Here is a 70,698-nt window from a genome sequence, read left to right as displayed (position 1 = left end):
TTAAAAACTAGGGAGATTTGTGTCTTCATAGACAGCATGCTGAAGTATCAGTGAGGGATAAAAGCCCATGTTGTAATAAGTCACAAACTAGGCAAGGACAGACTTAAGGCTGTGTGTACTGATTCTTCTTGACCTCTGGGTCTGGGCAAAGCTCCTCTGGAATGAGGATCTGCCTGGTGAGTTACGGGTTTCTTTTGCATTAGAGAAGAAGGCAGGAGAAAGGTCAGAGACTCATCTTCCGGTTACTGTGGTTTCCTCAGTTTCCTGAAACTGCCTCTCTCTCTCTCTCTCTCTCTCTCTCTCTCTCTCTCTCTCTCTCTCTCTCTCTGTGTGTGTGTGTGTGTGTGTGTGTGTGTGTGTGTGTGTGTGTGTGTGTGTGTGCTGAGGTGTCACATTTTTGGAATCTCATGTAGTTACAGTCAAAGTCATATTCTCTCTCTCTCCCTCTCTCTCTCTCTCTCCCCCCTTCTCACTCCCCCACCTCTCTTTCCTCTCCTTTTCTTTCTTTCAACCTCTCTCTCTCTCTCTCTCTTTCTCTCTCTCTCTCTCTCTCTCTCTCTCTCTCTCTCTCTCTCTCTCTCTCTCTCTCTCTCTCTCTGTGTGTGTGTGTGTGTGTGTGTGTGTACATTTCCAGAGAGCAATATGTATTCTGAATGCAGCAGCTCTGTCCCATGGGATGACCATTGGTCGAGGGAAGAAAGTGTCCCTGGTGCGTGGGCAACCCCTTTTTCTGTTCTCTGGTTGGCCATGAAGTGAACTGCTCTTCTCTGTCACATGTCCCTGCTGCCATGCTCTATGCTCTGCCCAGGTATATGGGGCCATGGGACCATGAACAGAAGCCTCTCAAACCATGAGACAGAAATAAAACTTTCCTGCCCTGAGTCATTTCCGTCACAGTGACAAGAAAGAGAATACAAGTGTCCCCAAGAATTTCTGGACAAACGATCCTTGACAGCAGGGAGACCAGAAAGTCAATGTCTGGGGCTCAGGATCCCAAAGGCCAGTGTCAGGAATGTCTTTGGGATGGAGATGGGACAGTGGCTAAAATCCACCGTCCTGAGGACCAGAGTCTGAATCTCAGCACCCATGTAACAAGCTGTATGTCCCACAAACACCTATGACCCAGCTCCAAGAGAGGCAGAGAGTGTGGGCGGGGCTCGCTGTTTGCAGGGCTTCCAGCCCCGCTGAGATACAAATCCTAGATTCAGAACTACTCTAGGGTCTTTCTGCTTCCCCCTTTCATCTCATGGATGGTTCTGCGGCATTTGGAGTGGGTCTTCCTCAGACAGCCCTGAAAATGCATACACACAGGAGTATGGCTCCTCCATCTCCAGGTGATTCCAAATTCAGTCTCATTGACAACTAGGTTAGTTGTCTAATTGTTAGCAAATTACCATTTGTCTGAACGATAGCTTGGCCTTGTCAGTCAATCCCAAGAGGTCACCCTCAAACCTGCCTCAAAAGTATAGGAGATGCTGGTGTGTGCTGGTGCACCCCCTTAACCTCAGCCCTTGGGAGGCAGAGACAGGAATGTTTCTGTGAGTTCAAGGCTAACCTGGTCTCCATAGCACATAGCTTCAGCCAGGACAGTGAATGATGACTAGAGAAACCCTTTCTCAAAACAAACAAAACAAAAACAAACAAAAGGTAGGAGGGCTGGGAGGAGAATGGTGCCAATGGACATTAAACACCCTTTCCTGGCCTCTGCTATGCGCGTGCACACACTCACTCACACGTGTAAATGTTTCTTGTAAGAGGGAGAAGACCAGAATCCCTGCCTGGGACGATGGTATATTCACCTGATAAACAGAGTACAGATGTGAAAGGAGAGAGTCAGACTTAGGACTCAGGGCAAGGGGGAATGCAGAGATGGCTCAGTGTTGAAGAGAAAATACTGCTTTTCCAGAGGATCCAAGTTCCGCTCCTAGCACCCCCCTCCATGGCTCTCAACCACCTATAACTCCTGGATGTACGTCTATGCGTGCCAAGTGCTGTGGAGGTGTCAGAAGAGGGTGAAAGATCCTCTGGGACTGGAGTGGGGCACTAGATCTTGGCACTACTTCTGAGATTTTCATGGAACTCCCTAGGAAGAAACAGCTGGCTGCATTTTAATTTATTATGAAAAGTTACTTGTGACAGACCCTGGTTCTAGCCTCATCTGGAGGTTGAGGAAGATGAAGAGGGAGCTCAGCCATCCCAGCTCTTAAGAAGAGGACCGTGTTTTTTGTTAAATAAACAGTAAATGGGAGAAAAGGATTCCTAAGGCATGTGCTGGGTGTGGGGAAGAAACAAAACTCCCCTGTGTGCGATGTGGGCAAGAAGTTACCAGCAAGGAAGACAGAAAGGGCCAACGACCAGACAGCAATACAGGAGGCTGAGCATTGGAAAGAAATTCCAAGTGATGACCACACCAGAAGAAAGACCGGGGATGCCCATCTGCTGCTTCATTCCGGTTAATGACGTCCTTCCTGACCATTCAGGGAAGTGAGATCTGGGCCTGTACATCGGCTGGGGAAGGCTGAGTTAGAATGAAAACCTTAACCTGAGCTCTTGTCCCTTTCACCAACCTTTGCACAAAGTAAGTCCATCTTTAGGGGGTAAAATTAGGCAGCATACAGAAAAAAAACCACCAATGAATAGAAGATTGTCAAAGATGTTCAGAGGGGGGAGATTAACACTAATGCTTTCTCCAGGAGACAAAAGTTATTCAATAAAAATCTTAGTGCTAGGAATGGGATCAGGGAGGTTCTGTGGACGGTTAAGACAACCCAGGAAATACTATTGGCTGTCCACTCTAACTATATGGCAAGACCTAGTGCCAAAAACACTATAAAGTTTGGTTGTGGTACATAGAGAAATCAATAAGGAGCTAGCCTGAAAACTTCCTCCCTGCTAGCATTCATAGAGTAAGGATGCAATGCATTTCTATCCGTTGCAGGAGAAAAGACCCCAACAGTCTTATCCAGCACTGGACACTGAATGCTACAACAGTGACCAGGCCAGGCAAGATGTGCCCAATGGTGCAATGGTGGCATGGCGTTAGAAGTGTAACCAACAGGTTTCTGGGTGGATCTGGGGCTTGCTCCACAGAGAAGAGGGTATGTATGCTTCATACTGTAAACCCTGTCAATCAAACTCCTATGGCAGGGTTGGAGAAATGAGTCAATGGTTAAAGACACTTGTTTTTGAAGAGGACCTAGCTTTGATTCCTAGCACCCACAAGACAACACACAACCATCCAATTCAGGGGTCTTTTATGACCTTTCTGACTTCCTTGGATAACCATACATGCTTGTGGTGCACAGACATACATGCAAGCAGAACACCGATACACATAACCAAATAAATCTAAATTTTTTTCTAAAGCCTATCACTAGGGAGATCACAGACTGTAGTAGGAACTCTGCTGCTTTGGTGAATGTTCACGTTGTCAAACTGCCTTCTACGTATTTATGTTTAGACCTATAGACTAGTACAAGTACCTTAGGGGTTTGTTGCTGTGAAGAGACACCAGGACCACAGCAACTCTAATAAAGGAAAATATTTAACTGAGGTTGGCTTACAGTTTAGAGGTTCAGTCCATTATCGTCACGTCGGAAAGCACAGCAGCACACAGACCAACATGGTGCCGGAGAGGTAGCTGAGAGTTCTACCTGTGGATAGCCAGGCAGCAAGAAGAGCAGGGCCTGGATTAGCATCTGAAACCTCAAAGCCGGCCACCAGTGACACACTCCAACAAGGCCACGCCTCCTGTATCACTCCCTATGCGCCTCTGTGGACCGTTTTCATTCAAACCACCACAACTGCTCTCAACCTTGGTCATAGAAGTTTTTCTTGCAGTGGACGAGAGTTAAAACAGAGACTCATAACTGGCCAGACAGCTGAGAATACATGGCTATGGAGTGCTCAGCCCTAAATGGAACATCTAGGTCAGTCCCTGGCAAGTCCCTCTGAGAGCCTCGTGGAAGAGGAAGGTGGAAGGAATGTAGGAACTGGAGGATGGGGAGGGCCATTGTGAAGTGCTGTCTTCTGTATATGACGCAGCTGCACTCATGAACTCATAGCGCAAGGCCAAGTAAAGATGGCGGTGTCTGTATGTCTTCCTCGAGGAATCTGGTCCTGCCCATTAGGAGGGAGCTGTGAAGGCACAGAGAGGCTGATGCACCAGCTCTGAGGGCTCTGTTAGGCTCCACTGCTCTGGAACACAGCATCTCTTCAGTGGTGAAGGTCTTAGGGGGCAGCGGGGCAGTGGGGTGCTCCCTGTCAGGGACTAGCTCAGGTTACCTAGCCCATATGCAGATAAACACAAGACACGGTGTTCGTGGGGATGACTGTGGGAAAGGGCTTACTAGAAAATAGACTCTTCCATCCACTTTATTCTCTGGTAGAAAATTATATTTCTCTATTTTATCTCTTCTGCTACTCAAGGACACTCTGGGTCCATGAGGCAGGCAGAAAGCAGAGCTGAGTCTTGCTATGTAGCCTGAAGGACTAGGCACCCTGTCGGGAAGGACCAAAAAAGATCAAAGACTTTTTCAGAATTATTAAAGAAAGCAGGTTCCCTTCAAACCCAGATGAGGTCCTGGTTTCAGCCAGGGGTACAGGTGCTGCATACAGATTCAAGCTGACAGGGAGGCCCAGATAGGAAGGGCTGCAGGGACCACCCAGACTGAGCCATGTCGTTTCTCAAGGGAAACCTCGGACTACCAAGAAGCCAGGAGACAGACCCACAACCTTGTTTACCAGGGGTAGAACGGTCCAACAAGAACCTGTGGACACAGACAGTCCTATGCGTCCCCATATACCGGGACACAGTGCAGAAAGGCCAATATAGGTGTCCCACCAGAGCCTCAAAATACCAGGGGAAATATACGCCCAATTAAGTTCCGGGAGTAAATGTTCATCTCCTGTCTGTGTAAGTGTGCACACTTAGATTCTTGCTGACTATGCACTTCTGGAGCCTTTGCGTTTTTCTTTCTTTTTTAAGATTTATTTCATGGGTATGAGTGTTTCACCTGCATGTGTGTCTGAGCACCATACGTGTGCCTGATGCTCATGGAGGTCAGAAGAAGACACTGAATCCCCTGGAGTTATGGATGACTGAGCCACCGTGTGGGTGCTGGAATCGAACTCAGTTCCTTTGCAAGACTAACAAGTGCTCTTAACTGCTGAGACAGCTCTTTAGCCCCAGCCCTAGTACTTCTTATAATGTGTATCATTTCCTTTGAATCTCTGAGATTGTGTGTGCTTTCTTGCCCAATTGTCGTTTGGTGCTGTCCTCATTGTTACCCTGGGACCATGGAGAGGCCCACGAGGACGGCAGATGCCAGCTGAGGTGTTTCCACCCTGGCTTCCCCCTGGCCTGCTGCTCTTCTTGCTGCTGCTGCTGCTGTGACAGGACTGACTGGATGCCCACCTGACTCTTCTTGTGTCTCACTGCTCTACAGTTCCTGTCAGCCTCAGCATCAGAGAAAGGGGGCTTTTCCCCTCCAGCCAGCCAGGTTCCAGGACCCAGCAGGTCTGGCTGAGTCTTGTCTCTGGATGACTTGTAATGACAGGAACATTCCTGTGACAATCCTTAGCCAAGTCTCTGTGCCCTCTTCCCCTCTTCTAGACTGTGGTTCTTCCTGCCACTTTCTGTCCCAAGCAGCCCTGTCCCTGCCCAGCTCTCAGTCAGGCAGTCGGGAAACAGAAACTAACACGGGGTTGCTGAGTCAGCAGCTGTGCCAAGCCCTGGTTGTCTCCCTAGTGACATGGGGAAGATAACACCACCGGTAGGTGATGACTGTGAGGACTGAAAGGGAAACGCTCATATGACGCCTTACCTGGTCCAGGGGAGAGTAGGTGAGGTCTGGGGTGAGGGGCTGAGTTGGGGAGGAGCCACTGAGTGCCACACCACCTTAGAGAGTCTCTGTTGAGAACAGTTGGGTTTCTTTTTGGGTCTGGGAGTGAAGTTCCATGGGAATTCTCCCTCTGACATTACGGATACTACAGAACACAAGTGCCTTTGTTTACTAAACACCTACTATGTGCCAGGCATCATATCAAACGACCATTTCTCTTCCCAGGCACCAAGGAAGAACCATTCCATTTTACGGATGAGGGACCGTCTAGCAAGAACTAGGCATTTTCTTGAGTTTTAGAGGCTTCAGAAGCAGAGGCCAGAATCAGAACCTAGGTTCATGCAACTCTGGGGACCCTCTCCCCTATGTAACACCCTCCTTCCCTGACTATTGCACTTTGATGGAAGGCACAGGCTAGGTTGTTATATTTTAAGCATGAATCTAAAAGCCCCCTTCTCTGATGCAGTAAAGGCTGAAGTGAGGGAGCTGGGGTAGGAAGGAGCCCTGCATAAGTCAGGCCACCTCAGAGAGCCTTTGCTGAGAGCAGCGGGTCACGCTGTTCAGAGGATTCAGTCAGCTCTGAGGCCTGAGTGAAGCTTTGTGTTGAAGCTCTTCCTTTAACCTCTTAAAACTGGCCAGACATTCAGGCACTCACATGGTATGAGGTTCTTTTGTTTGTTTGTTTAGGGAGCTTGAAGGGGACAAAGGGGGTGTTCTCTTTTTTTACTGCGGTTTTGGAGACAGATTTTTTTTCAGTGTGTGGTTCAACTCATGATCCTCCTATACAACCTGAGTGCTGGGTTTATAAGTTTGCACCAACAGTCTCAGATGATGTAAATTCTAAAGGTACAAAATGACATGTACAGGAAGGGCGTCTCCTACCTGTGGTCCATGAGCCCTCCTTTACTAGATTCTTAGTCGGCTGCAAACAGGAGTCCATGCATTTACAATAATAGGGTGACTTTCTTTCTTTCGCTCCCCGTCCCTCCCCGACTTCTCAGTTTGTATGTGGGGGTGGAGGTGGGGGACATGTGTGCTTAAACGTGTGTAGAGGCCAAAAGTCAACCTAGGTGTCTTTCCTTGGTTACTGTCCCCCTTGTTTTCTGAGGCAAGGTCTTTTCATCAGCCTGGAGCTTGCCGACCTGGCCAGGCTGAGTGGTCAGTGAGTCCAGGAATCCACCCATCTTTGCCTCCCCGGCACATGGACAAACACATGCCATCACACACAGCTCTGGGAACTGAGCTCCAGTCCTCAGATCTACATGGCAAGTGCTTTACCATTGAGCTACCTTCCCCTCTTGCTTCTTAAACTTACAGTAGCCTACAAACGGATGTATATGGGATCTGTCATACCACCACAGGTGAGTGGCCAGAACTATTTCATCAGTCCTTCACCGTAGACAATTAAACTCCCTCCACTCTTTCTTAACACAGACCATATTATCTTATAGAGTAGTTGTAGACGTGTGAACACAACTATGAGATAAATCCCCCACAAGCAGGGTTCCTAGCACTTAATACAACACGATCTTTCCAAATTTTTAGCAGATTGTACCAAATTCCACAGATGTAGCAATGTATAGCTCACCACCAATGAATACAGCCAAGGGAGTGATTTTTCCTATGGGAGGAAATGATGGTTAATTGGATGAGATTAGCTTTGTAGGGCCAGGGAGGCTTGCACTTTGCCCAGAAATCTATCCCTGATCCTGGATAGGTGAATAGGTGATTCTCTCTCTTTCCCTTTCTCTCCCTCCCTCCCTGACTTCTTACTTTGTGTGTGTGTGTGTGTGTGTGTGTGTGTGTGTGTGTGTGTGTGTGTGTGTGTGTGTGTGTGATGAACCAGAACCATCAGTAGGCTGTTCTCAATGATCTAGCCGCCCATTTCACAGATGAGAGAACTTGAGTTTGGAGAGGTGAGTTTACCTTACTCGAGGTCCTGGTCTAGAATCCTCCAAGTTCAAGGTTAATTCTATAGAATCTATGCTTCCCCTCCTGACCTCAGACAGTGCCTTCCATGCTGTCCTGACACAGACTGCTGTGGGGAGCTGCTCTAGCCTCAAAACGAGACTGCCTTTGCTGCAGAAGCTGTCTGTCTCAGAGCAAGATCACTGGTGTGTGAGCAGGTGTTATCTTGTCAGAAAGTTAACCATAACGAGCCCTAGCTGCAAAGCATGAATGTCATTTGGGATCAATGATGAAACTGAGTCATTTCAGACGTAGGACAAGGCTGTGGTTAACCATTAATTGTGATAGGCTCCAGCTACAATTATTCCAAGACACTGTAACACTGCATAAGTGCTCTTGTAGAACCACCCCCAAACCCCACCCCATCCCCACCATTATAAAAGCAGCTAGGCACAGAGGTGAATGTGAATGTCTTTAATCCCAACACTCAGGAGGCAGAGGCAGGTGGATCTCTGTGAGTTTGAGACTAGCCTGGTCTACAGAGCAAGTTCCAGGGCAGCCAGGACTACAATGTGAGACCGAATTTTTTAATTAAAATAAAAATAGTCCCTAAAAAAAGAATTCCTCTGTGCCAGTTGCTTCCCTCTTTTGCTTCGCCTGATGTGTTTGCACGGCATGTACAGTCTAACAAACTCTACTTTTGTCCCCTCCTGACTTGATGAATTGATTCACAGCTACTTCATCACGGGCTTGTCAATGTCAGCTCCTGTGTTGGCTTGGCTATGGCTTGAAGAACCCAGCCCCTCCCTAATATGAGTCAAAATAGTTGAAGACTCCCACAAGGTTCAGAGTTCAAACCACTGAGTCCGTTCTAATTCACAAGAAGCCAAACCCAGACCCACACCTACATCCTTACCCAGCTGCCATTCCCAGCCCACCCAAGGCCCCTGGAGCTTCATTCATCCACTTTTCTGAGGTGGGTACTGAACACTCTGTGCCACCTACCAAAGGATCTGAAATGCTTCACAAATCCTCTCCAGCGTCACTGGTGGGTGCTGGGCAGTGATCGTGTGGGGGAAGTCAGCAACACAGGCTGCTCAGGTAACTATGGTGACTCAAGTTCTCCTTTGGGCACTTGGAAAGTGACCACACATTAACCCATTTCACCTCCACACCAGTGCCATAAGGCAGACAAGGAAGAGATTCTGATGTTCTTTCTTCCCATTTTCCAGATGAGAAAGTAAGGTGCCCTTTGTCCACTGTATGACAAACCTTAGCTTCATTCTTCCCTGTGATAAGCAACCTCCCAGTGGCACGAAATGTTCACGCATCTCTTAGTGTCCCAGACCTAGAATGTAGTGCCCTTGTGTCTAGCAGCGTGAGTTTCAGACAGCCCCTCGAAGTGCACAGATACATGTGTACACATTCCTTTCCCCGAGTCCTCATGTTTTAGCTCTGTTGATGAATCCCTCATGAGGAGATCCTTAGATCTAGGGGTAGTGTTGCCCCTAGGCAAGTGGTCCTGAGTAGCCTAAGAAAAACAAATCAAATGAAACCTGAGGAGGCCATGAGGAGCATAGGCCAGTAAGTGGCATTTCTCCGTGGTCTTGGTTTTGGTTCCTGCCCTAAATTCCCTTCGTGATGGATCGTAAGATGTAAGATGAAATTAACCATCTCCTCCCCAACTCACTTCATTTGTGGTGTCTGTCACAGCAACAGAGAGCACTTCCTGCATCTCAGTGCTTGGCTGCAGAGCCTGACCGGGCACTCAGTAAACACACACTGTTTGCCAGAGGAAACAGATGAATAGACTGATGTAAGGGGATGGCCACAGGCGGCGAGTGGCTGTGGTGCTGGTTCGTTCATCTGTTTTGCTTTCCTATACAGCACACATGCTGTGGTCTCGGTGTCACCCTGACACCCTTTCCTAGAATCCTCCCTCCTCTCACAGTATTTGTTCTCAGTGGCCCTACAGACCAGATGCCTTCTCCCAGCAAGCAAATGACCCAACTAGTAGGCCATACGTCCTCTCCTAAACTTGGGAGCCCTTAGTGTTACAAGAACAGAGTGTATCCAGTTACACAGTGGCATTCTGACATGTGTCCTGTGCTAAGCCTATGTGCTTAGGTCTCCTATGTGCTGACCATCCTGTGAGCCACTGTACATCACTCCCGATCCATTAGATGCCAAGTCAACAAATGTACTTTATCTGTTTATGGACGATGCGTGTTAGGAGACAGGAGATGTGGAGGTGGGTAGCTGAAGTATGGATAGGCAGAGGCTGGGAAGAACCAAGTGACTGGGGAGAACAGTGGGTAAATGGAGGACCATGGAACTACCTAAGGAAGGAGCTTGTGATCCAAGTGATAGAGTGAGTCCTGGACCCCAAGAGATGAAGGGGGAGAAAGACTCCCCTTTCAGCCTTACCCACAGGGGAAGTGCTGTGAGCTGAGTTTAGGGGAAATGAGCTCCCAATTCCAAATCCCTTCGATGTACTAAAAATCACCTATTTTATCTTGTAAATGAGAAGGAAGGGGCCTCAAGGCAGTACTGTTATACCTCTACTTCCTTGAAGAAACCAAGATTCACAAGAGGTTTGCCAAAATCTCACAGCTTCTCACAGCTAGGTTTAACACCCACTGGACAAGAATCTATGCCTGCTACGTCCGGGTCCCTTGTTCTCTTCACATCCAAAAGTTGACTTTAAGAGGAATGACTAAAGTGCAGAATTTCCAAACGTCAACCTAACAAAATTCCCCAGGGGGACTTCCCTACCCACTCTGGCATCCCTAACACTCTAGACCTGGGAGGATCTGAGGGTAGAAGGCTCTGTGGGCTTCAGGGATAAGGGGTAGGCGGTAGGAGAGGTAGCATAGAAAACAAGGGATCGGAGACCTCCATCTCTGAGACTGGAAAGAAGTAGTAAGGAACCAAGGGATTTTCTGGGGCCAGATCAAAAGAGGGACAGAATCCAGAGACTTCTGTCACTTCCTTTATAAGCCTGTCTGTCAAACTGTCTAAAAGCGGTCTGTGCACTGGCCTGTGGAGGTGCCAGGAGGAAGAAGAGTAGAGGTTGGCAGAGACCTCAGGGCTAGTTTGAGTCAGACTGGTTTCTTCCTAGGTAGAATGATCTCTCAAGGGTCTAGCCTGACACTGGGGGCTGACGGGATATCACTGTCCACTTAGCCACTTCTCTGTGCCTCCAAAGGTCAGCTCTCCATTGGGAAAGAGAGAACAGTAAAGACAAATGCTGGAGCTTGGACATTTGGGGGCTGGTTCCTAAGAATCTACTTAAAGCCAGAAATAGGCCATTTTCTGATTGCCCCCATTTGGTCATTCTGGGAGTCCTAGAACTGGATGTTCTCAACCCAGTTACCATGAGAGAAACGGAGGAGTAGATTTAACAATCTGTCCAAAGGCACAAAGACAGCAAGTTTTCCTTGCTCCATCAGCAAGGACTCAGAACTGGGGGAGCCATGCTCTGGTAATAAGCTTTCCTACAGAATAAAGGATATGAAACAAAAACAACAAATGAACACACAAAACAAAATGAAATATATATAAAAAAAAAAGGAATCCTCAAACCAATGTGAAGAAGTAAAGAAAAATGCATTCCTCTCCTAGAAGAGAGGAGTCTAAAAATTATGTCAACAAACAATTAGAGATCACATGCTTCCCCTAGGCCTCCCACTCGGACCACCTTGTGGGGGCTCCCATGTGACCCAAGTACAGTTCCCATCACAAGCACACCACATGCGGTCTCCAGCTGCAGAAAGCAAGTGGGTGTGCCGAGCCACTGTCCCGTGTGGTGAAGGTGAGAAGAGCTGGAGGTCAGGCAGCAAGCCTCTGGTCTGAATGCAGTTGCAACTATTATGAGAGCAGGCATTAGAGACACGGGGGATGACAGTAGTGCTGTCATCACTGGGACGCCTTGTCCAACAGGGCCTCTGCAAGCACATGGTGTGAGCCAGCCACTTGCTGTCCCAGATGTAAGGATGGGGAAAGGGATCCAATCAAGAAACATATTCCAACTTGCATGTGGAGAAAGCTAGAGCCATGGAAGGAAATGACTTTACTTCTTTTCCTGGGAGCCCAGATGCCTAGAGACTGTGGATTTTCCCTGCTTCAGACACTGACAGGAGAGGCTAGAGAGAAAGCTGACCCACACAGTCATGGGGAAACCCCATGTCTGACTAAAACCCTGGAATCCATGTGAAATGGGGTTTCGGTTTCTTTGGCTGCAACCAGCTTCATAACGTCAGACTGACTGGGCTGAGAGCCAGCTCGGCTTTGGAAAAGAGTCAATGAGAGAAGGAAAAGAAAACAAAGGCTAAGCCAGGAGGGGACAGGGTAGCATGCGGCTGGAAGGACGTGGGTCTGCGCGAGAGGCTTATGTGAGCACGCAGCACAGGTGTCAGGGTTGACGAGAGCCGGTGAGGAGTCAGAAGCGCACCAAAGCCGCCATGTTTGTGAACTCCCTATACACAAAATGACAAGTGTGCTGTTCCGTTCTCTAAAAACCAGTCAGAAGATTCCACAGCCTCATCATCTCTTCAATGGCTAGATTAACCAACTCGGAGTCTGTGCAGTTTCTCAATCTACAGAGGAAGTGATTTAGGATCGAAGGAAATAAGCAAGTTGCCTGAAATCACTAATCAGCCACAGAAGCAGACTGGGAGACACGATGCTGCACGGCCTCGAGAACGCCTGCAGTCTTAAAAGAAGCAAGGGGATGATATGCCATTGTGAGGGGCAGGGAGGTGGGGGCATGGAGAGACGTTGGCCAAAGGGTACGCAAAGCTGCAGCAAGCCAGGATGAACAAACAAGTCTGCAGACCTAAAACAGCGTAGGGACAGCAGTTAGTCACAGCGTGCCTGGTACCGGAAGTTTACTGAGAGATTTCAGATGCTCATACCACATAAATACAAAGTGGGGGCTATGTGTGAAGACATTTGTGTTCATCTGGTTTGTTGTAACTATGTCAGAATTTCACCATATACCATAAATGTACACTGTTTTATTTTTTAAACAAATAGGATATGAATAATAGATCCAGCTTTTCAACTCCAGGGAGCCCAGGTCCCTAGTCAATATGTCACAAGGAATGATTAAGACTAACGCACCGTTGAGTTAGTCTCTATCCTATTCGAAACATTTGCTGAAAAGCAGAGAGGAATCCAAAGGACAAACAGAAGACACACAGGATAAGCGACCGAGAAACTGCAGATTCTGAGTTGGTTAATCTGGCCATTGAGGATATGATGAAAGCTGTGAGGGGTTGGTTTTTTTTTACTAGCTTTTAGAGAACTGAACAGGCATTCTTGTCATCTGTGCTCAGGGCTGGAGAGATGGCTCAGCGGCTGCTCTTACAGGGTACTCAGGTTCGAGTCCCAGCACCCACACTGGGCAGCTCACACTCCAGGAGCTCTAACTCCCTCTTCCAGCCTCCAAGAGCTGGAACACACATGGTATGCTTACTGACAAGCAGGTGCACGTGCATACACATAAAATAATTAAAATAAATAAATGAATTTGTAAAAGATAATGTGCTCACGGATTTAAAAGACAAGACCGTAATGACTGCACCACAGAAAATGAGGATGTAAGTTGAAGGCCAACCTGGGTTACAGAGTGAACCAGTCTCAACCGGAAAGAGAAGAGATAAGGCCAGTAAAAGGCAAAAGGCGGTTCCTTAAGGAGTATATATTTACTTGTGTGTTGTCTGTCTACCTTCTCCCACTTCGTCCCAGAGCCTTCAAAGAGTTGCTGGATTTCTCTAGAAATAATGAAGAGTGGTAAGTCAGTGAGGTCTACCATTCCAAGTCACAGCTATAAGTTACACACTTCACCTCTCCAAACTTGAACCAACCCCATCAAAGGCTCAAACTCAGATCCTCCTGCCCCAGCCTCCCAAGTGGATGTAGTAGATCTGTAGATGTACATGGTGGGTGTGGTAGAATACGTTTGTAAATCCCAGTATTCAGGGGCACAGGCAAGAGGAGTTCGGCGAGTTCAAACCCAGCATGGTCCATATAACAAGTTCAGTCCAGCCATGGTCACATACAAAGAACCCAGTGATTCCAACATGGGGTTACTTTCCGATGTTCAGTTCTGTCTTAAACTCTTATCTACAAACAAACAAATTTCAGTCCCTATCCCCTGGCTATGTTGTCACTGATTTTCAATTGAAGATGCATCCCAACCTTTGGAGTGGAGTGAGGCCCCCCACCCATCTCTCCTTTGGATCTCTGACCCTGTGGTTCAAGGAGTCCCTATTCTTTAATATCCAGTTATACTAAATAGACAGTGGACCAAAATGAGACACAGGGCAGCTGGCTTCTGTTCCCAATTCTTTCATTCATCTGCAATGTGCTCTCTTAGCAAGTTAATCCTCCCTGGACCCTAGCTTCTCCATCTGCAGCAGAGGGAAAACATTCCAATGTCATGCCTGGATAGGGAAAAAAAATAAGAAAAATCTCCCAATGTCCCTTACAGTTTCTGCCTTCCTTAGCCTTTGTGCACAAGACTGTAGAGATGAGTCGGTAGATGAACGGGGACATCATGGTCATGATGAAAACAGAAGCCTCCAGCATCCAGCTCAGATGCACTGTCCTAGTCATAGGGTGGGAAGTCCCACCCCTTCAGAACCTATATTTGTAAAGGATTCCCCCTCAATAAATCCTATTGTAAGTAACACTTGAGATCAGACTGTGCCCCATTCTAACTTGGTATTGTGTAAAACGATAGCTTTACAAGTTGTGCCTTTCCCTGACAGACTCCACTGTACAAGCAGATTTTGACTACATTCTGAATGCAAACAGAGATGGGATGATTGTACCTTGGTGGGCACCTCTGTCTGGCACCACCTATAGGCACAGATGATTAATAACTTATACCTAAGCGTATACAAGGATGATACCCCATAAATTTATCAAAAAAAAAAAAAAAAACCTTCGGACCATAGGAGCATGTAAGTATGTTAAAGTCATTTAAAAGCAAACATCTCGCCTGGACTCCGTAAAGAAAACAGCTAACTTCACATGGTATCAGCCTCCACCAGCCGTCGTCTGGCCACGTGGGGTGTGTGTCAAAGGACTGACAGCAGACAATTGCAGACTGTCCCAGGAGCTAGAGCTCAAATCCATTCTCACTGTGGCATGGCCTGCTGGAACTTCCATCCGCCTGGACCCGCCATCTGTTTGCTTTCCCATTGTCCATCTTGACCCAGCCCTCTCGTTCACCTCCACAGCATCCATGTCCTAACATTTTGCTCGTAGACTCTGAGGCTCAGCTCTGACCTGCAGCCCTGGAGCAGTAGGCACTCCTGTAAGAATAAGGTGAAGACTGATAGAACACTAGGCATCCTCCTGTGGCCTCCATTCACACACACACACACACACACACACACACACACACACACACACACACACACTTTTTTAATCTTTATTCCCACAAAGACTCATTGTAGCCCTATCAGCTCCCTCTGCTCCTAGACAGAAAGACAGACAGACAGACGATAAATAAATGAGATGGACATACAGGATAGAGTTCTTTTGTTCCTATCTTAATTACTAATGTTAACTCTCAGGTCACACATCACACATTAAGTGTGCCTATATCTACCAAGCTATCTGGAGGATCAGAATCACCTGGCAAATTGCTTTCAACAAGTCCCCTGTACCTTGCTAATGTACTGTTATCAATGACACAAGTGTGTTCTATGTTCCTGATATTGTGTGCTCATGACAAATACTCTTCCATGGGGAAAACAGGAAGACCAAAATCAAGTCTGGGCTAGAACTTGAGAAGTTGCCAAAGGAAGACCAATGGCTTGACCTTAACCTAACTGACCCCTACTTGCCTTAAGGCAACAGCTCCCTGCTACCTGGGGAGGGCCTGCTTGGGATAGCAGATCTGAGGATGAAGGGAAGGACAAGATTCTACCCCCCATTACTATGTTTGGCCAAAGAGGGAGTGGATAAGTCATCCTGGACTGGAGGGTAGTTAGAGGCAGAGTCATATTTCCAAAGTGATTTCAGTTTTCTTTTCCTTTTTTTTTTAATATGTGTGTGTGTGTGTGTGTGTGTGTGTGTGTGTGTTTTCATTTTCTGACAGCAGCCAGGGTTTGATCTCTTTTGTGGAAACTCCCCCAGTCCTAGGAAGGGGGGGCACTTCCTCTGCTGCCCTGGCTCCCTATAAAAGGTCTGCCTGAGCAGTCGAGCACCCCTGCAGATGATTCTGAGACAACGCATGCATCTTCCACAGTCTCTGCTTCAGGTACCATGAAGATCTCCACAGCTGCATCCCTCACCGTCATCCTCGTTGCAGCCGCCCTCTGCACCCCCGCACCTGCCTCCCCATGTAAGTCCAGGGTTCTGACCCCACAGCCCCCACTCTGCCTCGGTGCCACCCCATCCTGCCACCCCAGACTGTCCTTTCTTTCCAATGCTACTGTGTCTGCTGCCTGTAGATCCTGATGTATCATTGACACATCCTGCCAGCACTGCTAGATGCCTTCTGTCTGTATGATGGCAGGACCCTCAGGAACTCTTCTGTCTTCAGACTGTACTACGACCTCTGCAGGCACTCTTTGGTGTAAGCCGCTGCCGGGCAAATCGGAGGGCTGACCTTGGAAACTGACTTACTTGTATCTGTCACCAGCATGGTTTCTAAGAAATGTGTGATACTGTTTTAGGTGGGAAAGTCTCTCATTTCATAGTGAGAAAAGAAACAGGGCTTGCAAAAAAATTAATAATAATTAAAAGTGAACTAAGTGCCTACTGTGGGCCAGGCACTGTGCAGATTACTTTAATGTACCATCTTGTTTAATACAACTAAGTCTTGCGGTGGTTGCTTTTGTGTTGCAGTTGGGAAACAGAGGCCCAAGGACACTGAGATTCTTGTCCAAGGGTGCACACTGCTAGAGTGTGTGGGAATTGGTATTCCAGAAGCCCCCTCTGACTGGGAAGATGAGCGCCACAGCTCTGCTGTGGGATGTCAACTGAGCAGCTCAGTGGCATCTTGAATTAACTGACCACCGAGAGCTTCTCTGTTCGGAGCCCTTCACTACAGGCCAGCCAGGGCTCAGGACGCTGTGTGCACTTCCAGGCCCCATTAGGATGGTGACTAAGTTAAGGAGCCTCAGCTTGGATATTTCCTGTAACTCATCCTATCCCTCAAAGACAGCAAGCTTTGAATCTACTAGGGGAGCTCTGAAAGCAGCCCAGAGGAGAGGTATTTCAGCAGGGGGTTATGGTACAGGGGACCAAGCTTGGCTCACAGACCAGACACAGTTTGGCAGAACCTTTCAGGCTTCTGTTGAACTCTCACCATGGCAACTGTGTCCTCTGAGCCATTTCTGCCGAGGTAGACAACAGCAGACACTGCTTTCAAGATAAATCATGTGAAGAGCCCAGCATAGCTGGCGATGAGTTAAAGGGTTTCCTTTCTTTCATCTCCCAGATGGCTCGGACACCACTCCCTGCTGCTTTGCCTACCTCTCCCTCGCACTGCCCCGTGCCCACGTGAAGGAGTATTTTTACACCAGCAGCAAGTGCTCCAACCTTGCAGTCGTGTGAGTCTCGGACCCATGGGTTCCTTTTTGGGATATAGAAGCTATCCCACACCCCAGCCATGATCCTTCTTGGGGGGATGCTCCCTCTCACTCCCACTCACCCTCTAGGCTCCTCTAATAGCTATGGCCCCTCATCTCCAGCTCAGAGTCTCCAACTGCAACATTAAAGGACTAGAATGGCAGCCTTCAAGCAGTGGTTCCCAGCCTGTGGGTCGGGACCCCTTTGGCAACTCTCTAGCTCCAAAAATATTTACAACATAATGCATAGCCGTAAGGACACTACAATATGAAGTAGTAACAAAATAATTTTATGGCTGGAGGTCAGCACGACATAAGACATTGTATCAAAGGGTCACAGCATGAGCAAGGTTGAGAACCATGGCCTTAGGGGATCCTGCCCATAGTGACAGACACAGTTCCTAGGACAACCACCTTTGCTGATGCAGCTTTTATTGGAGCACAGGCTGAACATCTGATCCATTACTCCTCTCCAATTAGGAGTCCAACACTTTCACTCCTTACACCCAATGCAGCTCAGCGGATCCTCTGAGGAACTAAGAAGGATGGGTCAAGGTCAGCGCCCACGTAAACGAAATCTAAAAACCTATCCATTTAAGAAGTTATAATGAGGCTCCGCTTTAAATATGCAAATGGATAGATTTGGGGAAATATAATAATCCCTACCACACAGAGAGTCTTACTGGCATGTTGTGTCTCTATGTGCTGTCTCTAAGTTGTACATAGCCCTGGCCGGTATGCACAAGGCTATCCACATAATGAAACAGCTTCAGAGGCATTTGCTGCCTTACTCAAAGTTGCACTGTAAGTGAGGGACGCCGTCTGTCTCCGGGGCTCCTTCTTCCTGTTATAAAACAAAGTCACTGGTGACAATAAGCTTAAGAAGTATAAGATGATAATGATTTGCAGAATGAAAATGGATTGTTGGAGAAATGGCTCAGTGGTTAAGAGTATTTATTGCTCTTGAAACGGATCTAAGTTCAATTCCCAGCATCCACATTTATCGGTACCTCCAGTTCCAGGGGGATCCAATAGACCCTTCTGACCTCCTCGGGCACATGTGTGGTGCACAAATACATGCAGATGAATGTTCATCCACATAAATGTGAAAGAAGAAATCACAAAGTTTCCAGCAAAAGGTTAAAGAGTTTTAATCCAAAGACTTTTTGTAACCCTGGCAAAGATGAACTTCAGTCCTGGTGAATCACTGAAAATATATTACTATTTAGTATTACTAAATTAGCACCTTTTATGAGCCGGCCGAGATGAATAAAACTCTCATCCTAGGCTATGGAGATTTCATCTAGTAAGAGTGATAAGTTGGACATAGAATGACTAACTACAGCACCCTATAAAACTTTACTAAAGGAGAGAAGAGGGTGTGTCTAGCTTCAGGGGTGAGGTAGTTGATTCAGAGGTGATAATTGTAAAAAGACGGTGTTTGTGGAGAGATTAGGCGTAGAGACCTGTGTGTGATGTGAGGTGTATTGAGAACACACTCATGGTGTTTGGTTTGTAGGGATATGTGTAGGAAAGCCTTGAGTGTCAGGAAACTAAAGCAGACTATAGAGCTGGCAAGAGCAAAATGACCAGGTACAGGCAGAGCCATGGAAGAAGGGGTCTGGAGAAGAGGCTGTTGAAGTCACCCATGTGTGTAGTATTATCCTGTTATAAAACAAAGTCAGTAGTATTGTCAGTACCTGGAGGCAAGAAGAAACAAGAGGATGAATCAGTCAGAGTAAGGGACATGTGGTCAGGAGCAAGGAGAGAAGAGATACAGACGATGCTGAGGTTTCCATTCAGGAAACCTCAGAGGAGAGGTGCACAGGTGTGCAGGGCAAACTATGGAAAGAGGAAGGAACCAAGCAAGTTCCAGCAAGACAATCCATGGAGATGCCAGATGGAGTGCAAGCAGAGGCTCAGGACAGAGTCCAGGAACCATCAATAAAAAGGAGCTGGGCCATGTTGTCTTGGCCATTCTAACTGGTCTGCCGAGTTAGAATCCAGGTTATGTCATTTGGTAAACTGGGGCCCCTCAGCCCCTCTGAGGTAGTTCCAAAAGAGGATAATTAAGGTGCTTCTTTCACGAGGTCACAGGGAAAAAAAATACTTAGACCATCCCCTGGGTATAAAGAAGTCATTATCTAAGAGAGAGAGAGAGAGCACATGAGTGGCATATGATAGGAATGGATGAGATTCATTCACTCATTCATTGCATCAACTCTCTGCAGGCCCGGGACCAGAGACTGGAAAAATCAGAAGGTGAAGGAGGCAGTGTCTTTGAGGAGACAGGTGAAGGGGAAGTCAGATGGACAGAGGGCCCCACAAATGCAGGAAGGAAGGGAAGACTTAGCAAAGGAGATATGCCCTTTGGTATCACATACTATGTCAAGGAGGAGGAAATGGAGCCTGGGTGAGCTTGAGAGCTGGGGTTGGTATCCTAGACTTTTGACTCCCTGGCTACATGCTCAGAGTGCCAAGAGTAGAGACTAGGCAGTCTTAGAGTTCCCTCTTAATTTCCTTAACTCAACTGATTTAAGTAAATCAATACTCGACTTCTTTAAATTCATCACTTAGCATAAGGCCTGGAGCAAAGAAAAGGGGGCCAAGAAAAGGCCAGTGCTTGGCTCACTCAATGCTGGGTTCCAAACCTGTGTATACTTGTAGGGAATTAACATAAATAGAGCTCTGCATGTAGCTCGGTGCCTTTAGTTCCAAAGAAGAATTATCCTCTAAAAGGAAGAAGGCAGCAAGGAGCTACAAAAATGCCCTACCCAGCTCCCATAACCTTTATGCTTTTCCATCCCCGTACACCAAAGGCTGCCCGGTTTTAACCTTTCTCTCTCCTGCAGCTTTGTCACTCGAAGGAACCGCCAAGTGTGTGCCAACCCAGAGAAGAAGTGGGTTCAAGAATACATCAACTATTTGGAGATGAGCTAGAATAGAGGGTCTCTCCATTCTGATCCTGTATAGCTTTCCTGTCATTGCTTGCTCTAGTCCTAACCAGCTGGGGATGCCACTGAGCAACCCCCTACTCCCACTCATTCCTGGGAGGGCATAGATGCTATCATACCATAGAGATTATAACTGTGTCCTCTCCTATGGCCTGGGAGGTGTGCTCTTCACAGGCTCTGTACAGCAAATGTAAGAAATCAGCATTTCATTAAAATGTCTGATGCAAAGACAAAGCTGGCTCCTAGTTTGACTTCTTCCTAAGAAACCCTCTTCCCCACAAGTATTAAGCGTGCAGATATCCAGGCACATATCTGGAATCAACACCATATTTAGAAGATCTGGCCTGTGTAGTTAGCATAGACAGGCAACACTGGTAAGTAACCAGGGGTTTACCCGCTAGGGTTGAAGTCTAAGCACCATGATGTAAGTCTACCTGTAAGTCTCCAAGGGTTTATCTGGATCCCTGCCACAACACCTCCTTGCTTTCTCGGGCTTTAACTGACCCTTCTACCTTAGCCTGTCCTATACCTTATCTCCAGTGGGTTCCTTTAACACTATTATTGCTCTTAGAACAGGACTTAAGGACAACTTCAGAAGCTGTCTTACTGTTTTACTGCTGTGAACGGACACCACGACCAAGGCAAGTCTTATAAGGACAACATTTAATTGGGGCTGGATTACAGGTTCAGAGGTTCAGTCCATTATCATCAAGGCAGGAAGCATGGCAGCATCCAGGCTGGTATGGTGCAGGCAGAGCCGAGAGTTCAACATCTTCATCTGATGACTTGCAGGCTGCTAGGGTGAGGGTCTTAAGCTCTTGCCCACAGTGACACACCTACTCCAACAAGGCCACACCTCCTAATAGTGCCCCTGCCTAGGTCAAGCATATACAAACCATCACAGAGGCCTATAACTGTATCAACTGCACCAGCACCTTTGAAGAGGGGGTGATCCACCTTTCTGCCACCTATGTGTGCCTTCAGATGAACATTATAAAGACCAGTCATAGCTGTAGGTAATAATAGTTGAATGAAATGTGCTAAGCACTGACTCAGTCCCTCACATTCAAAACCTTCTTTCATCTTCTAACCTTGGGATGGGTACTAATATTAGCTCTACTTTTTTTTTTTTAATTTTTTTTTCAGAGCTGGGGACCGAACCCAGGGCCTTGCGCTTGCTAGGCAAGTGCTCTACCACTGAGCTAAATCCCCAACCCCAGCTCTACTTACAGTCTGAAATGCTTTCCTTTTTAAATTCTGTGTGTAAGAGAGAGACAAACAAGACACACACACACAACACACACACACACACACACACACACATACACACACATACACACACACACACACTCATGAAGACATTCAGACATATTGTCATGGCACAAATGTGGAGGTTGGAGGAGAGTGTTCCCTCTTCTCCTTCTTTCTCATGGGGATCGAGCTCAGGTAAGGAGGCTTGCACAGAAAACCTTTACTCACTGAGCCATCTCACCAGCCCAAAGGTCAGGAAAACTCAAGGTAAGTTGGAATTTATTCATCCAAAGCCCCACAGCAAAAGTAAAACAAGTTTAAAGTTAAGTTTTAAAACCCGCTAAATCTAATACAAAGCTTGTGTTTTGCCATCTTCAATCTGCAGATTTTTAAACATAAAATTTTTCAAACCAATTTTTAAAACCCTCCCCTTTCCTCTGGTATATATATATATTTTTTTTTCTGAGCCATTTGAAACTGCGTGTACAATACCACTACACCCCTAAGAGTTTTAGTATTGCCTACTAGTGACAAGGACATTCTACACAACCACAAAGTGAGAAACAGGAAACAGGGACATTATAACAATTGTCAAATATACAGTCACATCCCCACTGGCCCAATAATGCCCTCTATGAATGTTTTTTTATTAAGAATCTGATTCAATAGACACACTGAATTAAGTGGAATGTCTTTTGGTGTTATTAAAAAACAAAACAAAAGGGCTGGAGAGATGGCTCAGTGGTTAAGAGCACTGATTGTTCTTCCAGAGGACCTGAGTTCAAATCCCAGCAACCACATGGTGGCTCACAACCATCTGTAATGGGATCTGATGCCCTCTTCTGGTGTGTCTGAAGAGAGGGATAGTGTACTCATAAAATAAATAAATCTTTAAAAACAAAACAAAACAAAACAAAAAGCAAGCAAACAGTATCTCTTTGTGTAGTCGGGCTGTCCCAGAACTGGCTATGTAGCCGAGGGTGGCCTGGAACTCTAAGGAATCTGAGTGCTGGGATTAAAGGCGTGCACTACCACACCTGGCCTTTAGTGTTAGCACACTTTTTGGCTTTTGTTCTCTCTCTCTCTCTCTCTCTCTCTCTCTCTCTCTCTCTCTCTCTCTCTCTGTGTGTGTGTGTGTGTGTGTGTGTGTGTGTGTGTGTGTGTGTGTGTGTGTGTGTGGTGGTGGTGGGGGCTTCCTATGTAGCCCTAAGTTGCCTAACTCCCTATGTAGACTAGGGTCTCCTGGACCCTAACCCCTCCATCTTCAGTGCTGAGCCTACACGGCTGACCCACCATGCCCAGCCATTTGTTTTGTTTATTGAAGCAGGATCTCAGGACACAGCCCAGGCTGGCCTTGAGCTTTCAGGATGAGATTACAAGTGTTTGCCACATCGCCTGGCTTAACAACGTCATCTTTTTTCATCCTTAAGGGCATCGAAATTGTTTAATTATATTCTGTAGAGTATTTATCATTTAGATTTAGTTATTTCCTTACAGTTGGGCTCAGATTAAGTAACTGTGGTAGGAATTCCACTTGAGAATGTTATCTTCCTCCACGCAGCACATGAGCGCTCTTGTGTCAGTTTATTTATATAAAATGTGATTAAATGATGATCAAGCCAATGATCCATACTTTTTTTTAGATGTTTTATTCTTCTTTATGTATATTAGTGTTTTGAAAGCTTACATGTATGTGCACCAGTGTGGTTCCTGCTGGATTCCGTGTAACTCGGTAATAGATCGTGGTCAACCACTATGTGGGGGCTGGGAACAGAACTCACGTCTTCTGCAAGAGCAACAAGTACCCTTGGCCAGTAAGCCACATCTGTAGCCCCAACGATTCATATTTTCTTGGTCTGTAATGTGATGGTTAATCTTCGGTCACCAAGACTGAATGGATCTGAATGAATTAAACCACTGGCCGGCCATACCTGGAAGAGATTCCCCTTTATCTTTTTTTAAAGATGAATTAAAGAATCATATATTTATTTTATTTGTATGAATGTTCGCCTGCGCACATGTGTGCCACATGTGTTCTTGGTGCACAGAGGTCAAAAGAGGGCACTAGACCCTCGGAACTGAAGTCACACACTATTGTAAATTGCCAAGTAGGTGCTGGGAACCAAAGTCAAGTCTTCCCTGCCGATCTTAACTGCTGTGCTACCCCTCCAGCCCCTTGATAATCTTATTAGCAGTAGGAAGATCTATCTATAATGTGGGCAACAGCATCTCAGGGGCCAGGCTCTGGACAGGATGGGGAGAGTGTGTTCTGTGCTGTCACTGTGACTGGCCAGGCTGTTGACACTTCTCTGCCACAGTGGATTGTAACCACTGTGAAATAAAATAACACTTCAACCCTTAAGTTGCCTTTGTGAGAGCATTTTAATCATAGCATCAGAAAACAAAACAAGGCACATAGTAGGTTTCTTACTGTACACTGACATGTCAGTACCGTGCTAGGTACTTGGGTGAAGTAAGAAAGGGATTACATCACTTAGTCAGGTGGGGAGGGGAGCTTGGGAAAGGAAAGCCTTCAGAAATGGCATAACATTGGTATGAATCTGAAAGATCTGAGTGACAGTTTGACAGGCAGGAAGGGAGGGAAAAGGGTACAAGGTAGGAGGAACAGCATATGCAAACAGAAGAGATCTGAAGGGCATCCGGCCAGAGCGGAAGGATGTGCATAAAAGAGGCCTTCCTGTCCCTGTCATTTTCCTGATGACCAATTCTGTGAACAACTCCTGCACTTAACGTGGGTTGACTCGAATTTGATGGTTCATAAACACTCTGTACCTCACCAAAGCCACTGAAGTTGAGCAGACATGACTTGGCTATTCTGCTGAAGGAAATGAAGCTCAGTGAGCAGCTCTGTCAGGAGGCCAACAGGAGCCAGCACTGGGACTCAACAATGGAAATGGGTGTTCTGTTCACCATGGAAACCTGATTGCCCAGCACTCACATGCCTCCCTGGCCTCACTTATACCAGAGATCCTCCTCAATTTCTGCTATCTTTGCTTCACATCCCTGAACTTTTTTGGCTGTCCTGGGTCTCCTCTGGCCTACACTAAAGAGCATGGGCCATGAAAAACAGGTTAATTTCTCTCAATTCCCCAAGCCAATGTTCAACTACCCATGGCTGGACTATCGAAACAGGAACAAAAGTAAGGATGGGGTGGAAAGGAATGGAGCCAGGGGTGGGGGCCTGGTAAAGTAAAACTAGCTAACCAGAGCCAATCTCAGACGAGGCCCTGGGTTTAACAAATCCATGGGAAAGGCCAGAGTAGGCCTTTGGACAGTTGATGTCTTCCCCCAACCCTCACAGTAAGTCTCTTTCCAAAGGAGGACTTACTAGACTTTCTCAAGTTGGGGTACCTGTGTGTCCCCCGCTTCTCCCACACCTGTGTCTTGCCCTCTACACCAATTTCACACCTCTGTTTCTTTGCATAACATCTCCCCTAAGCCCACTGCTCTTATTCCTGACTTACCTGATTAATATACTCCCACCCCCAAAACGAGACAGAGTTTCTCTGTGCAACACCAGCTGTCCTAGAACTCACTCTGTAAACTAGGCTGGCCTTGAACTTAGATATCAGGTTGCCTCTGCCTCCCTAGTGCTGGTATCAAAGTTGTGGGCCACCACTACCCTGCTAACTCTTGCTTAAATGCAAGACTTGGTCTGTATCTTCCCCTCTAGGACATAAATATCTGAATCCCAGCCCTGAAGGTACCTCTTCTCAGCTATACCGCTTTTGTGTATTCCCACATTAGTTTCCCTTTGTAAGTCACTACAGACCTGAATTTTTCTCAAATGCTAAACCAGTAGCTCTCAAAATGTCCCAGAGTGATCAGATCCACCCAAACCCTAGAGAATCAGATACTAAGGGAATGAGTCCTAGAAATCTGGGCTTTAACAAGCTCTCCCAGCGAGCCTAATGCACACTCACATTTGAAAAAGAGAGAGACCAACAGTTGTCACCCTTAACCGGATACTGGACTCTCCGGGGGAGCTTCCCAAAATGCCTAGGCTTTATTAACGCAAATCTGACTCAATTTGTCTGATACAGGGCCTAGGCATGTTCAGATATCATTCCAGTAGTCCTGATATGTGACCAGGAATGAGAACAATACTAGACCTGTGTTCCTTAGACTTCAACTACATGGGAGGCACCTGGGAATCTGGTTGGCATGATGTTCCTGACAGCATTTCTGAGAGGTTCCAGGCAGGAAGACTACCTGAAGGACAAGGGTTATGCCTCATTTACCACCCTAGTTCCTGGGGAAATACTTGGTGTAGAACAAATGAATGCCTCAACAAGGTGTTAGAGCCACACATTTAACTACTGTCGGACTGGTACCACAAAGATATCTTTGCTCCTCTTGCCAGAATTCAGAAAAGCCATGGCTCCTGTTCACCTGCCCTTGTCCTGTTACAAGGTAAGTGATTTTTTTGCTACCCTAGGAGCTGTGTCAAAGTAGGAAAAGCACCAAACTCCCTCCCAATTCAAGCTAGCTCACAGAACCCTGACATTCACCTGTGGGCCCGCCATTAATGCTGTGTGATATCAGACAAGTTACTTTCCCTCTCTGAGTGAGCCTCCAAAGTCTCCTCACTATAGGTCAACACTACCTGCCTCCTTGTGTAGAGTTCCTAATGAGACAAAGTCGGTTAGGCCTGGACTATGAAGAGTGTCTGCTAAAAGGAGTTATTTTTGTTATCACAGCAATCTTTACTTGGGGTTGCCGGATAAAACACAGAGTGACCAATTAAATTTAAATATCCCATAAATAGTGCATGTGATTTTTTTTAAGATATAAAGTCTTAAATATCTTATGCAGAAGCTGACATCTTTTGGAGTTTCTTATTCGTGTTTTGCTAAACCTAGAAACCCTACTTCAATGAGTCAGCACTGCACGACTGAAGTCCCAATAGTCACTGGGGAAACCAGCAAGATCTTATCAGCCTGAGCTGAAAGACACTGGCAAACACCTATTGTTCCCTGTTGAAAAAAAAGGATGTGTTGTAAAAATAGAAAGATTTCAGAGGTGACTGAACCCAGGCCAGATCCACAGAAAACAAGAACCCTCTGCTACCGTCAGAACTTAGCAAGCAGTGAAGGCTCGGCATCTGACATGCACAGGGCCCTTAGCCACATACACACTGAAGTAGCCACACAGCTAAGAGAGCGTCTGAAGGAAGCCTGCTTTCTCAAGTAGCCTGTGAAGTTCAGGGAGGCAGAGAACTACGCAACATACTGCAGGTGCTACTGTCTGTAGTAGCCTCTTCCTTTGCTTTACATCTCCCCCTGGACTGGCCTTCTCCCTACCCACTTGATTTTTCAAAGGCTTTGAGATTCTCAAGTAACCGAATTGTGAATTCAGATCTTTTCAAAATCTGGAATGCTTGTGAGCTTCACAACTTCTCTGAGAGAGGAACAGAATAAGGATCAGTTAGACCCATTTTACAGAGGAAGACTGAGGCATTTGTAGAGCAAGTCATAGAATGGGAGACATGGTAGCTGTTTCCAGCCCAGACAAGAGGCTCGTGTTTACTTTTCCTCCCTCCACTACCCCTTCTCTGGGAGCACTGCAGTAATGATCTAGGGGGAGGAGCCCTCTGCCTGCTCTGCCACTTGCTCTCTCCACCAGTTGCCAAAGGAAGCATTTCCCCCAAGTCCAGAGTGCTGGAGGGAGCATCCAAGCAGGCCAAATGCCACGCCTTGCCTCCACCTCAAAAAACACCCCGATCTCATCACACACTGGAGCACCCTCTATGACCAACGCAAAGAGCGGGAGTCAAAAAAGATGTTATGGAGAAGAAGAAACCTTACAAGGTGTCCTTTGCCCATCTCCACACTCTTTGCGCCTTCCCAACTCCTCCAGGAAGAGCGGGAAAGAATCAGGACGGGTTGGGCCGGGAGTGGGACATCTCAGGTGCTAGAGGGGACCCTGTGATTCTGGATGGGCGACCCCATCAAGTGGGTATCACAGGCTCCTCGATGGGTCTCAGTCTTTCTCTGGTCTCACTGCTGAGGCTCTGTGGCAGAGAGAGAGGAGGGAGGAAGGGGACTAATGGCTGTCTGTGCCCTTTCTCGCACAGTTCCCAACTATCAAACCTACATGTCTCTATCAGCAAGTTGACTTTAAAGCCTAAGGTGGAACGCAGTTTGTTAGATGCCACCAAAGACCCCCTGAAGTGGCAAAGACTAAAGGTTAGGATCGTGGTGGGATGAGGAATGTGGACACTCCCTTCCTGAGAATACCTTGAACTTGTTGCCTTGGGTTCAGACTACTTACCTGTCAACCCTGGTCCTTCCCTGAAAAGAACAGAAGGGAAATTGGGGATCAGTTGACTGGACTCTATGGTTACTCAAGTTCTATGGGGTTTTTTCTTCCATTCAACTGGACCACCTTGGATGAGCAGGAACTTACCAACAGCTTGAACTCTCCACAAGAGGATGAGCAGTGCTATGCAGCCTATGTGAGGAGCATGGGCATGGGGGGAGGGGGTCAATTGGAGGGGCAACTTCAGGGGGCAATACTGAGATGGAAAAGGGAAACAAGCTAGAGGTGGCTGGTAGGGGGCAGGGGCAGCCCAGGTTTAAAAATCTAACTATCTACAGAATAGGATAACTCTTGAGCTGGTGTCCAGGTCTCTTTCCTCTCCTTCATTCTTCTTCCTGCAGGCTTTAGGGAACCTGGGCGTCAACAAGAAGTTTGTCATGGAATCACTGCAGCAGGCGGTGAGTCTGGGGTCTGCATGGAGTCCAGGGAATGAGAAAAGAGGGTCTGAAGTATGTTGAGTGTAGGAGCATGGGCACAGGACAAGGCCTTCCTTCTTTTTTCTTGTATTTATGTGTTTATGTTGTTGTTATTGTTGTTTTGAAACATTTTTTTATTATGTGGTCCAGGTTTTAAATTCATGGAAAATCCTTCTGCCTGTTGACCCCACGTGTTGAAATTATAGACATGAGTCACGAAACCCAGCCTGAGCCCAATCATTACAGTCATACCTACAGTCTTACAGAACTCTCAGAGGAGTTAACAGTATCTCACAAATAGAAACTCTGAGAATCCAAGTGCTGGCCTAAGGCTACGTACGTGACTACAATACTACACAGAGCTATGCACAGAAGCCTGACTCTCTGGCTTGGTGGTGTTCCCATTGCACCATCCTGCCTGTGTACTCTGTGTGAGCATAAACAAGTCACATTCTAGCTCTCTGACTTCTTTTTTGTAGAAGTTATACTAAAACGATCCCAAAAGTTTCGACAATCGATCACATTAGGGTATGTTTTCACTATTTCCTTCTTAAATCAGGCTCGAACTGGTTCAGCAAAAGTGAAGGCCGAGATCTATAAAGCCCTAGCCATCCTAGGTATGTTCTCACCCTCTGTAGGGAGTTGGGGAGGTACAAAAGTAAAGCCACTTTGTTCTACAGGGTCTGGGAACTACCCTAGGCACTGCTGGGCAAAGGGAAGGTAGGATGAAAAGGAAAATAGAGTGGAGGGACGGAGAAGGCTCTAGAAGTTACATTCATGCTCAGGCAGCTCCCTGATTTAGTGGGAGGATGGGACGTCCCGTCTTAAGAGCAAAGTGGTGTTCAACAGGTCCTTACAGAGAGGAACAGTCCTTGAGGCCCTGCCCTAATCTGAACACATTCTCCTTGTCCAGGTTGCTTGGATAAGTCTGTGGTCAAGGCTCTCATCAAACAGTTGATGGAACAAAAGGAAAGTCAAAGGTTGGAGACCCTGGTGGTGCTACGAGTAGCGCTGAACGCCTGGGCTGCTGTGCCTAAGAGCAAGGTGATTGGGAGGAGAATCCATCGCTAGGGCAAAGAAGCTCAAGGCCACTGGTAATGTAGCTGGAAGTCGAGTGTGGAAGAAGGTCCCCTAACTCTCAGACTTAACAGCAGACACTGTCCTTGGGGAGTTCCCTCTAAAGCTGAATGAAAGTACAGTGTTGTACCAGGCACTGCTGATTCTTTAGGATATGTCAATAAACCAAACAGGCAAACTGTCTTTGATGCGGGGAGGGGGACTCACAAAACAACAATTTAATTACAAAAGTATATAGAATGTTAGAGGTCACAAGTGTGAGGGAGCACCAAGATCACTGAGTAGGGAGGAGGATGGGTTGTAATCTAGACATGGTAGACAGGGAAGATCCAGTGTGAACAATATATTTGAACAAAGACACGAAGATAGATACCTGAAAGTGCTCCAGGCAGAAAGCCTGGTCAGCACAAAGGCAGAAACATGGTCGGCATGGCCAAAGACCAGCAAGAAAAGACAGTTGTTGAAGTGGAACAGAATAAGAAAAGCAACAGGAAATGAAGGTCTAGTCAAAAAAGCTAACAGACTAGATCATATGTGGCTTGGTGGGCTTCTTAGGTACTTGGGCTCTTAATTCTATGTAAGAAACTTCAAGAGCTCTTAAATTGTAATTTTCATTTCAAAACGTTCACTCTAAAGAGGTATGACTTAGAGGGTAGGTGACAGCAGAAAGTAAGGTGGGTCGTATGATGGCATCAGGCCTACTTTAGAGAGGAGGGTCGGAAGAAATATTCTAGAAAACATGAAGCCTGCGCCAGCTATGACAGCACCACCCTGGCATCCCAGCTCTTGTGAGACTGAGGCAAGACGATCCCGAGTTTGAGATCAACTACAAAATGAGATCCTATTTCAAAAAAAAAAAAAAAAAAAAAAAAAGGCTAGCTGAAGACACAGTGCCTCCTGCCACTCATTTCACCTGTTTCCCTGTAAGAGGCCAAAATTCGGAAATGAGGAAAAGCTGGTGCCTTTGCTGCAGACTCTGATAGACAAGTCACTGAATGAAGAAGAATCCTTAGAGGCAGCCCTGTGCTTGGGTTTCCTGAGGCCCAGCAACAGCATGGTCCAACAGTTCTTGATACAATGTCTGTGCCAAGGGTCCATGCCCCAGAGGATGAAGGTATGAGAGGCAGAAGCCGGGATCTGTGGGATGGGATGTAGTCGGCAGTGGTCAGTGTTGACTTGGTATGAGAGGCAGAAGCCGGGATCTATGGGATGGGATGTAGTCAGCAGTGGTCAGCGTTGACTTGGTATGAGAGGCAGAAGCCAGGATTTGTGGGATGGGATGTAGTCGGCAGTGGTCAGCGTTGACTTGGTATGAGAGGCAGAAGCCGGGATCTATGGGATGTAGTCGGCAGTGGTCAGCGTTGACTTGGTATGAGAGGCAGAAGCCGGGATCTATGGGATGGGATGTAGTCAGCAGTGGTCAGCGTTGACTTGGTATGAGAGGCAGAAGCCAGGATCTGTGGGATGGGATGTAGTCGGCAGTTGGCAGCGTTGACTTGGGCTAGAGTACGCTCCTACCATCACATCCCAAAGAAAGCAAGCTTCATCTGTGCAGAGCAGAGTTCTCCTGTGTTTATGAGTATATGGACACACAACTAGAGGGGATATGGACAGATACATGTGCACGTGTACATATATTTGGTACACTGTTCATCTGTTTATGTGTGCACACATCCACTTGTGCTCTCATTCAAAAGGCCAAGAGGCAGAAGGAAGCACCCCGTTTCCCAGTGAGTTTTAGGCCTAGCCCTTGAGTCTGCTTAGCCATCAACACCCCTCTGGGTACACCAATATTCCATGCTCCTCCTCACCCTTCACAGGCACTGAGGATGCTGGTCAAGATGATGAACGTTCACTCAGCTGCTGTCACCAGGGCCATTCTGGATCAGCTACACTCTAACGTCATTGACGTAAGCTCTAGGCTACCTTCCTTAGCACTAGAGGAGGGGAAAACACACTCTTTCACACCTCCCTGTCCCTTCCCTTAGGATCGCTTGGAAGCCACCCAGATGCTCAAGACCATTGGGTTGGAGAAGATCCAGGCACAGGGGCTGGAGGAACTCACATTTGACCTGCTCAAGAAGAAAATGCACAATGAACCCTTCCAAGTAAGATCCTAGTTCCCAGCCCCCAAATCGTTCTCATCTTCATTCTCTTGAGGTAGGGATTCCCAACAAACCCTGCTCCCTAGTATGACACTGGTTTTACCCTTCCCTCTCATACAGACGACTCTTTCAATCTACCTGTCTTTGGCTAAGCAGTTCCTCAGCACAAAACGCCACCCAAACCGCTCCTTGCTACTCATTGCTTCCCCTTCCTTCCTATTAAAATGCTATTGCTAGTCCAAGCCCAGTGTGGGAGTACATGCTTGTAATCCCAGCACTAGCAAGGTAGAATCAGATGATCAGAATTCAAAGTCAGTCTCAGGAACAAGTCTGAGGAACCTGTGGGCAACAGGAGATGTGATGGGTAGGGACAGTCCGAACAGCACGTCCTATTGGGAGCTGGGACTCATTCTGCCTTTCTCCACATCCCCTTGCACTTGACTTTACAGAACTGCAGCCTTCCCATATTGTTCTAAAATGCAGGTTGTCTCATCTCTTTTTAACGCTTCTCAGAGGTTTTCAGTGCCTTCGGGCTGACTTACTTTGTGTCCCATCTCAAGCCCTGTTTACCTCTTCAGTGTTTTCCCTCCAGTGCTAAGGACCAACCCAGACCCTGGTGGAGAGTAGGCCCATGCTCTGCCACTGAACTCTACAAGTGCCGGCCTTGGTTCTTTGAAGACTCGCTGTAGCCCGGCTGGCCTCAAACTCACAATCATCCTCTCTCTGTCTCCCAAGTACCAGGATTACAGATGTGCACCACCCTGCCCAGAACCTGTCCAGCTTTACTTCTCATAGCTATACCAGCTGCAATTAGGGTGGCCATATCCTGATGTTCCCGTAAAACTACTGAGTACATTTGAAAAGCCCCAGTCCGACAACCTCAGTAAATGAACTGTTCCTTTCATCCTTCCACTCCTCCTTCAACTATGAGCTGGGTCATTCCTTCCTCCAGGAAAACATCCCAGAACCCAAGACTGAATAAGGAAAGCCTGCACACCTTCCCAGTGCTGTAACTGCCTTTGCTCAAATGCTCCACCTGTGGGGCTGTAACAAACCCCGAGTGTTTATTAAGGGTGTGAGGAGCACTGCCGTGGTGCACCCTGCACTCCCTCTCTGTTGTTGCACTCTGCAGGTAATGAGGCAGGCGGTGTCTGAAACAGTGGATGTGCTCAAGATGAAGCCTTTAATAATGAAACTAATGGAGGAGTGAGTTGAACTAGAATGGGCTAGAAGGCAACAGTGGGGTTGGCTGAGATCCTTGTCTGTGGGGCAGGTCATTCTGACTCTGGGTTTATCTGTGGTGGAGTGGGGGTTGTTTGTTGTTTTTCAAAACCACTCAGGGTTGCTATAAAATGTCACTAAAACCCCAAAGGAACTTTCAGAAGGCATCAAGTTCTAGCGATAATCAAACCCTGACCCATCATCTCAGTGTTTCAGGGCAAACTATAGTATCTGTCCCTGCCAACTTCTCTGACTTAAGAAACCAGAGAGGGAAATGAAATTAACAGTAGTCCGTCATGCCGGACTCACTCTGGGCTGAGATGTAGCCAGCCTCCCTCCCACTGAACAACATATTCCCTTCTACACAGGCAACTGATGAGCCCAGATGTCACTGAGCGCCAAGAAGCAATCATCTCTTTGGTAAGCTGGACTGTTTTTCTGACTCAATTCCTTGAGATGTCTGAATGGCAAGTAAACGACCTGTAGTTTGGGAAGGTTATTTACTTTAGAATTCTAGTCCTATTGAAAGTCCAAACCTTGGGATAAGTAGGATATGTGACAGATGGGTATGAAAGATGCTATTAGATATTACAAAAAGGTCTCTGATAAATATTGGGAACTAGACCCCCAAATGGCAAGGAAAGAAGCCTAGGTCATAGGGTCATCTCAAAGGGAGGATGGGAGAGGCTGGGGATTTTACCTTCCTGGGGCTGGCAACTTAGGCAGTTACTCATTCTCTGTCCAGGGTGCCCTGGGGTTCCGCAACGAACAGGTGTTCCATTTGCTGCTGGACATGCTAGATGCAGATGAGACCAAGACCGTGAAGAAGAGCGTAAGACATTCCTGTCCTGTCTCCCTCCCAGCCCCCTCTTCTCCTCCATATTCCTCCTATTCATCTTACTATTTGTTCAGAGTCAACAATAGGGAATTGGGGCAAAAGTCCTAAGACACTGTCCCTTGGCTTGATTCCTTGGAGCCATAGTTACCACTCCAGAACTTTTCTTTTCCCAGTTACTTCCTTTCCCAGCCTGAGCACAAAATGAGCCGGCACCATGATCCTTGTTTTTATGCAGATACAAGAAACACTACTTATTTGGGCCTCAAGAAATCCATGGATCCGAAACAAGCTGACCAACAAAGTTTTCTTTGTGTACGACGTACCGAAGACTGTGAAGGTAGAGCCTACGAGGTTCCAGAAGGAGCCAGAGAGCCTAGACAACTTGTGTATCACAGACTTTCGACGGGTTAAGCTGAGCACTTTGTCTATAGCCAAGTCCTGCAACAAGCTAGGGGGAAAGCTAGAGGCACCTGCTTTCTCATTCTATTTCTCCAAACCAAAAAAGGAGATGCCAAAGGCCACAGGGCCTTGGGAACCAAAAATCAGGCAACAACTCCGGAACTTGGTGTTGTCTCAAAATAGGTTTGTTTAGGGGGTCTGATTCCAACTCTTTCCTTCAGGATGGTTTCCTGAGGAGACAATTCATTTTTCTCCTTTATGAATGAATACTTGTCACTTTACCTTGTTTCCGAATCCCCACTGTTGTTCACTCCCCTGAGGCTGCACACTGGAACAGATTCCTTCCCATGGTTAGTTGTTCTTTCTATGCAGTTATATTTCCTTTCATCAAAGCAAAGCAGGAAGGGTAGAGCCAAAGGTTCTCTCTCTGTGACTAGCTTTCCTCCTGTTTTAGCTTCATTCTGCTGCTGTGACAAATACCATTATTAGAAACAACTTAGGAGAGGGAAGGATTTATTTGGCTTTTACTTACAGGTCACAGTACCATTACTGAGGGAAGTCAATGCATGAATTTGAAGGCAGGAGCCTGGAGGCATGAACTTTGTAGGATCACTATTTGGTGGCTTATGCTCAGCTAGCTTCCTTATGTATCCACGGGATACCACCCACAGTGGACTGGGCCCTACTATATCAATTTGCAATCCAGACAATCTCCCATAGACATGCCCACAGGCCAATCAGAGCTAGACAATGCCATAATTAAAGTTTCCTCTTCCCAGGAGACTCTAGATTGTATCAAGTTGACAATAAACCAACCAAACAAACAAACAAACAAATAATAAGACACATCCCTAAATCAAGTCCCTTACTAGTGCCCAGAATCTAGGAACAAAATAGAGATCTGGTCCTGCCAAGACTGGGCAGTTTGCTTCTTAGGTAATTTCCGTACTTTGTCCCCTACTTCATTTATCTCTCTAAATTGGTAATAATAATAATAATAATAATAATAATAATAATAATAATAATAAATTCCAATCATTTAGTCATTTGTTTGAGTACATATATCTGTATGCACATGAATCCATACACCACAGTACAACTGGGGAAAGTCCATTCCCTCCATACACTCTGTGTTCCAGGCATCTTACTCAGGTTATCAGGCTTGGAGAAGAAAAAAAAAGTATGCCTGTATCTACTGTATGTAGGTTCAGTCTTGCTGGCCTTTTAAAAAGATCTTTTTGAGACAGTGTCTAGCTTTGTTTCCTAGACTAGTATGGTTACTAAACTTTAGTCAGAGCAAATCAAACTTTCTGCTGCCTACCTACATCAGCCATTCACTTGGAAAGACCCCATTAACTTTGTAAAATTGTCTTAGTTTTTCTCTTATTTCTAGTGGCATCTGAACTTCCCTCTGTCAACAAAGCCTACTAACCCATCTCAACAAGCTACTAAAGGCTGCCAGTGTTATGCATACCCATAATCCCAGCATCTGGGAGGCTTGCAAGAGAACAGTGTGTCAGCCTGGGCCATATACTGAGGGCTTTCTTATTTTTATTTTAAAATTTAACCACAGGTCCTCTGTAAGAGCAACAAGGTTCCTACCTATGATCCACCTCCATAGCTCTATACAGTGAATTTAATGCTAGCCTGAACTATACACAAGGGGGGAGGGAAGGAACGGGCAAGAAAGGAAGGGAGGAAGAAGGAGGAGGACGAAGAAATGAAGCCAAGGGTAGAGTAGCTGGCTGGGGTGTAGGACCTTTGGAGAAACACTGATTTTCCTAAGTGCAGTATACTGGTGACAATGGAAAGAATAAATCACTTTAAGAGCTTATCAAGTGATTAAGGCAAGATTTCAGACATGCACAGATGAAGAAGTGGGGCTTATAGATCCCCTTTGCTATTAGAGGGAGCAACAGATATCCCATTTCAAAGATTTCTTATAGAGGGGTGCGTTCCATTTTGAACCAGTTCTAATAGACCTTGATGGTTGGGTGGGCATCTTGGGACTCTAAGAGGTAAAGTCAAGGCTCTGACTCACTGCTGATAGATCAGATGGTAGTAGGTTCGGTAAGAAGCCAGCCACTTCAATTCAGTGCTGTCAAGTCTTCTGCTGAGGATTGATGCAATTAGGATTGAGATGCTGCCAACCCAGAGACTGGTAGATGTCTCTGAAGACACCATGGATATGGACCAAAAGGGGATGGAGATCTGGGCAGGGTTTTACAAATTGAAAGCTTAAACAATAGTTAAAAGCAATGTTTCTGCCTGTAGGCTATTGAAACCCAGGGAAATATGAATAGCATTGCGCATTCTCCCAAAACGGCAACGGCCAAGGAAAGAACATCTCTGCTGTCTTTGACGCCCTGCTACACTGTCAGGGGAGATCGATCCTAAGTGCTGCTTATATTCTAGAAGAGGGAAACCATGCTCTCTAGAATTACCCTACTTTGGTTTGCACTCAGAATTCAATTCTCTACCAAAACGTTTTTACTAAGGCAGTAGTTCCCAACGAGGGGCAATTTTCCCCTAAGGGAGTCTGGCAGTTGTCAGGGCTTGGTGTGCAGAAGGGCTATTAGCTTCCAGTGAGCAGGTATCAGGGATGCATAGGACAACCTCCTGTAACATAAATCAATCAATCCACCCAAGGGTAGTAGCAAACACCTTTAGACCCTACACTCAGGAGGCAGAGACAGAAGGATCTTTTAAGTTTTGAGGCCAACCTGGTCTACATAACAAATTCCAGACCATTAAAACTACATAGTGAAACTGTCTCAGAAAAAAGGAACAAGACCCAACATGTGTTGGGAGGTATGCCTAGAAACTCAGCACTTCCAAAGCTGAGGAAGGAGTTCCAGGCTAATGTGGGCTACATAACAAGACCCTGTCTAAACAACTGGGGGGGGGGGGGTGTAACCCAAAATGTTCATTTATTTTTCACTTTTTATATGTGAACACCAATGTGTGTGGCTATCTGTGGGGACCAGAAGAGCTCATCAGACACCTTGAAGCTGGAGTTAGAGGTGGCTGTAAACCACCTGGATGAGGGTACTAGGAAATCAACTTGGGTTCTCTGGAAGAGCTGATCTTTCCAGCCCCTAATATCATCTTTAGAGAGGATCTCATACTGTATGTAGGCGAAGCTGGCTCTTAGCTTATGATCCTCCTGCCTCAGCCTCTTAAGTGCTTTGATTAGATGTTACCACTGTAGCAGCTTTTCCCTTTTTACTCTTCCCAGGACATTAACTCAGACAAAACCCATGTTCTTTCTCATATTTAGGTGCTAGCTCACAATGTTTGCACTGTATATAAGTGGGGTACTGGTGTAGGCTGTGAAGCTAAAAGGAGACCACAAGAAGGGGTCTTTCGGTCTTTTCTTTTCCTTTCTTTGATTCTCACTGGCCAAACAGGTCATTCCCGGGTCTCAGGATCTTCTTCTATTAATCTTACAAATATGTCTAAGTTACCTTAAACTCTTCTCTCCCTACAGTCTTCCCTAAACTAGTTACACTGGGTGCTTTGTAAAATGCCCAAGCTTCATTCCAATTTTTGGAATAGAGCTTAGGACATTTTTTCAAAAATTTCTAGCTTTTACATATAGCTAGCCATTGATCTGGGTAACTTAATAAATGTATCTAGTCTCAACTCCCACTTACTGATTGATAATTTGCAAAAATACTAATGAAGATGTTATCAAAGGTGTAAACCAGGAAAAACAAGGAAAATGGTAGACGCATAATCTCGTGCAGTACTGAGAAAGGAGTAGACCATATGAGCATCTGAGAGCACTACACAGAGATGTGCAATAACACTGAAGCAGAAGCCTATTTGGTATGACCAAGAATTATGGGGCCAAAGGCTGAAACAGTACTATACCTTGTATCTTTACATTCTTTAGCTGTACAGGGAGACTTGTGAACAGGCTACTGCAACTGTCCTAATAGAGACAAATGTAGCTTGTTCTCAGAACTATCAAGAGTATAGACGGTATATAGGTATATTTTGAAGGCAGAATCAAAAAGGTCTGCATAGGTACACAACATAAGCTGGAAATCAAACTCTTAAGTTCTAACCTGTCTGGGTTGGTTAAAGACTTCAGGTTAGGAAGACTAAGAAGCAACTGATTTGGGAGATCAAATGTTACATTCAGTACATGTTAAGTTTTATGCAGCTATTTTCCATCTAAGTGGAAAGGTTAAGGATTTAGGAGTAGGTAGAAATAGAAATCTGATAGCATGGCAGTATAATGCGTCTAAACAGACATCCCTGAAACTGACTCCATATACCCCACCAGGCTCTCAGCCATCCTTGAAACTACTATTCTGAACAGAGCAGGAGCTCAATAAAGGACAGCTGGAAGTAACATTGACATTTACCTAGGAAATATTAATTTTCTAATTCTGTAGGGTTAGTTAGCTGTAACTGAGTCCTAAGTGTGACAGATAATATACTCAATGTCCACAAAAAACAAGCAGCTTTTATTGCAGTATTACAAAACACTTTCCATTTTGGCAATATTTTACAACGCATTTAGCTTTAAGGGTTGGGAAAGAGAAGGTGGGAAACTAAAAGGGAAAATTTTAATGGACATTTCTAAAGGAAAACTGTCCCCAGCCCTCCCACCCAAATAAAAACCCAAATGTCAATTTCACTACTCAAGAGGCCATGAGGAAAGCAGCAGGCACACTCTGACAATTCCCCATGGATCATGTCAGAGACAAGGGAGTATTGGAAACAGTCATCAGTACGGTCGGTTGCGCTGATCATTTCTGTAGTCATTTCTAGGGATGAGAAAAATAAAGAACCAAAGTTAAGTTCTAGGATTTTACTAAGGGAACATGGTGCATTTCCTCAAGAGTGCTGGTGACCTGTACCAGCTAGATATTTTCTATAAAAGGTGACAATAACCTTATTTCCTATATCCCAAGAAACAGTCTTTTGGGACAGAGTCTCTACATAGCCCCAGCCGTCCTGGAACTCACTATGTGAACCAGGCAAGCTTTAAACTCAAAAAAGTATTCTTAATACATTTAATTCATCAGCTTCAAGACTTACAAAGTTTCTTAGACGCGTTGCTATCCATCACTCTAGTAACTTTCCACCTAGACCAAGGACTATAAGAACACTGTACACACTTGGAAGTACTATGCAGGTCTAGTGTCCAGACGGAAGCTTGGCACAGCAGAATATACAAATTTCTTAAAATTTACATTCATGTATAAATTCTGTACCTTACTTACTATGTATATCTCAGAAAAGTTACTGTTATAGAGGAACCAGAACTAAAGTTGTATAGACACTACTGCATGGTACTTGCAACACAAGGTTAGTATACGGTGATGAAGCTATAACCGATACCAAACAATTATACATTGTTTTCTATGGGCAAACCACTGTTACAATCTCATCATTCTACATAACAGTTAGTATTTGCCCCATTGTTCAGAGAGACTATTAATGCTTAAAAGGGTTATAGAACTGGACTAAGGTCTCATCAAGATGTGGAACAGAAGCCAGGTGGTTAGACACGATAATATGTAAATACGCTAATTCTCACTAGCTTTCACTACCTCCAGGAAATAGAACTTGTATAAGGAATAAATGCAGGATTTGAAAATCCTTCAAGAACTTGAAATTTAAACATTATCAAGTTATCTCTCAATCCCAATTTTCTTTAGCCATGAGAAAAGTAACAAATATAAGCATTTAGTAATTTGCAAAAGAAAAGAAAAACTTGGAATTATTAATCAGGGAACTAAACAAATTTAATGGGATTAAAAAAATGTCAAAAATGGTTGCCTAAGAAACAGTGGGGCCGGGGCTGAAGAGAAGGCTCAAACGGTTAAGTGCACTGACTGCTCTTCCAGGTCCCGAGTTCAACTCCCAGCAACCACAGCCATCTGTAATGGGATCTAATGTACTCTCCTGGTATGTCTGTAGACAGCTACAGTATATTCATATAAATAAATCTTAAAAAAAAAAAATCAATGAGGCAAAAAGGTTCACAAGTACATGGAATACTCACCTTCCTCCCATTTTGCCTCCATAGCCACCTCGGTCTCCTCCATAGCCACCTCTGTCGCCTCCATAACCCCCACCTCGGTCTCCTCCGTAGCCACCACTTCGGTCTCCACCATAGCCTCCACTGCCACCACCACGGTCTCCTCCATAGGCCCCCCGGCTGCGGTCTCCTCCGTATCCTCCTCGATCTCCTCCATATCCTCCTCGATCTCCTCCATAGCCACCTCTGTCTCCTCCATAGCCACCTCTGTCTCCTCCATAGCTGCCCCCTCGGTCTCCACCATAACCACCTCTGTCTCCTCCATAGCCACCTCCTCTATCCCCACCATAGCCACCTCCACTCCTGTCTCCACCATAACCACCCCCACTTCTGTCTGCACCATAGCTACCACCACTCCTATCTCCACCATAACCACCCCCACTCCTGTCTGCACCATAGCCACCTCGGTCTCCACCTCTGCCCCCACGACCTCTGAAGCCCCTTTCTCCACCGTAGCCTCTCCCCCGGAAATCTGCAAGGTAAAAACACAAACCAGTAAGGCTAGCATTAATAATGCAAAGCCTCCCAAAGGTAGAAAACAAGCACCTTATGGGTGCAATGAAAGGTCTAACAAGATAAAGAGCTGGCCTACCTCCCCCTGAGGGACGAGAGTCCTCTGGTCTTGGCTCATTGCACTGATTACAGGAATTCCTTCGAGCAAAATTCATATTCCCACATGACCTGAAGGAGGGAAATGAAATGTTCTAAAGTCTCTGATAAACCCAGGGTCCTTCCTTATACCCTCCAACTATATCTCTTCACCCACCAAAGTCAAGAACATACTTACGGATTGGGGCAAACCCAGTCCCCATTTTTGGGGTCTCCACCTCGCCCCTGAAAACCTCCACGGCCTCTATATCCTCCACGACCTAGCAGGAAGGAGAGGAATAAAGTAGAAGTAGAAAACCAGTAGTAGACACTAACAATATTTAAGAAGAGACCAGATGAAAGAAATTAAGTACCCATTAATACCTAGACAAACTCCTTCCAAATTAATTCCTGTTACAAAAAGACTTATCATTCTTATTGACTTCACTTAAGAAATAGAGCAAACATTAATAGACCTCATGTGCATTACAATATTAGTCTGTTTCTTATCATATTCGACAGTTTGAGAAGATCAGTTATAAAGATAAAGTCTAAGTAGTAAGATAAATTCCAAACTTGAGGAAATGGACCAAATTTTTTAAAAGATCAAGAAGCTGCACTGGAGATCTTAAAAATTGGGTCAACTCTGGCAGCGAGACAACTCAGCAGGCATAGGACTTGTTCTAAGCCTCACAAACTAACTTTGATTCTGTCATCCACCCAGTTGAAATAGCAATTAACTCAGCAAAGCTGTGCTCTGAACTCCACATTACACAACGGCATGCATGTGCTCACACAAATAAATGCTTTTAAAAAGTTAGACCAACTACCTAACTAGGTCTCATTTGAGCAATTTTACCACTCCTTTACCACTGCTGTAAGAGCACTGGTAAAAAAAAAGCCATGTCTAACCTTTCCTACCACTTTCTTAGCTACTGCAATATCCTCATTTTAAGATGAAATACAGGACAGTTGGAGAGGTGTCTCAGTGGTTAAAAGCACAAGCTGCTCTTGCAGAAGACAAGGTTGAATTCCCAGCATGCATTTGGTGGCTTTACAAGCATCTGTAACTCCAGTTCTAGAGGATCCAAGAGCCCCTTCAGGCATCCTTGGGCACCAGGCATTCACATAGTACATATATGCAAGCAAAACACTCATGCACATGAAAGAGAAAGAGGGAGAGAAAGGGAAAGGGGAAGAGGGGGAGAGGGGGAGAGAGAGAGAGAGGGGGAGAGAAAAGTTAGGTAAGTAAATAAACCTAGGGGGGAAAGGGTAGGTAGTAGCTAGTGATGGCACACACCATTAATCCCAGGAACACCACCCCAACATGTATGTGTGTGTGTGTGTGTGTGTGTGTGTGTGTGTGTGTGTGTGTGTGTGTGTGTGTGTGTGTGTAGTGAGGTGGGGATGGTAATCTCTTGAGTTGAGGCCACACTAATCTATAAAGCAAGTTCCAGGACAACCAGGACTACACAGAGAAACTCTGTCATGAAAAACCAAAAACTAAAATAAGATTTGTGGGGCTGGAGAGATGGCTTAGCAGTTAAGAGCACTGGCTGTTTTAGAGGTCCTGTGGTTCCCAGCAACCACAGTATAACAGGACATGTATAGTGGGATCTGATGCTCTCTTCTGGTATGCAGGTGTATATGCAGAATACTCATACATAAAATACGTAAAAATATTTTTAAGTTGCAAGCAATTATATCTAAGCAAGGACAGAACACAGACTTATATTCAAACTCTGTATAGCATTTGGGCCATTTTCTTTCTTTACATAGTGCTGGGGAATCAATGTAAATATCCTACCTCGCCGTCCACCTCCACTTCCACCGCCTCTCATGAATTCAGGCCTTCTCGTGGCAAATGACACTTTAATGATGTTTCCATGGAATTCTTTTCCTAAGAAGAAAAAGCAGTTCTGAGGCTGAGCAAGGTGGTGCACACATACAACCTTAACACTCAAAAGGCTGAGAGGCAAGAGGATCACTGAGATTTTGAGGCCCCAGCTTCAGCTAGACACTAAAACCTTTTCACCAACATCTAAAAAGAAGGGAAGGGAAGACAGTTTTAAATAAATGCTACAATGCCACTCCATACTTCCCAACAAAACAGATACTGTCTTGGCTAATTTTACTTTCAGAAAAAAAATGAAAGTATCCCCATAGACATTTAAACATACTAGTGCTTTTCAAACAGTCAAATAGTGCTAAAATATAACCCATAATCTACACAACAAAACAGACTTCCCATGGGGAGATAGTTATTTCTTACTAAGTTTAAAAACAACAAAAAATATCTAATATTCTTAATAAGTATATATAAAAGTTTGTTTTCTTGTCTTGAGGACTGAACCCAAGGCATAATGCAAGTACTCTATGATGGAGCTATATTCCTAATTCCTGTCTAATACTTTATATGAATGCCTAATTTGCAGAACTGTCAACTGTATTACCATTTATTTCTTAAAGGGAATTAGTGTATGTACATGTGCATACACAATACACATGCATATATATGTGTGTGTGTGTGTGTGTGTGTGTGTGTATTTATATCTTCACACATATGTTTATACATACAGATGGGCTTCCCAGTGTGTTTATAGTTTAGAATAAACAAAATGGGAGGGGTAAACAAGACTGAGGTTCAGAGTTAGTTGTAAAATTGTCCCCAACAGGACCATGCTTGAATACTTGGTCCTCATCAAGTAGCACGTTTTTGGAAGGTTGCAGCATGTTTTAGACAAGATGCCTAGCTGGCAGATGTCAAACAAGCCAATTTTCTATACCTGTATCAGGGTTAGAATTATGTGCAAGTAAGAGTAAAGAAACACAAACAAAGATACTTCATCTCTTATCTACAAGTACATAAAGCACAAGCTTGTTGTAGTCTTGATCACTATTAAACAGGAAAATAACCACTATCTCTCAGAATATGTTTTGCCTTCCAGGCTAGAAAATATTTCTTCAAAGTTACAAATGGGAGCTAGAGAGATATTCAGCAGTTAGGAGCACTGGCTGCTTGCTTCTCTAGGAGTCCCAGGACCCATATGACAGCTCACAACCACCTATGCCTCCATTTCCAGATGTGATATCCTCTTCTGGCTTCCAAAGGCACCAGCTTCACAAACCATGCACAGACATACATGCAGGCAAAACACCCAAACCCATACATCATTTTAAATATAGGAATGGAGCATACCATCAAACCAATCAATGGCTGCCTTAGCTGATGGAGGGTCATCAAATGACACTGTTGCTTCTCCTTTTGGCTTTCCTGTGTCTTTGTCTGTGTAAAGATTTATCATTGGTTTTCCAGTCTTTTTGTTAGTCTAAAAAAAGAAAGATCAAATTGTTGTTGCATTTCAGGAATAAATAACGATGTATCATTTAGGTAAAGATTTTTTTCAAAAATTTATTATTTTCAATTATTTGCATATATATGTATGTATGTATATGGTATGCACATGAGTGCAAGTCCCCTCAGAAATCAGAACCATCAGATTCCCTGTAGTTGGACCTTCGGGCAGATGGTAAGCATTCCAACATGGGTACTGAAAACTGAACTCAGATCCTCTGGAACAGTAAGTACATGGTCTTCACAGTGGGGCCACCTATCCAGGCAGGTAGAGATTTTTAAAAAGGGATCCATACATCCATATTACAAAATAGTATATATATTTAATGTAAAAACGGAGTTAGCTATAGGTGTGGACATTGAAAATATTCCTTCCATCCTGCAGTAAGAGAAAAACAAACTATAAAAACCTTGCCAGGAGCCAGCAGTAATGGCATGTGCCTTTATTCCCAGTTCTCTGGAGGCAGAGGCAAGGAAGGTCCATCTTAAATACTTTAAGGTCAGCTTGGTCTACATAGTGAATTCCAGGATAGCCAGAGCTTTTAAAAAAAAAAATCTGGGGTTGGGGATTTAGCTCAGTGGTAGAGCGCTTACCTAGCAAGCGCAAGGCCCTGGGTTCGGTCCCCAGCTCCGAAAAAAAGAAAAAAAAAAAATCTAAGAGATAGTATATTTGAGGGTCTGGATTCTACTTTTAGGACCACCAAAAACAGTGACAATGACCAAAAAACCAAAAGTCCTAAAAAATGGCATGCTGTCTATGTGTACTTGTTTAAACCCATAAAAACCAAGTATAGATAATGTTAAAAAAAATTACATATTCTGTAAAACATTTAAAGGCTAGCAATAAAATCAATGCATTATTATTAAGATATTCATTGGACCTTGGCTGGGATGAGGGTAGAAGACAGTTCTACTTTATTAAAAAATATGTGGCCAGCCATGATGTCTTGTCCCTCTAATCCTAGCACTCAGGAGGCTAAGGCAGCACAATTTTGAGTTTCAGGCTAACTCAGGCACAATGGGAGCCCCTATCTCAAAACAAAGAAAAGCTCTGAACTTGTGTAGGTTCATATATAAATTTAAAAAAAAAAGAAAAGAAAAAAAAGCAAAAGCAAACAAACAAAAAAACCCTAGGAATTCCCAAATAAGAAAAAAATAAGATATTTCACACATACCAAAACAAGGACCAGTGAATGCAATAACATCAACCAACCATTATTTCCTTAACCCTGCTGTTCTACAGGCTACTTTCCAGTTAAAGATAAGAAGTACATGCGTGAGATTAAGTGAACAACAACAGAATAATCACAAGATAATAAACTGATGCAGTACAGACATTAAGCATAAAAAGTTGTTAGTAATAACTTCTGTTTACATATAATTGCATTTCAGAACCCAAAAATAAAGCTTAAGCACAAGAACAAAGACGACATGAGTAAAAAATAAAACCTTCATGCACAGTGAACTCAGTATGCTCCTTAGTTTTTTTGTAAACTTGACTCTAGTTGAAATCACCTTGAAAGAGGAACAGCAATTGAGAAAATGCTTCCACCAGACTGACTGACCAACTGATATGGGAGGGCTCAGCCCACTGGAGACATTGCCACCTCTGAGAGGTGATCCTGCATAGTCTAAGAAAACATGCTGAGCAAACCATAGGGAGCAAGCAAGTAAAGTGCTCCTCACGGTCTCTACTTCATTCAGTTCCTGCCCTGACTTCCCTCAATGATGGATTATGATAAGCCAAATGAAATAATCCCTTTCCTCCTCAAGTTTCTTTTGGCCAGAATATTCTATAACAGCAACAGAAAGCTAAATAAAACACTTAGCAAAGGCCTACAGACTTTGGGAAGCACATGCATTAAAGGATTTAGATAATGCTTACTAGAGTATACAGACTTACAATGTAATGTATGTAACTTAATTAGAATATTAACACTTATGAAATCTTCAATGTGACACTTTTAACTTACCTTGATAATTCCTATTTGCTTAAAGAACTCTCCCACTTGATCTGTAGACACACCCTCCCCAAGTCCTTGCACAAAGATTGTGTTGTTATCTGAATTATCAGACTCTGAATCTACGGGGGAAAAGTTATGGTCAATTTCATATACATATTCCTTAAATTACTACATCCTGTTCAGTAATCAAAAACAATTTATTGACTAGTATTGGACTGCTTCTAAGTGCCAAATATATGGACCAATATTAAATCTTATATAAACATGCAAATATTTACAGTTGTTATATGAAAGATCAATTCTTACAACAAAACTAAGGTAAAATGCAGGTTACACTCTGAAATACATATAGACCAATTAAGGGAGATGTTAAAAATATCACTCTTCAGATCCAGGACTAAAACTCATGAAGAGATGAAGAAAGTTAATTAGCATACCTTTCTCTGAAGAATTTTCAATTATATATATTCATACGACTTACTAATCAATACTTTTAAAAGGCTTTCTAGTATACAATTCCCCCAAATTGGACACTTGACTCTCAAGCCAGCCAGCCAAGCATATCTGCTGGTTTCCCATTCACTGCAAAAAGCCTTGAATATATCAGAAGGTAAGAGCACCTTGTACACACACCTTACCTTACACGCACACTTTTGGATTAGTACAACAAAGTAAGAAAGCTGTATAAAAATTCAGTCCATCAAGGGATAATTCAGAAATTGCCATCCATATAGAATACTTTGGCATCTTAATAAAAACAAAAGTTCTGATTTCAATATATATTAAATATTTTTACTCAAATAGATTTTAACCTCTAAATCCTAACTTTCAAAAGGCTCCAAAAGCAAGTCTATAGCCTTTAATTCATCTAAAAATGAAAAGCCACATAAAATTAGTGACTTCTACCCAGAGAAAGACAATTTCCCTTGTTCATGAACAACTTTCTTATGCCCACTAAAACTACCAATCCAATGAAAGATTTAAACAGCTATTTTTACCTCTACATTGCTAACAAACTTCTTTTAAGCTAGACTGTATTAACACTTATTAGCAGTAAAAATTTGAATGTTTCTTCAAACAAGAAAAAGTGTAATATAGAAAATCACAAACAGCAATTTCTCTAGTAAGCTGTCTATCAGATCACTGAATTGTTATTTTAAATCAAATTCCCCAGATCAGGCAGCACAATTAAATTAAATTAAACCTCCCTCCAGTATTCACCCCTCCAAATACATAATTCTTACCAGCATCTGGTCTGGGTCCATAATCCCTGTGACCTATGGAAGAAGAAAAGGAAAGGTTGTCTAAGACAACTTATTTGAAATTAAAAAGGAAACAGTAATAACCAAAGCATGTAAAGTCAGTACTTCAAATCCTTAAAAGTCAACCATCACAGGTTTAAAAGTAACTACATAAATGTTTACTATTTAAAGTTTAGGAAATCAAGACGAATGCCAACACTTCTTTAGCCTTGTCCAAGATAGCACCCACTTTTGTCATTATTCTACCATCACTTTTGTCAAGCACTGTTGTAAGGCTGATTGGAAACCCCTAATAATTTAAAAACACCATGTCAACTACCTTTATAGAAAAAAAAACCTATTGTCAAAAACCCAGTGAAGTCCTCATTCATTGGTCACAAACTCTTTCATGCAAATGCACTGTGTAGAAAACGCATTGGACTATTTGAGATCAGATTTGGCTTTTAATATCTACTTTGATATAAGAGTGTATACAGAGAGTACTTTGTAATGCACACAACACACGAGCCTCAACAGAGTAACAAGGGCTTAGACTGCATCTGCGGAATATTGGTGGCTTTTAGATTTATATAGCATTTCCACTGAAACATTTTGGGATACTCAGCACTTACCACCAAAATTTTTGAAGCCACCGCGGTCACCACCACTGCAGAGGAAAAATTGAAGAAATGATTTCTTCCTTAAGTCTCTAATGTGCTGAGCCCTGGGCTCAATCTACACTTAACTGTCACAAGTAGAGTGCCTAGGAAAATAGTAGCACCACTAACTTTCCAGTAAATCCATTTCAGAGTTCAATGATTCAATCTAAGTGCTTTCCCAAGGATTTATTCCACGAACTGTCTTTTCACATTTATTATAATACATCTAATATACTTTTTATGTAAAAAAAAAAAAAAAATCAGCTTCCCAACCCCAAGCCTAAAGATTACTACTCAAACCACAACTTAAAGCTGCAGGCACAGCATGAAAAATGTGAAATTAGAGTATTAGGAGTACTTTTTAAATACAAGAAAGAAAAAGCTAAAAGACCAGAGGAATAAAAAGCAAAGTTAGACTTTGATAGCAGAACAGGAAAGGTAAAAACTTGAGAACAGATTCTGCTGTGATATTAAATTATGGATTTTATTAATTTTAAAGGAATAAATTTAAACAAAAATCAGTCTGAATAAAAAGTCTTAAAACTTTAAACTTAAGAAGATTGATAAAAAGTGAGGACTAGAAAAAGCTAAACTCAAAACTGCTCCTCTCCATGATCCACTGGAATATGAGATCTTTTCCTACCATAACTGAGGTTCAAGCTGCCAAATGGTCTCAATATGAAACCGGCAAAATATGTTAAAGATGCAAAGTCACAGAATGACTTTATTTGGCAAATTTACGCTATCAGTCAAGTCAGTGGTCCTTGTACACATGGTTTTAAGTAACAAATCTAATAAGCAACTCATACTAATAACGTAATTAAAACAAAAAACCAACCAACAACAACAAAAAAAATCCAACAAATTCTATTCATCCCATAAAAGCCTGTCTCTTGAGTGAAATACATAAACCTTCTATAACACAAGTGCTAATAAGAAACCCACAGTTTTCAGATAATATGAGTTGCTGCTCATCTATTATGATCCTAGAAACTAACCTAATTTATTATCTGCTTACAAAAATGGCTTTTCTGAATTGTCCAATGAAAACTAAATGAGAAAGCTTTCTCTTTATTACTCTGACATAAAAACATTTTGCTTTAGAATTAACTTAGGTTCAGACACTTGTTTTAATTTGCTTTTAAATTTAAGTGCCAGAAAACCCTTTTTTCTAGCAGGAGACTAAGGCTCATTCAAGGCTATGTAGACAATACTAAACTGAAGTCCTTCATAGACACAGTTTTGCATTTAAGATTACTGTTTTAGCACAGTACCTAAACCTTCCCTACACATTAACTTGCATGTATGTTACTGCTACCTCCTTAAGAAAGAGAAGCTAGTCATTTCCATTTTGGTTTTAGTTTCTTGAGACAAGGTCTTAATGATGGTCCTGAATTTGCTATGTAGATAAAGATGAATTTGAGTTCTTGAACCTTTTGTGTTGAGGTTTGGTCTGTTGCTGTGTAATATACTACTAAATTTTGTATCCCAAGGCCATTGTCTCAAGACAAATATATTCTCATGTATACCAGCTTTTGTGTACGAATCTTGTTCCCTAAAACTACTGGTCGAATAAAGATGCCTACAGCCTGTAGCTGGGCAGAAGAGAGGTAGGCTTCAGTTCCTGGGCTTGGGGTCTGAGGCAGAGTCCACTGGAGTGAGCAAGAAGAAGGCAGAAAGCACCATAGGGTAGATAGAACTTGAGGGTTGATTTATCTGCCTAGCTCTAATGCTTTAAGGCTTATTATAAATATAAAGGTTGGGTTTTTGTTTTGCTTTGTTTTTTCTGTTTTGTCTTTTATTTGGGAACTAAATGATTAAGGCGGGGTAGAAACCCCCAAATAATATTTACCAAAACACTTTCACTTTCTCCTCTAAGTCCATTTGCCATGAACAAGCAGAGGCTAAACTGTTGAAAATAAAATGTTCCTTCTTTTTCAGTACTGGGGACTGAACATAAGTTCTCATGCTTGCTTAAGTAAGCGGTCTACTATTAAGCTATTCTCCAAGCCCCTTGAAAATTATATGAGGCCAAGGTTCCTTCAAAGATGAACCTCAGAACCCCAGTGACAGACAAGAATTAATGAAAATATCAAGCCCACATTTCTTTAAAAAAATTGTTCTTGTATATGTTGCATGCATGCGTGGGCTACTCCTGTTTGTGGAGGCCAGATGTCTACCAGAAGTCTTCTATTTTCCACCTTATCTTTTAATTTCTTTTTTTTTTTTTTTTGGTTCTTTTTTTCGGAGCTGGGGACCGAACCCAGGGCCTTGTGCTTCCTAGGTAAGCGCTCTACCACTGAGCTAAATCCCCAGCCCCATCTTTTAATTTCTTGAGCTCCACTGAATTTAAAGCTCATGAATCAGCTAAACTGCCTGGCTACTGAGCCCCTAGAATCTTCAAGTCTTCTCTTCCCAGCACTGGGATTATAGGCATGTGTCATCATGCCCATTTTAGCAAGTTAAAATGTTTAAGACTTGAAGAAAGACTTTTTACAAGGAAACTACAAGCTATGTGTTCATAAGATACATCCTAATTGTTTTGTTTTCAACGGAACAGCTGATCTGGTCCACAATGAAAGAAAAATATACCATGTTATTACACATCAGGGAGCCTCTTTCATTTCCACTCTCCAAACTATACAACTTTGAATGATTTGGTGGTAGTGGTTATTTTTTTCCCCCCCCGGAGCTGGGGACCGAACCCAGGGCCTTGCGTTTGCTAGGCAGGCACTCTACCACTGAGCCAAATCCCCAACCCCAGTAGTGGTTATTTTTGTCTCTCTAACAGAGCCCTAGCTGTCCTTGAACTCACTATGTAGACTAAGCAGGCCTCAAAGTCAGAGATCCACCTGCCTCAATCTCCCAAGTGCCGGGATTAAAAGCATGTACTACTGTGTGACCTGGCTGAACAATTAAAAAAGAAAAAGGATAAAGATGGTTCAATGGTTATCTTTTAAGGGCACTTACTGCTCTTCCAGAAGATTCAAGTTCAGTTCCCCAGAACCCATGTTCAGTGGTTGCAATATAACTGCCTATAACTCTAGCTCCAAAGGATTCAATACCCTCTTCTGTCTGTGGGCACCAACATGTGGCAAATATTTACACAAAATAAAGTACACATAAAGAAATTTTTTTTAAAGATGCATCCTCTAAAAGAATATATAAGAACATTAAGGTTGAGTTTCCTTCTTTACAAAATTCAGTTCTATATCCTTTCTATTCAAAGGGTAAGCACAAGTATAAACATAGCCTAAGAGCTCCTCAGAAAAGCAGGCTCTCAGTCTCCATAGAATGGTAATAAGAGTCCCAGGTAATTTATTATATATAGTTAAGTCTAAGAAATTCTGATCTTAATGTTTCACCTGTACATTCAAATGGCATTCAATCATTCTCACTCCTTAAGTAAGCTTTGTATTAATTATATTACAATTTCTTTACTAGGAAATTTACTGTATTAGCTACAGGAGTAAGGGAGATATTCTTGTGGTTAATGTTTCTTCCAAGCTTGCAGTTAAGTCAAAGTCATTTCTTCTACATATTAAGGCCTCGTTAGCAAATTAAGACAGAAGGATATTTCAACAGCTGCATCAAAATGTTTCAAATTAGGCTGGAGAGATGACTCAGCAATTAAGAGCACTGTCTGCTCTTCTACAGATCCTGCGTTCAATCCCCAGCAACCACATGGTGGCTTACAACCATCTGTTATAGGCATCCACAGTGACAGTATACCCACATACATGAAATAAATAATAAGTCTTAAAAATGTTCAACCCCACAAATAGAAGCAAAGAAGTACACATAAAGAACTCCCCAAGAACATTTAAGGTAAAGTAACAGGGATAGTTAAGACACATAGGTATCTTCAATTTAATTGGCTAAGTATCCCTACATACGTATAGAAACTTAAAAGTTATAGAAACAAAAAATACGGGGCTTCCAAATTCAAAACCATAATGAAAAGAGGACTCTAGGGTAGACTGTGGAGGTTTTATCATCATATACTTTAGAAAAGACACATTCAATAAAAAGGAACATTTGGGGGCTGGAAAGATAACTCAGTGGTAAGAGCACTGGCTGCTTTTCCAGAGAACTCATATTCAATTTTCAATAGCTCACAGCCTAGAACTGCGGTCTTAGTAGATCCAACATTCTCTTCTAGCCTTCATGGGCAATGCACACATGTAGTATATAAACATACATGCAGGAAAAGTAAATATCCATAGTTATAAAGTTAAAAACATTGTTTAATTAAACATACTATTCCTTCCAGTTTTTGTTTAAGGGGCGTGTGCATTTTTGTTTGGAGACAGTCTCTCATTTTATTTAACTGGGCCAGCCTGGTACAAGGGACCCCAAGCTGGCCTCAAACTCTTGGCAATTCTCCCAAGTGCTGGGATTAATAACAAACACAAGGCACTACATTAAGCTTTCAACTGATAAACAAACAAAAGAATCCATCGACTACATCTACACTGAAGGACTAAATTCCTAGGAAGCCACACGATGATACAATCATACTACCATACTACCACCTTATATGGTGCACCCAGAACCAGCGCAATGCTGCTCAACTCTCCAGCCTTCAGCTCAAGCTCTAATTCTCCTGCTTTACTTCCCAGGTAGCTGAGCTTACTTAAACATGAATCAGGCTGCAGGAATCTTTTATCCTGGTACTCGGAGAAAAAAGGGCATAGCTAAAAAGCAGTAAGAGATTACCTCAAAACCTTGCTCTGTGCTTGAGTTTTTATACTAATAAATCCAGAACAAACATTTTGAGAGTGAGAGGAAAAAAACCAATAAAGTTATGTGAATGATTCAATCAATTTGAACATCATTTTCAATAGTCTGGTGTACTTCCCTCCACGTTGTATATGTATATGACAAAAAGGTTTTCAGAATCAAGATTTATCAATCGATTAACTTCAGGAAGGCAAGAGTCTCTCCAGAGCTACAATATCCAATATACAATATCCAATATATATCTGCATGAGTATTTAAAATGTAAGTAGATAAAATTGATAGCTCTAAATGTCAAAAATGAACTAATTTCTAGTTTTAGCATCACAGCTTACCTATTACATAAACTATTTTAGATGTACTGGGTTAAAGTATATTAATAAGATTGTTCTCACTGGGGGCTGGGGATTTAGCTCAGTGGTAGAGCGCTTACCTAGGAAGCGCAAGGCCCTGGGTTCGGTCCCCAGCTCCGAAAAAAAGAACCAAAAAAAAAAAAAAAAAAAAAAAAGATTGTTCTCACTGCTGTTATTTCTATTTTCTCTTTCTTTTGCAGTCCTAAGAATTGAATCCAAGAGACTAGCACAAAGTGAGCTATAGCCCTGGGCTGTTTTCTTTTCAATGTGGCTACTTGAAATTTTAAAACTATACACATAGATCAAATTTATGACCCACATTGTTTTTCTATGAAGTAGTGCTAGTCTACACTACAACTAGAACATATATTCAACTCTGTCATATCCAGGTATTAGGGATAGAATCTAACTTTTGTTGTTGTTTTGATTTTGAGACAGGGCTTCTCTATGTAGCCCTGGCTTTCCTGGAATTCACATTGTAGATCAGGCTAGCCTTGAACTCATAACGACCCTCTTGCCTCTGCCTCCAGAGTGCTGCAGTTAAAGGTGTGCCACCATTGCCTGGCTAGAACCCACTGTTTTAACCATGCTAAAACATGGTTATCACTTTACCATAACTTTACATACCTCTGATTCAGAACATACACACCTTTTGTTTGAGATAGAGTCTCTGTATGTAGTTCCAGCTGTCATGGAACTCAAGAGATGCACCTGCCTCTGCCTCCCAGAGGCTGGGATTAAAGGCAGACACTACCACCACATCTGGCTATACAGATACATGTTTTTAAGAGAGCTAATTAAATTCTCTTACAAAAGGGAGAAAATACTCAGTTGAAGAATTTTGGAATTCACAATGAAGAGCTTGAATCACTTAACTCTATCATATACAAACAATGAAATAAGATATTCTGCACTAGAGTAATCAATGCTAAAACTAAAAGGCATTGAGACTTTTTTTTTTTTCTTTTTTTTTTTTTTAGGAGCTGAGGACCGAACCTAGGGCCTTGTGCTTGCCCACTGAGCTAAATCCCCAACCCCTGCATTGAGACATTTTTATCTTAGCTTCTAGCCCAGTAAGATGTCAAAGTCAGGACAGTAAGAAACTCAGTATTCTTTGCAACAATTGTTTTTCAATGAAAAGTCCATTTCTTGTAGTTCCTATGAACTTAACATATATCTCTCCAAATTAAGTCAATGGTTTCCTTTTTGGTATTAAGTCTTCCTCCAGCCAACCAGTCACAGAATAAAAACAACCCATTCTTTACCACATACCCAAACCTCACCCTCAAACTATGACCCTCTGTAAGTGATAAATCTACTTAATGCCAGGTACTTCAAACCTATGTGTCCCTCTTAGCCTTTACACCCCACAGTTAAAGTTTTAACCTACTGAGTGAGATGATTAGAAACACAAATAGGGGTGCTGAAGACTAAAATTTCTGTGTATTTTGGTATTTAAGCACAAAACCATGTGTGTTTAAAAGAAAAAAAAGAGAGATCTTGAAACTGGGCATTTATAGTCAAATTCACAATGCTATACCCTAATGAATAAGCTAAAAGGCACATCTTAAAGATGTTATAGTATTGGGCTGGAGGGATGGATCAGTGGTTAAGAACAATGACTGTTCTTCCAAAGGTCCTAAGTTCAATTCCCAACAATCAATGATGACTCACAACCATCTGTAATGGGATCTGATGATTTCTTCTGATGCTCTCTGAAGAGAGTGACAGTGTACTCACACACATAAACTAAACATAAACATACAGATCTTTTTAAAAAATGTTGTAGTACATGAAAATTTTTAGTTTTTATTTGCCGCCCCCTTTCCCTGGAGAGAGAGTAGTCCGGGAACTCTTATATAGACCAAGCTTGGTCTTAAACTCACAGATCTGCCTGCCTCTGGAGTGCTGGCATTAAAGGCATGCACCATCACACCCAGCAGAGATCTAACCAGTATTCATAAAGTTTTACAAAGACAGACAGGTTTGTTTACATTCGTTTATGCCTACTTTGGTGGTCCAAGGGCAAGGTTGAAGCCTAAAACATTTATCATCTTGCCTTTCACCAAAAGAAAAATCAAACCTTGACATCTCAATACAGAAAGTAAGTAGCCACCAAGATTTCTAAACAGGCTTTATGTGAACAATTAATATACTGGGAAACAAGGAAGTAGTTAAGACTAAAATCTCTTATTCTCTCTCACTTTACCACCATTTAAACATCAGCATCATTTTGACCTAATAAATACCAGACTTCTGCAAAAACTCTTTGTATAAGGAGTTTCTATGCATAAAGAAATTTAAAAATAAAAACTTAGTTTATCAACTAGTATTTGAGCTACAAATTAAACTCAAGATATATTGCCAAGGAAGCTATGTTGCTTTTTTGTGGGGGGTGGGGGAAGGGAACCCAGGTGGTTTCCATCATTAGGGAAGAATCAGCAACACGCTTTCGATCCCGTGGTTCTAAGATGGTGCTCACAAACTAATATGTTATTTATTGACTCCCTACCCATTTACCTTCCTAAAAAGTGGGATTCCATTATTCAGTCAGTCACAGGTTTTTTGTTTTGTTTTTCAAGACAGGGTTTCTCTGTGTAACAACCCTGGCTGTCCTGGACTTGTTTTGTAGACCAGGCTGGCCTTGAACTCCCAGAGATCCATTTGCCTCTGCCTCCTGAGTGCTAGGAGTAAAGGTGTTCACCACCACACCTAGCAACAGTCAGTTTTAATACGTAATCTATTAATAGGATTCCAGGTAGCCAGTTATCTAAAAAAAACTTCATTTGAAAGTTAAGTATCAGGGGCTGGAGAGATGGCTCAGTGGTTAAGAGCATTGACTGCTCTCTCAGAGGTCCTGAGTTCAATTCCCAGCAACCACATGGTGGCTCACAACCATCTGTTATGGGATCTGATGCCCTTTTCTGGTGTGCATGAAGACAGCTACAGTGTACTCATATATATAAAATAAATAAACAAATCTTTTGTTATCTCAGGAGTTTTAGGCTGGGGAGCCGCTGGGTAAAAAGTAAGTACCACTTCACTTTACTGGTGGCAGAATTTGATAATCAAGACAAATACAGTATCTTGGTAAAGTAAATAACTACCAATCACAAAACTCCTGATAACTAATGAAGATAAGTATGTATCATTTATCTTAGTAAAATGAGTACCAATCAAAAAATTAATGTCAACTTTTTAAAAAGCCTTTAAACTCTCGTATAAAATTTTTCAAAATTATCAAACTTTGGCATTTCCATAACATCAAAGCATTTAGAATATTAAAACAGATATAAGCAAATATGGGGAGCAATTAAAGTGGCTGTATTAGTTGTTTCTCCTCTCACAGAACTGAACTGCTACTGTTATGTCATTAAATAGCAGTAGCAGGCCACCAATACTTTCAATTCTTAGTAAACAATTATTTTAAAGCCTGTGTACAAATCTACAATCTATAAATCTCAGGACATAGACCAATTGGTTTTCATTCCATTTTCAAGACCAATGCACTAACTTTAAAGATGTATTTTAAAATTATGCTAAATCAGCTTTTATAACTTATATCATAAGTAAATGAAACCAACATCAATAATTTAAAAATAGCAACAAGAAATTAAAAGTCTCACATACCACAGCTACAACTAAAGTGTTATGTGATATATTATTTCAAAACTTATGTTTAAGGAAAGACATATATTAAAGCTTTCTTACATGTCTATCCCACCTTTCTATTCTGCTACGATCTAATACTTTCCCCACCCAAGGGAACTCTTTGTCTTTCATACAGATTAATTTACCTTTTTATTGGTTAAGACACTAAACACTTTGGTTTCCAAAGGTTTGAGTCTAGCTCCAGCAGGAAAACCAATCAAGTAATTTAATTTAATCATAACAAAGGTAGGGAGTTTTAATGGTGTTTAAATTAACATACACCATATAAAATAGTATCAATATAGCCTCTTATAAAATGATTTATGACATATAAAAGCCTGAAAAAAAGGTTTACTTTCTGTTCTTCTCTCTACAATGTAATCTCTAAAGCCCCTGTACTTAAATGCCAGAATACAATAAGGAAAACACTAAGAAAGAGAAAATGAAGGCATCTGTATCTCAATACTTACCTTGATCCTGTCATAGGACCTCTTCCATCCTTGTCATATCCCCCACGCCCTCTACCTCCTCCCTGTGACCCGCCATATCCTCTATTATCTTCTCCATACCTACTCATATCACGACGGTCATCTACAAAAAGAAAAGCGTAACACACAAAAATATTGTCACTTCAATTTCTTTGTTGTTGTTACAACAATGTCTCCCTACATTAGGCTGATCTCCAGTTCCTTAGCTTAAGTAGCAATTTTCCTGTCCAGGAATTATGATGTAAGTCCCCATACCAGGCAACTATTTTCACTTATGATTAAATGTTTCAAACAATATAATTGTTCATGGCTCCTTTTGACACATAGAATGTCCTTCAGGGAAAGGAAGAAATAAATCAAATGCAAGCTATCACATAACATTCTGGAATTCAATGTGCTTAAGAATTACATCTACATCAAATTCCATTTCGCTACAAAATCAGACAGCAAATAAAATTACTTAAGCTAACTAGACTTCTAGTTCTATTTCCCTCACTTCAAAGACATTATATGTAAGCTAAGCCCAGACCAGGCCTGCAAAACCACAGCCACCACATACTTTCCAAACTGAGAAAACAGATATCCAGAGACTATTTTGCTAATTCACTCTATAATCAATATGGCTAGGAATATCGCTCAGTGATGAATTGTTTACCTAACACACATATATATAGAGATCCAGGAATTCAACTCCTAGCACCACCAAAATAGTTTTTTTCAGCAAAAATGTTTCATGACCACTTACTAGGAGCCAAGTCCTATGTAGACAACAAAAGAATTGGGGGGAAAAAAAATAAGACTAAAACAAAAACAAAACAAACAAAAATCCTCCCAAAAACTTCCGCTTGAATCACTGACTTTGCTGGTGTGGTCTGAGTCCTATGTATCAATAATGTATATAAAGTGCTATGGAACAAGAAAAATTAATGGCTGTTTCTTCTTATAAGAGATTAGAGAAGACTAAAGTTTCCTAAATCAAGTAAGTATACCATCACCAAAAGAACTGACAGCAAGAGCACTGTCAACTGCTCAGTTTAAGAGACAGTATCAGTTTAAGAGAAATGTAATCAGCAACCAAAAAAGTCATGCAACCTCTGACAATCTCCAAAAAGTTAAAAAGAAAAATCTAGTAATAGTTTCTATGGCCATGAGAAATCTATTTCCAGTCATGCCAAATTTCTTTCTTTTTTTTTTTTTTTTTCCTCCGGAGCTGGAGACCGAACCCAGGGCCTTGTGCTTCCTAGGTAAGCGCTCTACCACTGAGCTAAATCCCCAGCCCCTGCCAAATTTCTATCACCAAGTAAAATTCTGAGTGTCTACATCCGTACTCAATGAACAATTCTGTGAAGGAATGATGGAAAAGAGGCCATTATCTTACCTTGTGTGTGGTGGCTATAGTTTTCCCTTTGTGGATGGTAAGACTGCTGGTTTTGATTATAGGAATCATGCTGCTGATAATTGGACTGCTCATCATATGAGCCTTGGTGCTGATCATAACCTGACTGCTGGTCATAAGAATCTTGCTGACCATAGTCTGACTGGCCATATGAAGGTGCTCTTCCACCTTGACTGAACAGAAATCAAGAACATGAGAACTTACGGAATTATGTTTGCGGAAGCAAGTTAAAGGACACTAATACAGGGCTGGAGAGATGGCTCAGGAGTTAAGAGAACAAATCCCAGCACCAACCTGTCAGAGATCACAACTGTCTGCAACTCTAAGATTTAATACTCTCACAGACACACATACAGGCAAAACACCAATGCACTTAAAAAAGTAAAAAATAAAAAGGACACTATACAGCTAAATCTCAGCAGTGTCTACTACTATTTCTCATGGTAATTATTTGGTTCTTTTATCTATAAAAATTTATCAATGGAATGCCTTCCAAAGACAATTTCACTATCACTAAAAAGATACCAAAGGGGAAAAAGGAAGTTGTTATACTTGAGAAAAACAACAATAAAAACAGAAACAAAAACCTTTAGATACTATTAACGAAGTAACTAGTTTTTACTTCTCTGAGTTAAAAGAAAATGTAGGATATGTATGATTCTTCTGCAAACTCGGTCATTCAGTGATGAGTTCTCTTACCAGTTACACTTACAGGATCTATGTCACTTCCTTTCAACATCATGTCTTTTTTATTTGTAGCCAAGCATGGTGGCTGTTCTTTTGGTACTGGGAAGACATGAACATCCTGACCTTAAGGCCAACCTAAGCTATGAAGACTCTGGCCTCAAAAAAGGGAGCTTAGGTGGAGTTGCCCCATTCTCAACAGTCATATCTAATTCTACAGAATACCACAGCAATCTATTTCAACTCCCAATTCAAAAACACCACAAAACTATTGTTTGAACACTAACTCAAGAAGCATTTCTTCACTAGGTGATGGTGATATATGCCTTTAATCTCAACAGAGGGATCAGGAGGCAGAGACTGACAGATCCCTTAGTTAGTTAAAGGCCAGACTGGTATAGAGAGTAAGTTCTATTACAGCCAAGGCTACACAGAGAAATACTGTCTTTTTGAAAAACACATTAAAAAAAAATTCAAACCAAATCAAACCAAATATATATTTAAGGTACTGCATCAAGTAGCTCAAAAGCAATTTGAAGAATTTGGGCACCCGAAGTCCTAGATTCTACTACCAGCACCACAAGTAGAAATAAAAAGGCAGACATGCCCAACATAATTTCAATAATTCACTGTTCACTTACCCTCCTGATGATTCCGTGTTTTGTTGTCCCTGGTTATTATATGACTGCTGGCCATAGGAACTCTGCTTTTGATTCTCATAACTACCATAGGACTGTGAATAACCTAAAAATTAAGTAAGAATACTATTTAGTGAAGGCTCTGATTTCTGACTCTCTAAAATAGTAATTTAACAAACCAGTCCAACCTGATTGATTTTGTCCATAACCGGAGTAACCACCATAGTTTTGTCCATATGAAGAATCAGTCGTTTGCCCATAGCCAGAATAGCTCTGAAATTCAGGTAAATACTCAAACTGTATTACTTACTAGATTAAAATAATTATTTATAAACGTTATTATTTATTAAATAAAAGACAACTGATTTTTTAACCTACTTGTTGTGTCTGTCCATAGCCTTGACTGCCTTGATTTCCATAGGAAGAATAACTGTAAAAGAAAATTGCAATACTTGAAAGAAATATGCTTTTAAAACTTAAATACAAAACTTTGTTTTCAACACATCATACTATTTCTCCTCATCTGAATTGTTTTTTGGGTGTTAATTCCTTTATTTCCTAAGGTAAAACAATTTTAGGTTATACTTAACAAATGAGTTAAAAATCAAAAACTGCTTACATTTAAATAATTCTGCCTCTTAAGACTTTAAATTCATAACAACTAAAGATATATATGAAGTCATTCCCAGACTTGTTGAAAATCAATATCTAAAGTGTTGCTGTGAAAATTTCACCAAGAGCTGCAAAAGTAAAAAAATTATGCTCTGGGATAAGTAACAAAACAGAGAAAGGCATTGAACAGTATCATTCCACAGACAGGTTTTTATTTAGTATCAGGTTCACAGATATCTAATACTCAAAGCATATACAGTTGTTTGCACAATGTATAAAACGTAAACAATGTTTGTACAAATAACCATTCTATCAACCATATAGTGGCCCAGGCCTTTAATTCCAGCACTCACAAAACAGAATCAAGCAGATATCTATGACTTTAAGGCTAGTCTGGTCTACAAAACAAGTTCCAAGTTCCCAAAGCTACATAGTAAGATCCTGTCTCAAAACAAAAACCAAACATGTCTAAGAAAGTGTTATTTCCAAAAACGGCATGGATAGACCCAAAGTAATTATCTGAAGGAGAAAAAGATAATTTGTTTGTCTTTCCAGGCAGGGTTTCTCTCTGTATACCCTTGGCTGTCCTCACTTTGTAGACTAAACTGGCATCCCACTCAGATTCACTTGAGTACTGGGGTTTAAAGGCATGTGCTAGTACATCTGGTTTAATAGACCCTTTCAATACTAACCAATTAGCTATTATCTCAACAGATTAATTTCTTTGTACTACCTGTTTCAATAGAATGTTTTTAACTTCCTTCCCAGGCACAATATGGAACAAAGTCCAGTTTAAATGTCTCAGTAAATAGATGCATATATATATCATCTAATTACCAATATCAAAGTACCAATATCAAATGAAATTGCATTGTATCATAACTAACATGTAGTTTGATAAATGAGTCGTCTGATTGAATGTTACCTTCCCAAAATTTAATTTTTTTTAAATTACATCATGCAAGTACTAACAAGTCAAAAAGGAAAAAAAAACAAAACAAAACAAAACAAAACCAACTCTCTGAATATATGGCTCTTTAATAGCCCCCCAAATATCTTCAAAATAAAATCTTTTAGTTTAGAGCTAACAAATGTTAAAATTCCTCAACTATTTTTTTTCAGAATCTAACTTTTAAATATACAACCAATAAATACTTGCCAAGTACCTACTAAGAGGTACTATCTTATAAGAATAAAATCACATCGATTTTGTTTTTGATATGCTTTTTAACTTGGAGGCTTAATTTTGAGATTCCAAAAAGAGCTGCAGTGTTGAAAGTTGTTACTTCTGGTAAGCAAGAACAGCCTACCATGATTTGGACATAAAAACAAACTTCATTGTGAGCCTATTAGGGCCTTAAGAGCTGCTAAACACTGTACTATATATAGTGCTTTAACAATTTCTCTCTAGCTCTGCATCTTCCCAAGGGTGCTTTCTGGCTCGCTCACGTTCCACTGGAACTGGAGGCCGACTGACAGAGGATGGCAGGGTTCAGCTGTCCTCACTGTTAAGTAAACGGTTTAATTTTAAAAAAGAAAAGAAAGAAAATCTGTTCTAAGGGCTGGAGAGGTGGCTCGGTGGTTAAGAGCACTTCCTGGTCTATTAAATGTCCTGAGTTTGATTTCCAGCATTCCTATTCTGGCTCACAACCATCTCTAACACCAGTGCCAAAAGATCCAACACCGTCTTCTGGCTCTGTGGGCACTGCATTTTCATAACACGGCATACAAAGCACAGGTTACCCATACACATAAAATAAAGCATTAAGGGCTGGAGAGATGGCTCAGCGGTTAAGAGCACCCGACTGCTCTTCCAGAGGTCATGAGTTCAATTCCCAGCAACCACATGGTGGCTCACAACCATCTGTAAAGAGATACGATGCCCTCTTCTGGTGTATCTGAAGACAGCTACAGTGTACTTATATATAATAAATAAATAAATCTTTAAAAAATAAATAAATAAATAAATAAAGCATTAAAAATCACATTAGCATGCTGTATATCATCAAAAGTAAAATATTTTTTCTAAGAACTTGTTTGATGCTAATTTTAAGAAATTCTGTAGGCAAAAGGATGGCTCAGAGGTTAAGAGCACTGCCTGCTCTTCCAGAGGTCCTGAGTTCAATTCCCAGCACCCAGGCAAATCATAACCAACTGTAACGCCAGCTCCAGAGGATCTAACACCTCTGACCTCCACAGGCACTGGTACTCATGTATTCATCCTCACATGCAGACATACATATTATTTTAAAATAACAAAAAAACTTTTTTAAACTCTTAAAGGAAAATCTTAGTTTCTCAAAGAAATTGCTCGAGAAAAAAAAATGTTTAAATACCTAGGATTTTTGTCTTTATCTTCAAGATGTATTTATTAATCAAACTATTTTAAAAAGGAAAAAAAGAAGAAATGTTGCATGACACCTATTTATAAAGGCAAGCTCTTTAACTGTTAACAAGTTATAATTAGTTACTCCTACCCCTTTTTAAAAGAGATAGGGATTTTTTATGCAGCTCAGGCTGGCCTCAAATTTGTAACAATCCTACCTCAAGCTCCTAAATGCTGAGATTACAAGCCTGAACTACTACATCTAGCCTTATTATCTTAATATATCCAAATAAATAACAAATTTCAGAGAAAACTGTATTTTCCCTCAGTTTTAGCCTTTCATGATATTATGAAAACATAGGTATACTTTACCTTTGCTGCTCACCCCCAGACTGACTGTAACTTCCAGAATCTAAAACACATAAAAAGAATTTTAAATTACACTTTCCCCAAGACTAACTTTAGTTCACACAAATGAATATACAGCTAGAAACTGCCAAAAGTTACATTAAGAAAAACCAGGACTTATGGCACACAACTTCAATTCCAGCAATGGCAGACAGATTTCTGAGTTCAAGGTCAGCATAATTTATAGTGAGTTCTAGGCCGCCTGAGCTGCAGTGAGGCCCTGTCTCAAAATAAAAAAAGTAAACACACACGCAAAACAAAAACAGAAACCTAGAAAATAATCTGTGTATGGGGAAATCCACACGGTATTTTCCTAAAAAACAGTTAACTACTTTTTTTTTAAAGTAACAATACTGTTAAAAAAAAAAAAAACCACTGTTCCACAAGATGTGATAGTGGTCACAAGGGATAAATATGAAATCAGTAAAAATTCATACTTTAAAAGCAAACAAAACAAACAAAAAAACTTAACCGGGAGTGGTGGTATCTTCTTAACTTGGCAAACTGAGGCAAAAGGATTGCCACAAGCTCAAGACCAGCCTAGGGTAAGTATATAGACTTCCAGAGCAGGCTGGATAAACTACAGTGAGATTTGCTTCAAAGGAAAATACAACTCACACCCCTCAAAAGTTCAAGCTACATATGTATATTTTTTATTTTACATTAATAAAAACAAATAAAAAGTATGTTTAAACTAACCAGGGCCAGAAAAGGAAGACGCATGCATTCTGATATGATAAATCTACAGAATCACACTTACTTATCTCTACCGTATTACCATATACGCTGTTCTATATTGGGATTACTGTAGCTGTCATCTCCAGAGACTTGCTAAGAAAAGCTAATTTCACTAAGTTTTCAAGTAATTAGCCAATTAATGACATTAAATCAGCAACCATATCTGCCTAATAAACATATCAAGTAAGTGTAAAAGGGAAGAGGGCTCTATTTCTGTAACTGGTTAGAAGTTACAGCCAGCAACCAAAGGAAAATAGGAGAGAAAACAAACAAACAAACAACTCCACCTAGCCCATAAGGAGAATAGATGCACCTATCAAACAGCAAAGGAAAGTCACCCGAGTCAGAGTCAGAGAGATTGGGGGAAGGAAGGCAACGACGTGAGAACACACGCATTCCTTCCTCTACTGACCTCTAATACCTCAATGTTTCCTTTTGGTTCAGACAAAACCATTTAACTATATAGCACTTAGATCTTATGACCCGCTCTTAAAGTCTTCTAATGTTTATGTCCTTAACTTTAGCCTAAGTATTTAGTCCTCTGAAACTATAAATCTGACTTCAGCTGAATTAAAACTTCGAAATATATAAGCATAGTTACCAGAAAATATATCTCTAATAAAAATGCAGATTTTTTTATTCAGTTAAAAAAATGGGTTTATAAAGTCCATTTAGGGAAACTGAAATAGGTCCTTGTCAAAATTACCTGACACTTGGGCCTTGTGCCTGGACATGGTCATTATTTAGAAGTGCTTCTAAATTACCAAAGTGCACCAATGTACTGGCTATTTATGTCAGCTTGACACCAGCTAGTTATCTGAAGGAGGAAACCTCAACTGAGTAAAGGCCTCCCTAAGATCTAGCTATAGGGCATTTTCTTAATTGACAACAGAAAGGGTTGGGCCCAGCCCACTGTGGGGCTGGCTGAGCAAGCCATGAGGAAGGAAAAAGCCAGAAAGCATCACTTATCCATGTCCTCTGCATCCTGTCTCCAGAAGTTACCTGCCCTGTTGAGTTCCTGTCATGACTTCCTTCAATGAGAAGATATGGAAATATAAGCCAAATGATCCTTCCCCAAGTTGCTTTGTTGACAGTATTTAAACACAGCAACACTAACCCTAAGACAAGACAGTGGGGTATTGCTGTGACAGGCTTGACTGTCTTTTTTGGAGTGGAAGGACTTTGGAATTTTAGACTAGAAAAGCCAGAGTGTTAAGAGCTCACTGAGCTTTTCTTTTTCTGCAGGAGCTTGGAAAATAATATCCTGAAAGTTAACACACAGAAACTATGTTCTAAAAGTGGTCTAAGTTTTATCTTGTGTTGGCAGCCAAACTTGTTATTATGTAAGTCTCCAGGTGATACTGGTCTTGAAGGCATGAAGGGGTCATGGAGAATGATGGAGGATTTGGCACTGCGAGGCCACTGGTGAAGGTGAAACCTCTGTAGCAGTGAGAGCCCCAGGAATGAAGGGGTCATGAAGGGAAGCCAAGGCTTGGCACCATGAAGAGACCAGGAGAGGATATAGGTGAAGGTGCAGCCTAGTGCAGTGAGGCCCCAGAATTTGAAATGCCAGTACCAACAGATGCCCACAAGAACAAGCAGCAGCAGCGAAGCAGAGTCAGCTGGAGCCTAGAAGACAAGCTGTGTGTGTTGCCAAGGGCAGAGCCAAAGAATTGACCCAAGCCTTTCGTAGGAGTCAGAAAGATCATGAGTAGACACCAAAAACACTGGATCCTGAATTCTTTCAGTTGGAGTTCAGTTTTGTTGTGCTCAGACTGTAACTGTGCTTTGGTTCTTTGTCTTGAAGAAAGTGGTTGACATACTTTTCATTTTACAGGAGCTCAGTTAAGAGACTAGTTTTTTAAAAGGTATTTTAGGTTTTAAAAGAGACTTTTTAGGTAGACTTTTAAAGATACTGAATGTTAAATGTTTGAATATGTAAAAACTGTGGGACATTTAAAAGTTTGTAAAATGTTTTATATTGTGATGCTGATGTTAATGTGTGATCTTAGGAATAAACAAAAAAAGGTTGTGGCTTAACAGTGTTTTGCGTATTAAACTGACAAGGGGTTATTTGTCCTAGATAGTTTTATGTCAACTTGACACTTGATTCATCAGAAAGGAACCTCAATGAAGAAAAATGCCTCCCTAAGATTCAGCTGCAGAACATTTTCTTAATCAGTGATGGATGGAGGAGAGTCCAGCTCAGCTCACTATGGATGGTATCATCCCTGGGTTGGTGATCCTAGGTTCTGCAAGAAAGCAGGAGGATGTGAAAAAAAAAAAGAAAGCAAGCAGACTGGGCAAGCCAGTAAGCTTTCATAGCCCCTGCATTAGCACCTCTTCATAGCCTCTGCATTAGCTCCTGTCTCCAGGTTCCTTTGTTGTTTGAGTTCCTGTCCTGACTTTTTTTATGATGACCATTAATAGAAGTGTAGGCCAAACAAACCCTTTCCTCCCCATGTTGCTTTAGTCATGGTGTTTCATCACAGCAACAGTGGCCCTAAGATCCGAGCACTGGAATGTTAGACATGAGTCACAAATCCTGGCTAATGAAACTCCTTTAATCATACACACTAGCTACAAGCACATGACTCCATTTCAGGTGACGTTTGCCTGGTTACTTTCCCTCTTACCTGCAGCTTGTGTTTAATATATATTATTTCTGAACAGCATTTATCTAGGTACTTTAATGTTATGAATGCCTTTGTGCTTTTAGTGGGCTGTTTCTGTTTTTCCTTGTACCTAACATCTTAAATTAGAATTTTCTATCTACTGTAGTTTTTCTTTCCCTTTTAACTCTTTTCCTACTATTACATTTTCCTTATCCACAATTTTACTATTACTTACATTTTACTTCTGTGACCTTTTAACTAAATTTTTCATCTTTCCTGGCAAAATTCAAAATTATCAACCTCCATTAAAACATACTTTATTATCTTTATTATTTGTCAACCAAAACCTTCCCCTTTATTTTCCTTGCAAATTTTTACTCTTCTTCCTTTCTATACATTAATTCTTTTAGCAAAGACCTGTATGACTGTGTGAGTTCATTTGGTATCAAGTTCATTATTTCCTGTCTAAACTCATTATTTATTCTCTTAAAACCTTTTTATGTTTTTATTTGTCACACATGTAAAAGTATGCATACATGCATGCAAGACAGAAGGTGTACGATGTGCGGAAACTGGAGATTCCAGGTAGATGTGGGTGCTAGTAACCAACTCTGGTTCTCTGTGCCAAGAGCCCTAACCATAGCTCCAGGGCCCCTCCTAAAATTGTTTCCTACGGGTTATTATTTTATAGTCTGTAATTTCATAGATTACTTAATATTATTCTTAGGCATCATGTTTAAACTAATGCTTGATTAAAAATTTCAACTCACTGAGGCTTCGTGAATACCTTTAATCCCAGCACTTATGAGGCAGGTGTTTCTGTGAATTCCATCTAGAGCTGATGAGACCCTGCCTCAAAAATAAGAACAATTTAACTTTTCTAGATTTTTTTTTTTTAAAGACAGGAGTTTCCTACTTAGCTCATGCTGGTTTAAAACTAGAGATCTTCCCAACAGCACCCTAAGCACCGGTGACAGGTGTGTACAACCATATCCACCAAATTTCAGTTTCTTCTCTAACCTCCTGAGTTTTATATGACAGACTGCAACTACAGCTACAATTCTGCTAAGTTTCCTATTTCACTTTCCACTTTTGGAAATTATATCTGGAGGAAGGGAAGGGTGAGACGGCTCATCAGGTAAAGATTATCTGACATAACTTAACAACCTGAGTCTAGTCTCTGGTACCTACATGGTAAAAGACACCACCTAAGCTTGTCCTAACTATCACAGGCAAGCTACATCACACATTATCCCACATGCTAATGCAATTTTTAAAAATTATAATTTGTTCCCTTTTTCAAATCTATGTGGCCTTTCCACATAATACATTGGTCTTAAGGTTGATTCACTTTTTTTTAGGTTTTTAATCTTCAACCTAAGAACATTTTCTTTATTCCTGTTTGTCATGTGACTCGGTTTGACAGCTGCCTAGTTCAATATTTACCATAAACTCACCTTTTGAAAGGTTTGGATTCTCTCAGACCCTTTGTGACTATGTTTTTGAAAATCCCTCCGTAAGTTTTTCATTTATTTCCAACCAGGAACCCAAAGATGCTAATTAGTCCAGATTTTTTTAATTTTTATATACTATTTTGAGGTTTCCTAAAGGCTAAATGAATACTAAAAGCAAAAGGTTCCAGGTTACAAACTTTAAGATTCTACTCAGGGTCTAAGCTTCCTGATTACTACATACAATAGGATTTTTCCCCTTTGTTCATCCCTTCACTGAAAGACAGTCCCTCAAATCTATAAAGAATTTGTAAAACCAAGATTTATAAAGGTTCCAGTTTTCATTATCTGGCTAACAGTTCAAGGATTCATCACCTGTCCTTAGATAATAAAACAACTATGGAAGACCTATATTCTTTATACATTGTGCTGTGCATACCACATTTCTACATTTTACCATGAGTCTTAGTCTTCCCTAATTTTTGTCTTTTTTTTTTTTGAGGTGTGTATAGATTTGTTTGACCTGTTCTAATTGCCAAAATGAAAAATAACTTGACTTATTTTATATATAACTAACATCTTTACTTGTGATTTTAATTAAAAGCTCTGGTAATTTACTTTTGCAAATAATACTTGAATGTCAGACTGACAATAATTTTGACTTATTACCTAAGTGCTATGTATATATCTCTTTTTCCCCTGATGCAGGGAATTAAATGTTTAGGTTTTGTGCTCCAAATGCTTGTATTTTCATAGGTTTCTAAGTCTGCCACAGCAAACATCTAGATAAGTTAAGTCGGTTAAATTTCTAAGTGTAGTCTGGAATGTTTAAAGGATGAAGCTTATTAATGATACTAGATGCTTACAGGGGGGATTTATTCTGTTACGTTTATTAATTTAAACACGCATTAAACAAGTCATTTACAAAAAAGTCAAGGTATTTCATACACATCACAAAACATGTTAAGTTGTATATACCAGTAAGAAAAAAATTCTAACTTAAACCTCTAAATTTAAATCTTTCATTGAAACTACCCAGTCCTATAAAAATGTCATTGTCTTATATGAGTAATTACAATAAAAAAAAAACAACCCAACAGTTTGGACCAAGTACAGCAAGCTTGTAACTCCACTCTGAAAGCTGTTAAAGGATGATAAATTCAAAGCCAGCCTAGAACACACAAGAAGACCCTGTCCAAACAACCCCAGTTTTTACTGAGCACTGCTTACACTGAATCTTGGTAATTTCTATATGAGGACAAATCTTCCAGGTACAGTGGTGTACACCTTTAGTCCCAGCCCTTGGGTGGCAGGGGTTAGGTGGATCTGTGAGTTTGAGGCCAGCCTGGGCTCCAATAGCAAGTTCCAGTCAAGCCAACGATACCTAGTCAGATCCTTTCTCCGATAAATAAGTAAAAAACTACCAAAGGCATTATGTCATCTCAGCCATATGGCTTTAAGCAATGTTTTCCTCAGAAGTAAAGTACAAATTCTCATGTAATGTAATTGTAAATATAATGTAAATGTCCTGTAAATGTGGCCCAAATAAAGGATCTTGTGTGATCAACTGGAACTGTTAGAATTAAGAGGACTTTTAAGTTCTGGTTTAACAAGATCCAGACTGCCTGTCCTCACACATCCGTGGCCGCTACAGAAATTACTTCGGGGAAGACGCTGTCCTTGGTCTCGAAGTCTTAAGGGAAATGACAAGAAGACCCATAGTGCTGTCAATAACTGTCAAGGCTTATTTCTAAGTTCAGGAGATTAACAAGTGGAGGAGGGAGTACAAAGGTGAAGCCGAATAAACAAACACCCCCAACCCCAATGGTTACAGCAGAGGGAATGACCGTAAGCGCAATTTCGCGGAAGGCAACGTGCTTCGAAAAGGGCTCCCAGAGCGTAAGACCCCCACCTGATGAATGGGTGAGTCAGGAAGGCCCAGCTCCACTTCTCGGATGGGAAAACAGAGGGACGAGGCGGCGAGACGACCCGGCCGGAGGCCTCGCTGAGAGATCTGAGGCGGAGCGGAGGACCCGAAGCCCCAGTCCTCTGGCAGATGCTCAGATCTCGGCTCCCCCCGCCCTTACGATGGCGTAGACGGGCCTCCGCCCCCCCAACTCACACACACCCTCCCCGGGGTGCTGCTCGTCTCCCCAGGTTCCAAGGGCAGGATCAAAAGAGCACCAGAGCGCTCCCGCCGTGATTTGTAGCCGGGGAGCGTTGGGAGCGTGCGTGCCTCCAGTCCAACATGGCGGCGACGCGACCGCCCCCCCCCCAACCCGAGCCTCCCTCAGGCCGGAGACTTTCCCTCGCGGCCCTCCGGTGGGCGGGAAGACGGCCCGAACCCGCCAGACCCCTTCTCGCCGCTGCCGCTGCTCGCTGATGGAGTCACCTACCCGACATGACTAACAGCCGCGGCGCGGAGCCCCCCACGGCCCGCGGAGAACAAGGAAAACGAAAAGCCAGGCGGCGCGGCTGCTGAAGCTGCTCTGAGGGCGGCGCGGCGGGCTGAGGCCGACTGCGGGGCCTCGGCAGCCAATCAGCGCGTGGTGGGCGATACCACGGCGCCGAAGCCTGAGGGGAGATCCCACGCCGCTCCAGCCCGCCGAGCCTTAGTGTCCTCCCAGATCTCCCCTCCGCGACCGTACCATTATTGAGAGCGAATTGAGAGAGGAAAGTACCAATGCTCTCGTGGGGCTAGGGGAGGAAACCGGACCAGCTCGCTCCGCCCCATTTACAACCCTAGTTCTAGTTTTATTGGGTCTGGTAGAATTTGAAGCTAT

At 42.5% G+C, this 70,698-nt stretch overlaps 3 protein-coding genes across 10 annotated transcripts; 2 read left to right on the top strand and 1 right to left on the bottom strand.

Moving 5' to 3' along the window:
• The first annotated feature begins 15,955 nt into the window (after positions 1-15,955).
• Positions 15,956-20,532, top strand: Ccl5 (C-C motif chemokine ligand 5). 2 transcript variants are annotated; one of them, XM_063269955.1, is made up of 3 exons: positions 15,956-16,113; positions 17,215-17,326; positions 19,576-20,187. In XM_063269955.1, the coding sequence occupies exons 1-3, from the start codon at positions 16,035-16,037 to the stop codon at positions 19,835-19,837; spliced, it is 453 nt and encodes a 150-aa protein (XP_063126025.1). In that variant the 5' UTR covers positions 15,956-16,034; the 3' UTR covers positions 19,838-20,187. The 2 variants fall into 2 exon arrangements, with proteins under 2 accessions (XP_063126025.1, NP_112378.2); NM_031116.4 differs by lacking the exon at positions 19,576-20,187 and adding an exon at positions 20,197-20,532 and having other exon boundaries at positions 15,978-16,113.
• A 3,514-nt stretch (positions 20,533-24,046) lies between these two features.
• Positions 24,047-34,228, top strand: Heatr9 (HEAT repeat containing 9). Of its 5 annotated transcripts, none has more exons than XM_006247018.4 (15): positions 24,047-24,710; positions 25,934-25,983; positions 27,196-27,380; positions 27,647-27,758; positions 27,971-28,027; positions 28,233-28,289; positions 28,867-28,924; positions 29,221-29,351; positions 30,313-30,498; positions 31,205-31,294; positions 31,373-31,492; positions 32,622-32,695; positions 33,079-33,130; positions 33,456-33,542; positions 33,784-34,228. In XM_006247018.4, exons 1-15 carry the CDS (start codon positions 24,623-24,625, stop codon positions 34,138-34,140), a joined length of 1,704 nt encoding a protein of 567 aa, XP_006247080.1. In that variant the 5' UTR covers positions 24,047-24,622; the 3' UTR covers positions 34,141-34,228. The 5 variants fall into 5 exon arrangements, with proteins under 5 accessions (XP_006247080.1, XP_006247083.1, XP_063126202.1 ...); XM_063270131.1 differs by having other exon boundaries at positions 24,104-24,710; positions 30,358-30,498; XM_006247021.4 differs by lacking the exon at positions 27,196-27,380 and having other exon boundaries at positions 24,051-24,710.
• Positions 34,229-38,403: 4,175 nt separating this feature from the next.
• Positions 38,404-70,454, bottom strand: Taf15 (TATA-box binding protein associated factor 15). Of its 3 annotated transcripts, none has more exons than NM_001105824.2 (16): positions 70,312-70,432; positions 63,076-63,115; positions 60,144-60,195; positions 59,954-60,038; positions 59,769-59,871; positions 58,426-58,616; positions 57,030-57,150; positions 47,789-47,823; positions 47,160-47,192; positions 45,925-46,034; positions 43,796-43,925; positions 42,404-42,496; positions 40,796-40,877; positions 40,601-40,689; positions 39,973-40,480; positions 38,404-38,728 (listed from the first exon to the last, which is right to left on the bottom strand). In NM_001105824.2, exons 1-16 carry the CDS (start codon positions 70,316-70,318, stop codon positions 38,689-38,691), a joined length of 1,719 nt encoding a protein of 572 aa, NP_001099294.2. In that variant the 5' UTR covers positions 70,319-70,432; the 3' UTR covers positions 38,404-38,688. The 3 variants fall into 3 exon arrangements, with proteins under 3 accessions (NP_001099294.2, XP_063124760.1, XP_038941477.1); XM_063268690.1 differs by having other exon boundaries at positions 38,405-38,728; positions 57,129-57,150; positions 70,312-70,454; XM_039085549.2 differs by lacking the exon at positions 70,312-70,432 and adding an exon at positions 69,828-70,234 and having other exon boundaries at positions 38,405-38,728.
• Between the last annotated feature and the right edge of the window lie 244 nt (positions 70,455-70,698).

Source organism: Rattus norvegicus, chromosome 10, assembly GCF_036323735.1.
Source record: "Rattus norvegicus strain BN/NHsdMcwi chromosome 10, GRCr8, whole genome shotgun sequence".
NCBI lineage: Eukaryota > Metazoa > Chordata > Mammalia > Rodentia > Muridae > Rattus > Rattus norvegicus.
This window is presented reverse-complemented; position numbering and strand designations above follow the sequence as displayed.

Bases quoted from the DNA above. Each gene is read 5' to 3' on its own strand.
- Ccl5 (XM_063269955.1), top strand. From the start codon at position 16,035: ATGAAGATCTCCACAGCTGCATCCCTCACCGTCATCCTCGTTGCAGCC. The intron at 16,114-17,214 runs GTAAGTCCAGGG...TTCATCTCCCAG, and splicing joins CCCCGCACCTGCCTCCCCAT to ATGGCTCGGACACCACTCCC. The intron at 17,327-19,575 runs GTGAGTCTCGGA...AACTCTCTGCAG, and splicing joins TGCTCCAACCTTGCAGTCGT to GCCCGGGACCAGAGACTGGA.
- Taf15 (NM_001105824.2), bottom strand. The intron at 47,824-57,029 runs GTAAGTATTGAG...TTTCCTCTGCAG, and splicing joins GGTCCTATGACAGGATCAAG to TGGTGGTGACCGCGGTGGCT. The intron at 46,035-47,159 runs GTAAGAATTATG...TTTCCCCCGTAG, and splicing joins TGGACCCAGACCAGATGCTG to ATTCAGAGTCTGATAATTCA.
- Heatr9 (XM_006247018.4), top strand. From the start codon at position 24,623: ATGGGCCATGAAAAACAGGTTAATTTCTCTCAATTCCCCAAGCCAATG. The intron at 27,759-27,970 runs GTTAGGATCGTG...TTGGATGAGCAG, and splicing joins TGAAGTGGCAAAGACTAAAG to GAACTTACCAACAGCTTGAA. The intron at 32,696-33,078 runs GTGAGTTGAACT...CCTTCTACACAG, and splicing joins ATAATGAAACTAATGGAGGA to GCAACTGATGAGCCCAGATG.